The sequence below is a fragment of the Scophthalmus maximus genome, chromosome 11 (genome assembly GCF_022379125.1).
Source record: "Scophthalmus maximus strain ysfricsl-2021 chromosome 11, ASM2237912v1, whole genome shotgun sequence".
In the NCBI taxonomy this organism is placed as follows: Eukaryota; Metazoa; Chordata; class Actinopteri; order Pleuronectiformes; family Scophthalmidae; genus Scophthalmus; species Scophthalmus maximus.
The window spans coordinates 18,118,983-18,191,071 of NC_061525.1; the positions used below are offsets into that span (position 1 = coordinate 18,118,983).

Below are 72,089 nucleotides of genomic sequence, written 5' to 3' on the forward strand. Positions count from 1 at the left end.
ACCGTCTGTTTAATTTTTTATTAATCTCACTGCCCCTTTAAATTATGTTCATATTTGAAAGACATCTCCAAATATGAAAAAAAAATTGGGGAATGTGGGAATTTCTCCAAAACACACACCTTTACAACACATCTTCTCGTACAAATGGTTCTTGTATGAGGCCCAATGTCCTCATTGTACATGCTCAATCAATGTTGTCGGTTATTGAATACTTTGACGGTGACGTGTGTTGTGTATTGTGATCTGAACATTGCTCAAAATTATGTGGGCAAAAATTGAGGTCAGGAAAAAGTTAAGAGTGTTAAAGAAATATTGTACATGGACTTGTGGATGAATAGAAAATTGGAGATTGGGACGATAGTATATGTGGGGAGAAGCCTGTACCCACAAAGCAGCTGGAGAGCTTCCTCTTTGGGGCCATAGAGCTGTAGTGTGTACGTTTGTTTGATTGTATGTGTGTGTGTGTGTGTGTGTGTGTGTGTGTGTGTGTGTGTGTGTGAGTGAGTGAGTGAGAGAGAAACAGAGGGGGCAGAGAGAAAGAGACAGCTAATAGGGATAAGGAGAGAGGTAGAGAGAAAGGACAGAGAGAGAGAGAGAGAACTAGCAGTTACAGGTTTGGGAAATCCTCACTGGTTCAATTATATAGCCTTTTATGACCTGGGGGGACTTCTTGATAGGTCTATTAGCTCATAGTCAGGGTCCCAATGCTAACAATTGGATACATACTACACACACCTTAACACACGTACATGCTCACGAGCGCTTGCACTCACCCACACACCACAGCACACATACAGCGCTCAATAAGAGAAGAAAAACTCCTGCGTGGAAAATGTATTATTACTGCTCATTAATCTGTGGTGAATTTGCGTGGTTCCGAGAGGTTCCGCAATTTTGACCATGACTGCACTGTGAAGCAAAGATAGCATTACGTGACTATAGCGCTGTACTAACAAACACTTGTTGACATGGGTAATACCATGTGAGGGTGCAGATTGCAACCAATTGAATGGCCCTCACCCTACAATCTTGCTCCCTGTGACCTTCAGGAAATGTAAAAACAAAAGGCCATCCCTATAGCCTGTGTTTGGTTTGTCTGTTTTGGGCTACTGTAGTCAAATCATTGCAGTGCAACATTGCAAAAAAGACAACATTTCTTATTTTCAGGTTATGTATCCTCAGTTGTCTACTTTCAACAGAAATAAGGAGCTGCTCTTCTCTGAATTTCTTCTGGGTATATAAACTCTCCTCTATGTCCCAAAATCCGGCTATGAGCAAGATGATTTGCCATAGTTACAACACAGAGCACACTGACCATAGAATATGCTGGATCATTCAGTATTGAGAGGTAAATTGATCATAACTTTCAGACTGTGCTTGTTCACATGACTGTCCTTTATAAGGCCTGAATACAATTATAACAATCTATCACATTGGCACTAACCCATGTTTCTGAATATGTCTGCTCCATCAAGTAGCTTTCTTACTTTCTCTACCAATGATGTGACATTCCACTCCTCAATAACCTGCACACAAGTCCAGGGGTCACTTTCTCAAAGCCGCCATCTTCGTCTGGACTCCAGTACCTGTCTTTTCAAGTGGTAAGACTACAAGCAATGGCCTCCTGTTGTTTCTCTTCGTCGAGCCTGACCGGACCCCATGGCTACAGGCCCAAACAATCTATTCACTTGCGAACTTTCCTCCCAAGCCAAGCGCAAAGAATAGCCTTTAGTTTTCCTGATTTAGGTGAGGTCATTCTTCCACAGTGAAGCTTAATTACAAGGGTCTCTAAACTGCACTCTATCAGGCGTCTCGCTTCCTTTCCCTTTGAAGACTCCTCTGATTGAATGATTCGCTGACAAGGACACAAACCCTGCCACAACAATAGAGTGATGATTCACAGAGAGGCAAACACACTTAAAGACAATTTCAATTAATTTGAATGCAAATGATCAGCTTGTTCTCTGCCTCCGAGACAGACTCCTTCTCCTCCAATGCTGCTTATTCTCAAAAGGAAGACTTTCTTCAAAGATTTCCATGGATCTACGCATAGGATATAATTGGACAGACTGAGCACAGCAAGTTTAACACATAAATCATTTCATTTGCAACAAGGTAATTTCATAAAAATTTCATTTAATTTCAACACAAGTATGACAATGGTGTCAATTCAATATTGGTCTAAAATATGAAATTACTTTCAGTCTGATGAAGCAATTAGATTAAATATAATTACCAGTGTTTCAGCATGAACTAAATCAATAAAAAATTCTAGGTGGATTAATTGTGTGCTTAGACGTGTGTAATAGTTTTGCAAACTGGGAATACACACATTGTGTGTGTTTGTGTGTGTGTGTTACCTTGATTTACTCCTATTTGTGCCACGGGGAGTTGACGAAAGGCAACAATTTCAAGGTTAAAAACATAGGAGCAAGTAGCCGGCTAGAAAATTTCTTCTTAGAAAAGTAGAAAAAATAAAATCCTAATTTGCACAGGAAAGACATTCTTCCCCCCATATTTTAGTTTAGAATAAAAACACATTATGCAGCCATGCATTTTTGGCATCTTGCACAGAGCTTTTATTGTGTTGAAAAGTGCTGTCACTGCAAGAGAGGCTTTCCCCCTGTGATTCTCACTAATACTGGGGGAGTTACTGATGACCCTACAAATACACGTTCATGGAAAATGTTTGCAAACAGTGACAGTGAGTGTACAGTGTGTATGTGCATGGCTGTAAATTCCGTCTCCAAAAATGCGTATTAACAAAATATAATGTCCGTAATAATCTTTTTTCTAAATATCTAATTTTGCCTGTGGCACAGCAAGCCCATCGATTCCACCTTCCTACTCTAGCTACTGGAAACTGTCCTCACCTGGAAATTGTGAACTGTGACTCATTATTCTCCTGACGAGTGACTTTAAAAAAAAAGGATTTCTAAGTAACAGAAATCGTGTACATGTAGCTAGTGTGATGGTGTTATGCTGCTGCAGAACCTGGCGTAGTATCTGGAGAAATTAGTCACACAGTACTGGATGATTTTTTTTCTAACCTAGAGAAGTTCTCATTTGCAAATATTGTAGAAAGAAAGAATTAAAAAAAACATGGACAAGACAAAGGCTGTTGGGCACAGTGGGTCAGTCATTAGTTCTAGAGTTAGTAATTCAACCTTTCTGGACTAAAGTGGACTGACCAAAAATCATTGACAGTAATCTAGGGTTTAACAGAATCGTCCAATGTCAAGGTTCTGAGTCTGGATGGATCATTAGGCGTTTGTCTCCTAATAATGATCAATGTGAACTTAAACCTCAAAAGATGACCTTGCCATTGATTCACCCATCACTACAATCTTGCTCTAAACATAACCAAGACGTTTGAGTTGCCTGAATTCAACGAACTCAGAAAGTGCTCGTTGTAGCTTTGGATACTCTGATAAGTCCTATCATCCTGCCATAGTGGCCAAATGGCGGCAATGTATTTTCCCATAAGGCTTCCCTTTGAGTTCTACCATGAAATCCACCAGACAAGTTGAGATGATTCAACCCTTTGACTCAGATATCAACTTGATAGTTTTAGAAGCATTTCATTAACCAGCATTATGTTTCTCACTTGCTTTACATAGTCTTTAAAACAGAAAGAAGTTCACTGATGTGTAAAATAAATCTCTATGTTTTATAAATCTGTCCCAGTCTGCATCTAATCCCATCAATTATGCATAGTTTTGCCAAGTCCTGAAGTGATCCTACTGGCTATATATATTTGAATCATTTTACCTCAGGCAATGTCATTTTAATGAATCCATTATGCATATATGCAGGCTACAGTACACTGTTGCTGATGCCTTATTTCCATGTATCTTTTTAATTGTTGTATTGGCCTTTTGCTTCATAGTTTTCCCATTTGAGAAGCAGTGGAAACTTTTCAACTGGCCCAAATCCACACCAGACCCTCCTCTCCATCCTCTCTTGTTTGAATTTCTTTCCACTGGTTGCACCCCTGCTTTTCTTTGCTTTCCATGTCAATTTTTGACAGGTTTTTTTTGCATACACTTCCGTTTTGTATCTCTGTGTCCCTTCATATCACCAGTAAACATTAGCTAGTCTCAAATCTTCTTCAATACGGCATAATATAATTTTGTAAATCTTGGTGCACAGTTGCAGATGTGGGTGGAGGCACAGTGGACAAGCTCTCAGTCAGACATTATAGAGTTTAACCAATCAGAAGCCAGGGCTGACTTTGGTCATTACAGGTCCCAATCAAGCAATAAACTGCAATGTAACGATGCAGAAATTTTATCCTCAACAAATCAACTTTGTCAAAAATTAACCATTTACAAATGGCTCGTCTATATAAGGGTCATCAGCCATTGTGTTTTCACCCCCAAGATTGTCAGTATATATGCAATAATGATGTAATGTAATAGCTATGTAATCTCTTTAGGGCCCCCTTATATTGGATCTGATTTCACTGGTGAGCAGCTAAGCACAAATCATATTAAAACAGCTAACAGAAACAAAAGTTGCCTGGTTTGCATAAACACACAGACACACACACACACACACACACACACACACACACGTACACAGAACTAACTATGCTTGGCATGTCAGGAGCATGTGACAATTTGTGGCTCCAGTGGTTTCTATTAGGAGTTGATAAGATTGGAAATGAAAACAACTTCATTTTAATTTCACAGCCCGACTTTGATTTGCTTTCACCTCCTATGTTTTCTCACAGATGTTTAGCTTGAACTGAGTGTTTCCCACATATAGGCTCTGCTTGGGCGAGCCGCCCAGGTAGATTAACCGCCGCCAAAATAAATTTTAGGATGTTTTAGCATTTTAAAAAAAGAAGGTTTAAATCCAACTCCTTCTGTGATCTATTATCTGGCGGACAATCTCCCTTGCTACCAACACATTTTTTTGGGAAACACTGTGGTCGATGTTTTAATTTGGATTGATGATAAAAAAAAACCATGCATTCAAAAGGCTTTATTAGACACCCACTAACCCACACACGCATGAACACACGCACGCATGCACACACACACACACACACACGTACCATGCAGACACTTTGTCTGTATGCAAAACAGCATGTACTGTGTGAAAGGCCAAAGTGATTTTAAAATGAGTTTTTTTCCCCATATGGTAATATATTTACAGTCACTAGCAAGAAGAATTGTGTTTATTATGTGTAAATTGATTGTATTCATGTAGTAAATTTTATGTTTTCTCGAATAATCGAACACTCATAGCGCTTTTACACACGCATTCATACAGCGCCACTGTTTAAATGACGCTCTATTTGTCAGACGTGTCTTGCCCAAGGACACTTTGGCATGGTGACCTGGGGAAACAGGGATCAAACCTCTGACCTCCTGAGCCACAGCCGTGTGTTCGGGATGGACTGCACCTTTGTACTGGCATGTGTGTGTGCGCTAATGTCTTCTTCTTCTCGTTGTAAAACCAATCAAAAGTCTACTTCAAAATGTATCTCATCAAAATGATTACAGTCTGCCTTTTTGTCTGCCTCCTCAATACGTGCTCTCCGGTGGACACGATCTGTGTTTCCAGTGTGTTGCCATTTGTTACAGCAAAATAGTCACGTTAAACATTGTTAAATTTGTGATGCAACAGCAGGAAAGCAAATACAATGTTGGGGAGGGAGCAATTTTGTACTCTCTGCACAACTCAACACAAGTGATGTGAACAGAAGTGAAAGAAAAAATGGCATTTTATGAAATAAACACGTTGAAATAGACGGAGGGAGAAACGATCTATCCACGGCATTATTCATAAACCACATCCTGTTTTGTGGGGGGAGATTAGTTTTTTCAATTTCAATTAAAACACCTTTTTTCTCTTTCCAAAAATTTATTTGGCCCTCCTCTTTAAAATGTCATCATACAATACACTCTGTTACATCCCCATCATCGCTTCCCTCTATGTTTCCATTTATCATTCTCCACTGTGAGTCCAAAGAGCAATTAAAGTTACGTTGCATAGCCAGCGCATGCTTGGGGGGAGGTAGGCAAAGTAGAGACACAAGAGTGTTTAGGACACATGAAGCCGTAGAGGAATTGGGAGGCGGTAAAGGAAATGAAACAGAATGGGCAAAGGGACAGCGTATGCGGAGAGGGAGAAGAAGGCGAAGAAAATGAATAAGGACATAAACAAGTCTCCCACCTCTCTTTCTTTTCCTTCAATCTCATATATAAATGTGATGGTTTCTCTCCCCATACAAAACCCCATAGGCAATTTGAAGAAAGTAGGCCAAAATGAAATATGGCCACAATATAAAAACAACACTTCAGACACAGCAGCTTGATAAGACCCTTTTGCGTGTGTGTGTGTGTGTGTGTGTGTGTGTGTGTGTGTGTGTGTGTGCGTGCGTGTGGTTTTGGGGGTAGGTATGAGAGCAATGGGACACTAAATGGGTCGCAAGACACATGAGTGTTTTATCATGATTGAATTGAAAGTAGAATTTGAAATGAAATTTTATACCATTGAAACAGTTGTGTAATTTATCATCCTGTTTCTTCCTCTTTCACTCCCTCTCACGCACAAGCACACACACACACACACACACACACACACACACACACACACTCACACATAGAGAACTCCTGTCCACACACTATCCTGCCCTCACGCTGCACTCGCACCACTCTAACCTTTCAACCACCAGCATACTGTGGCATGAACAGGCTAAATCCCCCGGGAATCTGTCTGTGACATGCATGAGGACCATGTTGACTTACTCTGAAGAGCAAAGCCTGACCCAAATATGGATGCGAGCATTAGACAAGAATATGACCTATTAATCATCGACGTGATGTCATGCATGATTGCATGGAGACAACAAAAATAGGTTTTCGGTCTGAAGGACATGGCAGCCTGAAGTGGCAGTGCAAGAGATGACTGTGTTTCCCTTTTTGGGTCTTAATTATCCAAAAATGACATACTGATATAGCAGGGAAGCAGACACTCATTTGACCTTGATATTCAGTTCTCAGGATGCTGGGAAACTGCAGAAGCTTCAACCTTCATTGATAAATGCAGCTAGGACAGAGCACTCAGTTGCCCTCATTAAGAGGAAATATTTAAGTGACTCAATATAGCGACTTAATGAAGCATATAGGCAGTCAAAGACCCTTAGGCTTATCTCAATTTATTTTAATTTACAAATTTGGAGTGTTTAGATTTGTGTCATGGTTTGCCTCTTGGCTAATTCCCTCCTGTGGACCTACAGCACCATCCTCTCCCTCCTTGTTTCAGCACTAGCATGGCCACCTGTCGTACTCAACCCACCCACCAGAGGTCCCCGGACTTTTTTTCACATCTTCTCCATAGCCAGTTTTCCATTTCCCAAGCAATGGAACTTTCCCGCCTTTTCTCCACACCTGTTCTTCATTTATCTCATATGCTCCCTGATATTTACACCAACCATTTTTTTTTCCCTAGTCAGTTTCCAGATCATCTGCTAATCTTTCCTGTTGTACTGCTCTGACTGTGACCTTCGTCAATACCTACCTGCATGCTGGTCCATCTGTATGTCTGTAAGCATGTTCCTCTTCGGGAAAATCTATTAAAGTTCCTTCGCTGCTCCCGTCTCACTGTGTTCTGCACTTTGGTCCCCCCGGCCTATGCTCCTACCACCAACTGTGACATACACAGTTGGAAAGCTCATTAAAAAGCTCTGAAAGGATTTTAATTAACTACTATACATCACTGACAAACAATTAATGGATAAAACGTTAAAAATGCTGTGATATAAGTAATTATTAAAAAATAATTACAATCCCTAAACCAAATAAAGTTGTTCAATTTACACTTCCTCATGACCAACCGTGTCATGGAGGCTGCAGGAAAATCGGGATAGAACATTTCCACAGCTATGGTTTGGACTTATTGATTGGCAGACATCTAAGCACTCTGTTAAACTGGCCACAGAAAGGATGATTTCTTGCAGGTGCTGGACTACAACTGCCCTTGATTTATCTTGGATAACAATGGACTTGAGATGCTGAAAATACGGCAGACAGACTGGTTGGTTGGTGGACAAGAGGGCAAAAGAAAAGCAACCAACAAGTGCAACGACTTGCAGAGACAGTGTGTTTAAGTGTGTTCGTCCGCTGAATCAGTCAAAAATGTAGATACATTTTGGGTTGAACAAAAACGATTTCAGGATTCCTTATTTTCAAACTCTCCCTTTTTTCTTCTTTCTATGAAAACTGCCCAGCCTAGATCACGGAGGGTTTTGGTAGATACAGAAGCTGCCGTAGGGTGAGGGTCCTCTCAGGAGCTTAGTTAATGACACCTGTGGGTCTGAGGGGGTTAAATACGCCCTACGACTGGGACAGGGGAGGTCTTTGGAGGCCACATGCACTGTCCACCTGTGACACATGTATATTCCATCTGGAAATCTCCTCAATATTGAGCGACTGCATTAATACTCCTGCGTGAGACATCCACGGTCTCCAGGCTGCCTGATTATTGACTTAAGCTTCATCAATTTTTCTCATTACACTGTTAACCAACTGTCTCTCATTCATTACCCCCCCCCACCCCCCCCTGTCTGTTTCCCAGTTCGCTAGCGTTTAAGTAGCATCCTCAAACCCTAGCCCTGCAGCTTTGCTCTACTTCTACCAATTACCAGGTCAGTGAAGGACAAGATCTGTATTAGCTGTGAAGGTGAAGGAAGCCAAACCATTAACTGATTAATCTGGTATGTGAAAGTGTGCATTCACATGTGTCTGCGCATGTGCCGTGTCTGATACGCACCACACTGCAACCGACTACTGCCTGTCACAGAGGATTTGTCGGTGCTGATTAAGGAAGACAAGTACCTCGTTTCTACTGAAACACGACTGGTGCCGGTGTGAAAAAAAATCTGGAACCACCAACACGCCTCTGCAACATTGGTGGTTAAGAAAATACCCATAATTTTGAGGAAAAGTTTGGTATTTTGACCAGCGCGCCATCCAACGTTTTTAAACCAGAAGTAACCATATTTGGAGGACTGGGGGGCGGGTCTGACTTTGAGCTTGACAGCTCTGACTGTCCTACACTTGCTACCTGCAACCATTGGACAGTACTAGCTGTCAGTCACACAGTATCCACGCCCCAATAGTGCTTTAGCGTATTATACTCTGAAAGACCATAATTTACTAAAAGCTATTTTGAAAAAGACTTGAAACTACAGATTGAGACCATAAACTCCGCAGGAAAATGTTTACTGACGGTATAAATCAAGTGAGAAGAAAGAGTCACTCACTTCTCATAGTCTTCTATAGAAAGTGACTTATTTTTGCAACCGGTGGAGTCGCCCTCTGGTGGTCATTAGGGAGAATACAGGTTTCAGTCACTTCTGCATTGCATTCATTTCCATATATAAAGTCCATGATATGAACTAGCTTTCTTTCTTTTTCTCTTTTTTTTGCTTCAAAATCAAATTTATGTGGAAATAAATCCCCTATTCCCAGATAACGCGTTTTCCCTAAAGAAATAACCACAGGCAAACATTTAACCCCAGTCGATATGCAAGGAGCTGTTTTTCTTTTCTTTCTCTCTCTCTTTCCTTCATTTTTTCAGTGTTTTTTCAGTGTCTCCATCTTTCAGGCAGCCGACTGTAACCGCGGACATACACCCAAGAGAAAGGGAGCCATGGGGGGTCTGACTCTTTAGAGACATGCACAGCTCAGCAGGAGGGTTGGAGCGGTGCACAGACAGAGGTGGGAAAAGATGAATAGATAAATAAAGAGAGAGAGAGAGAGAAAGAGAGAGGCAGCAAACACTCCCTAACCACACACCATCAAGGATTAAGCGCTTAATGGAAGGAATGACAGGGATTTGATAGGAAACTTTGAATTAATGTTTATCTCTCCCTCATTCCGAAATAGGCTTGGGACCCCGAACACATGCAAACACAGACACTCAGACAAGTTAATTCCACCCCATGCCCTTTTAATGCCAATCTCCTGTTACGAAGGCAGGGATAAGCAGTGAAGAGAGAGATAGAAACATTTTAAAAAGCATCCATTTCATTTGTGTAAGCTTGGAGCAATGAATCCAATCCAATCCCGGTGTCACACAGACGGATATTTCTATTCATGTCATGTTCATTCTGTCTCTTTACTAAATGTTTGCGTGTGTGTATGTGTCTGTGTGACACTCAAGCACATGCGTGCATCTTGTTCATTTAAGTTATTTATGTTCCAGTGTGAAAATTCAGATAAATTCAAATTACTGGCCGTCAAAGCTATGGACAATCATTTTAAACACAGCACACTAATAATCGGGTAGACTTTAACCTGCGAGCCATAAACTGCACGTGAACACGTACAGTACAAAGATACAAACACACACAGGCCACAAACTCACTCACCCTCTCACCCGTAAAACACACGAGCTACACACTCATACACACATTCACACAGCCCTTGAAAATTACAAAGGAAAGGTTAGTTTCTCTCCATCTTTGGCATCTGGATAAGTGGAACAGGAAAGCAAAGATGACAATAACAACAACAACAATAACAACAAAAAGCCACAGATAGAATAAGCACACAGAAGTGGGGGGAAAAGAAACAAGGAACAGAAACAGGAAGTGGGGGAACAAGACTCTGTGTCATCACGCCGTATCAACTTCAATTTTCAAAGACAATTAGGAGGATTATTGAGACCGGGTTTTTCTAAAAGTTACTGCATGGTTATTTTCATATTCATGTTAAGAGTCATGGTGCAACCTAGATAACATTTGGATATTATTGTCAACAATGCTATGCCGTTATTCACTTTTTAATGAAGTTTGTATTTTTTTACCAAGTGAGAGACAATAAGAGAAAGAAAAAGAGAAAGATGGATTAGTGGAAAAAAACTTTGATTGGTCTGGATTATGTTATGTGGCAAGTGCTATATGATAAAAAAAAAAGGGTGAACAAGTTACAACAGACAGGACTTTGACAGTGGAGTCCAGGTATTGTATTCCTGTGTGTGTGGTTCTTAAAGGGCTGTTCACACATACAAAGTCAAAGTACAGTAGTTTCAAGCCCTGGTCCGTTAAAATGAAAAATTCTGAATGTGGAAGGTGACGCCTGCGACACGCAGCTTTTGTTTAAAGCCGGGATGACCCGATCAGGGTTTTTGGCTCTGATGCAGATTCGGGTACACGAACTGTCGAAGAGCCTACAGACACTTATGTATTTTTCCAAATATTGATTAAATATGCATCAGATACATTGAAATAACAGCTGTAGCCTACTTAAGCTGCCACATCTTATATTTCACAAGCTACTTGATTCAAGTACTGGTGGTCCTTGTTGAAAAATATTAAGTTCCTAAGCTTAAAATATTAATACGATTAGAATGAAACATTAACTGCAGGATTCAAATGCTAATTTTGAAATAATGTGCTATGAAGACATATTAATAGAGAAACAAATATCATGATAAATTGTTAGATGGCATTTATGGAGGTCCCCTTGCCATGTCTCAGATGTCTTTGTGTTGAAAGAGAGAAATGACTTTTAAATAACTGTTATATATTAACTTTTGTATGTTTTTTTTTAATATATATAGAGATACAAAGTCATTGAGTATTTCACAAAAATGGCAAAGACTAGAGACAGGCCTGAGAAATGAACACACATTTTTTGTGTTACAGAGATTATATATTTGTTTTCTTTTATGTGAACTAGTGCCACCTCAGCCATAGATGCATCAGAATTAATTATGTATTTAAGTGATGTGCAGTGATATTGCAGTGACACTGAGCACTTTATTCCACATCTTTTACTTTCAGTAGATTTTAGCTGATAATATTTGAATGCTGAAACTGTACTTGTACTTCTGTTTTGCAAGTTGCAGATCTGTTTGTGATTCCCGGACTGGCGTAATACTATATATATATATATATATATATATATATATATATATATATATATATATATATATATATATATAAATGTACATAATATTGGTGCAAGTGTGCAATCAGTTACCAGTTTCCAGTAATGTGCATGAGAAATGTCTGTGTGTGTGTCTGTGTATGTGTGTGTGTGTGTGTGTGTGGCGGACAGGGCGCGTCCAGCGGGACTCTGGAGGAGTTTTGAGTCCACGCCTTCGTCACCTTCGGCTTCATCACCGCTGCGTTCTCATCCACTCCGGACACACAAACCCGTCAACTAGAAGGTAAGACGTCAGTAAATATTTCTCTCTCCCCTCTCCCCCGTTTTGTAAAGTCGGAATAAGCTGTATCACATTCACCATCGGAAAATGCCTTCTTGTTTTTTCCGAAGTCGCATGCGTAATTCTCTGGGCGCGTCTGCTCCACATCCAGCTGTGCGCGGCGACGTCGAACGGCCCGAACTTTTCAAATATTAAAAGGATTTGTCCCTCGCACACATATGTGCCCAGCTAAAGGCAATTGGACTGTATTAATATAGTGCTTTTTCTAATCATATGGACCATTCGAGGCGCCTTACAGGAAAGTCCCATTCACCCATTCACACAGCGCTGCTATTCACCGTGCGCTCTTTTTTCTTCTTCTTTTCTGTCATTCATACACATCCATACACTGCTGGAAGAGCCGGCCATTTAGGGTAAACCAGCCTGTCAACTTCACTCCTCAAACTCCTAACCCTGAGGAAGCAGTAGCCTACAGTGATGAATGCGTGACGGCGTTTTCCACATCCGAACGCATGGACGCTCTCCTGGCCCTTAATCTTTCAACCCTGCTAATCTTAAACGAAGGAGATCACATGCTGTCATATATTTGTAGTAAACTCACAACACTGCATACCTGGACCTGGGCCAAAATAAGTCTGATCATATTGGTTTACAAAAGCACTGGCATTCTCCACTGAAGAAAGTGGCACATCACCAAAAAGTCTAAATAAATGTTACAACTATAGGAATACAATGGAAAGTGAAAAGCCAATAAGTTTAATGTTGAAATGAATTGAAGGTGTCGGCACCCACAGGGCTGCAGCAAATGCAAAAATTGCAAAATAGGTCTATGAAAGTAAACCTTCTCAGTGATGAATTAGAGTCAAGGCCATCAGTTACTGTATCACTAATTATTTAATAAACTTTTCAATCCAACAAGCTTTACTTGAATACGTAGAGAAAAATAATCGTCTTTGTGTGGACATGTTTTTCACTCAACAGGGTTCTCCATGGCGACAGTCCCTCTACGTCCTCACTTTGCAGTTCTTCTTCTGTTGCTCGATCTCCTGACCGCATCGCCCACCGCTCAAGATGATCTGCTGGTCAACACTAAGCATGGGAAAGTTCAAGGGAAGTTGCTTCCAGTGCTGGGTGGTAATGTCAGAGCATTTCTTGGAATTCCGTACGGAAAACCACCCCTAGGAAAATTGAGATTCAGAGCTCCAGAGCCAGTAGAGAGATGGGAAGGGGTGAGAGATGCCACCGCATTCCCGCATTCCTGCTACCAGATACTAGATACAACTCATCCAGGTAGGAGGCTTGTTTACACGGATGGCACTTTAAAGTTGAAAATTTGCTGACTGAGGTGGAGTTGAATTTAATTTCATAGTGTGTTGTTACACTGGACCATGACCGAAGTGTGACGAGACATAAATGGAGTCCAGCATACAATGGTCTTGTGCTGTCGGAGCGCAACAGAACAACCTCTGCCATTTCTTTCTCTCCAAGGGATGAAGGAGAATATTCACATTTTGCTGGTTATTAAACAGGGTAATCACTCATATACACATCCACACCTGGAGTGTGAGGAATGTCATGGCTAATGTATGTATTGCAGACACTTATGTATCTTGGGAAAGAATGAAACTGGTTGGATATGCCTTACACAAACACATATATAAGCTTGCACACACACAAACTGCAGGCCTTCCCCTCCACCCGAGACATCCATTGACACTGGGTTATGGATATTTAGCTATTTATAGACACAGCCACCTGTCAGGGGTTGTTTGGGAGCCAGCTACGAGTGCCATGCATACGTACCATACTAGAAACCATACTCCAAATAAAGATATCACAGCACCAATAGATATGGACAGTAGACACTGGTGTTAGACTGTTTCTGTCTGGGACAAAGCAGTGCTTATTCAAAGGAAACAAAACTGGGGTTAATTTTATTTCATTTTTTCACTGCTTCTGTAACTCTTTGAGAATCTTTGTCTTATGTGAATGTATAAATTAATTCAGTTAACATCTGATCACAACAGTGCATTATAAAAAAGCCAGAAGTTGAATAAGGGCATAGTCAAGTGAGAAAAAGAGACTAGAGACAGAAACAGGACGTGGTGTAATGAGGCAGATTTACAACTTCATCTGAAATGGAGGTCGTGAAATAAAAAGTATGAGGATTACTAAACCTGGATCTTCCTTAAAGTTGCTGCATGTTTTTTTCGTATTCAGGTTAAGTGTCGTGGATACATTTAATCATTTGAATTAGTAAATTATTTTTTCTTGGACCTTGTGCAGCCTGGATAATGTTTTTGAGATTATTGTCATATTTTGTTGTTCCAAGTATAGCATGTTCCAAGTTTGGCTTGGAACATGCTATACTTTTGTTTATAGAAGATGTTACACTTTTAAAGCTTTTGGCTCTGATTCAGATCTGAATACTTGACAAAAGTGTGACAATATATAATCACAAATATAATAGTGTTGGTCTGTTTCAAGAATGCAGTCCCTGACGGTCTCTGTTGACAAGGATTTATATGATTATTCTTTCCAGGGTTCCATGGTGCAGAGATGTGGAACCCAAACACTCCTCTGAGTGAGGACTGTCTTTACCTTAATGTGTGGGCCCCACATTTCAATAAAACCCAGCCTCAGCCCTCACCACTGGCTCCTGTTCTCGTCTGGATCTATGGAGGCGGTTTCTCTTCGGGAACATCCTCTCTGGAAATGTATAACGGCCACTTCCTGAGTAAATCTGAGGGTGTTGTTGTAGTGTCAATGAATTACCGGTAAGAAGCCATTGGGCCTCATGCAAGAACATTTTCAGATTCTTACCCGAAAAAAATTCTCCAACATGTTATACTTACTCTTAATCATACTTTTCTCAATGAGACATTACAGTTACAGTGAGAATAATTAAATGCTGTGAACGTCTGTCCTCATTCTTGTGATCACCAATGTCAGACTTGGAGCATTGGGTTTCCTGTCTCTTCCTGACAACGAGAACATCCGAGGCAATGCAGGTCTGCTGGACCAGCGCTTAGCCCTCCAATGGGTTGCCAATAATATCGCTGCTTTTGGAGGTGACCCTTCAAAGGTTAAGTATTTTTTTGTCTTCTATCCTACCTAAAATCAGGTAATCATTTGAAAAGATAATTAAACAATATGATGATTTCTGATTTGCTGCTGTTCCCAGGTGACTCTCTTTGGGGAGAGTGCTGGGTCAGCATCTGTGGGCTTTCACCTGTTGTCCCCAGGGAGCCATGGTCTTTTTCAAAGGGCTGTGATGGAGAGTGGCTCTCCTAATGCATGCTGGGCCACAACTAGCCAGACTGAGTCCTGGAACAGGTAGTTTACAGATGAATATATTTATACTTTATTCCTCTTGATCCATGCTTTTAGTGATTGTGTTGCTCCCTTTCATCGTCCATATCCAGGGCCTTGGTGCTGGCGACGTCACTGGGATGTCCCGAGTCCAATTCAGCCAAACTTGAAGCTTGTCTGCAGCAGGCTGATCCTGGGAAAATTGCATTGCAGCAACATGATGTCCTCACTACGCCTTCACTCTTAGGCCTGCCCTTTGCCCCTGTCGTTGATGGGGACTTCCTGTCAGATAAACCTGAAGTAGGTCAACATGTTTGTACAGCTTCACTGTCTTATCTCCAATGTACATAAACCCAGTCAATTAGTTTAGCACGAGTGTAGTTTTGATGATGTAAAGGCAAACTAACATGTACAGTTTGGGTCAAGGATATTACTCCCACACATGGAGGCATACACTGAAATTCAGTTGACATAATATTCAATATTCATATATTCATACCAACTATGCTTGCTTACAGCATTATAAAGCCAGAAACAAAAATGCTTTGATACATTGGAATATCAGTTATATTCAAATCCGCCTTGCTTCATAAACATTAAATAATTTAATTTAATTTAATTATTTCTGCAGGTGCTGTTGAGTACCGGTAACCTCCCAAAGAAAGAGTTGCTTCTTGGCGTAAACAAGGATGAGGGGACGATTTTCATAATTAATGTGCCTGGAATTAACATTACTGGTCAGAGTCTCATCACCAGGAATGAGTTTCTGCACGGAGTGACCCTTACAATGGAAGATGCAAGTGATGTCACAAGAGAGACGGCCATTCTCCAGTACACTGATTGGACAGATGAGAATAACAGGATGAAAAACCGTGATTTACTGGGTAGTCTTGTTGGAGACCAGCTGTTTGTTTGTCCTGCGCTAGAGTTTGCTCAAAGGTAAAACATACAAAAGTAAAAACAAAATGACAGAAATTGATTGAGAAGGAATGTTTTAGTTTTCTTCAACTTCAAAAGGTTTTGTGTTAGGGTAGTAAAATACAGGATGATTTTATATCTCTCAAAATGTTTATTTTATCTTGTTGTAACCTGAAATTCAGACTGAAAACAGCTCAGCAAGGGGATGCTTTGGTGGGGCCAGGCAGTAAATGGTCCAGCCGACAAGGAGGCCCCAGCTTTAGGGTCACCCCTATATTGGTGACCTTCTAATTGAAATCGAACAGAAAACCCCAACTTTAAAATAAATACGACACAGAAGCCCATTTAATATCGGTTGAAGAATCAATTGGTGGGGGACGACTCTCTTAGTTGTTCTGGGAGCACCTGTGGATCTCCTAGGAGAACATCAGAAAATTTATATGAAATTATATTTGTATTTGACTTCATAAAAATACAGACAATGATAATTGTTTTGATGAGGAGCCATAACATTGGTATTAAGACAAGTGTTCTTGTTTAACAAGGCAAAAGTTAAAAGGGATCCAGCCGGTCAAATATCCAAATGACTATTGCTAATTTATACCATTGCTGACACCTCACAGCAAGAGGGTTCTTGGTCTGAATCCAGGAGGTTTGGACCATCCAGGGCCTTTCTTTGTAGAGTTTGCATATTCTCCCGTGTCTGCGTGGGTCTTCTATAGGTACTCCGGCTCCCGCTTACAGTCCAAAAACATGCAGATTGGCGTTAGGTGGATTGGAGACTCTAAATTGACCATAGGTGTGAATGTGCGAGTGAATGGTTGTCTGTCTCTGTGTGTCGGCCCTGCAATATGTTGGCAACCTGTCCAGGGTGTACCTCTGCCTCCCACTCAAGCTCAGCTGGAATTGTCTCCAGCCCGATAAAGAGGTATAGATAATGGATGGATGGATGGATATCTGTCCATAATCTTTTGATTAATCCTGCTAACAAAGAAACAGACAAACAAACGAAGAAACAGGCGTAGGTAATTAGAACTAATCTAAAGCCGAGTCAGAGACTCTATTCAAAGTCTTGGGACTCCAGTTTGTTAGCTCTGCCTGCTCTTGCTTGGTTTCCTCATCCAAAGTCCCAGCTGTCACTATGAAATTGAAGTTACAATTGTCTGATTGGGGTAAATACAGCATGCGCAGTGTATGCTTTGTTATATTGACCATAATTAACCTGACCTAGAGTTGTAAAAACAAGCTCATTACTGTCCATTGTTTTCCAGGTACTCACAACATGGTGGGAAGACTTTTCTCTATTTATTTGACCACCGGTCGTCCATCAACCCTTGGCCAGCATGGATGGGCGTTATGCACGGCTATGAGATTGAATTTGTCTTTGGAATGCCTCTGAATGCATCCCTGGGGTACACGAAGGCTGAAGTGAACATGACTAAGAAGATCATGAAACACTGGGCCAACTTTGCTCGCACAGGGTACGCATAATCAGATAGTCACTCAAACTGCGCGAGAAAACCTTGTGACACAACTGAATTGTCGTGATCGGCTTTTCCTTTTGTCAGGGATCCAGGGATTGACGGAGTTCAGTGGCCTGCGTTCACCCCTCAACAGCAGGAGTATGTCACTCTGAACACCAACCCACCAGAACCAAAGACAATGATGAGAGCTCAAGAGTGTCAACTCTGGAACAAATTAATACCACGTGTACAGAGAGTCTCAGGTTAGACACACACACAAACTCTGTCCGTCTGTCTCTGTGTCCTTCACACACATAAGAACACAAAAATACACACACATGCACACACACACCTGATAGTTTTCTGTAGGAGGCATTGCGTTAGGCTTTTTTTTGCCTTTGTCAGCCTGTGGAGGAGATTTGTGTCCAGTCTTGCTTCACCACAGCTCTAGAGGTCTGGAGGAGTCGGAGGAGAGGAGGGTTAGTCATCACTTCACTGATCACAGGGTGAATGATACTCAAACACTTCTCCTCTGAGCTCTACTGTATGGCCGCACTTTCACCTTCTTCGCCCAGAATGACCCTTTCAGGAGCCATTACCAGACCTAAGTGTATGCAGGGCCCCAAATAGGTGTCGTTATCGCGCTTTGGGTCATACAGTGAGGAACTTTCACGCAAGCGTGGTTGCTAGATGGAGCAGCACAAACAGTTTCTGACTGCCATGCCATTTACATGCTTCTGTTTTACTCATGAAAGTTTGACTGTATGTAAATGTATGCACTCCATTGTTCATGGATTCTTGCTGTTAATGTTGTAGACTGTCAAACGGTGAGCTACAAATATACTATCAAAAGCAAAAAGCCCAATTTCGGACTGTGTCACTGGACACTGCTGCGCTGTCTTGGCAAGTGCGTCAGTTAGTTGTACACTGTAGATCCTCAGTGTTTTTAAGATTAGGCTGAAGCTAGATTTACAGCTTACAGACACAGTGCAGTCTTCTCCTATACAAAAGGTGTCGCTGCTGACAAAACACTATCTACACTGCTGGAATCAGCACAAGAAGAAGATAGAGGCGTCACGCACCATGGTGTTGGGCTCGGTAGATGAGGAAAAAATTGTGGTTTCAAACTTGCTTTTGTAAAAGCGACGTAAAAGAAGAAGGTGATCTGTTCGTCCTCTGAACGACGACAGACACGTCGGGGGCGGATTCAGTGTCCTGGTGAAAACTTCCCCTCATTCTCCCTGAACAAGACTGTCTGGGTCTAGCTTTCACTTTTAAACTTCACGGTGTAGGAGAGATCTCTACAGGGCCATGAATTACTCTCTGTTTTACCATTTGTGAATATCTGCCTCATTGACGGATCATATGAGTGGAATTTTGCCTCCAACTCGTCCGCATCGCCATACGCGCCGCAAGCGGCAAGTTACAAAAAGTAAGTGGTGCACGACCTCGCCAAACGGCCTAGATGTGCACTGTGCTCCAAGGGATGTGACCTCAAAATGAAGTCACCGCTGCCGTGCGGTTGGACCGATGCGTCAAGCAGAAATCCACCTTTAGACACAGACACACACACACACACACACAAACATACACACACACACACTGACATACACACCAGGTTACAATCACCTGTTTGTGAGATTAAGACTAAATAAAAGTTTCTCTGTCTGCCTTTTCCTCCACAGATGACCTCAAATCTTGTATAAAAGCAAATGGGATTATAATTTGCTGTAATTATGGATTCCTTCTCATTTTACTCGTTGCTGGTTTACTGGTTTACTAGAGTGAAGCGAACTTTCAACACAGTTTGAATGAATCCACATGATTGAACAAAATTTAAATCTACTAATTTTGTAAATAATTAATTTGATTAGACTATTATTGTTTTTTATTAATTGAATAGATTGAATTCAGCAGCAGTATATGTTTGTCATGTAATTGAACCCTTATCACTAATACAGTACTTCAAATGTGTTATTTATAATTTTGCCAACTTCTTAATACTGTTGGGTATATTATCTGTAACAACCATGTTTTGCATGTTTGTTTAATTGACGTGTGTGAATACAAAAAGAATACCACAAAAAAGTTTTATGAACACAAAGAAAAAATAAAGTTTTTTGCACTATTCCTGGAAAAAAAATTGGAATTGAAACATGAATGTAACAAAGTCTATTATAAACAATTCCACACAGCATACAAATGATTGTTTCACCTGCCACCACTTGTGACTCAGGTTAGAATTTATTGTTAGTAATCCAGTAGACTACATCAAAAACATCACAAGCGCAATCTTGGATGCTGTATTTATATTTGCATTAATCATTAAAGGGCATGTATCGACAATTAAAGATGTGGATATAAGATTGACTAACTCTGGTGCATTATTTAAATCAGTGAAATCATGTGTTATGTGTTATGATTTAATGTATTATCTTCAAACACAAATCTCTGGTTCACACTTCCTCTATGTTGCACGTGGGCTCATTATTCCTACCTAACACAACGAATATTTGTTACTAACAAATATTAATATTAACAGACATTTTCTGAGATGTGTGATCAGTATCTCAGCGGAGAGTATAAGGTGAAGATCTGTTGTTTCACCAGTTAGTCATGTGAAGTTATTTATAGTGTCATTTGCAAACAATTTCATGGCACCATTAGCACTTGCTGAATGATATTTATTCTGGTCATCATACATGTTTCACAGTCCAGCATACCGTGTCATTGCTCCTAATTCTGAAGCTGAAGACAGTAATGTGATGATAAACAGTTTCGCCTTGCAAAGGTCAGCGTGTCGAAAAAAAAAATGCTATTAATAATCCTTGGGTTTTGCATAGCAACTGATTACCCCCCCCCCCCCGCTAAGATTAACTTTTTAAATGTCAAGCTATTTATTTTTCTAATAATCTGTTTGGATCTTTATCCTCTCCACTTTTACTATTACTTTACTATGATGGACTTGCATTGGGCCATGTTCTCTTTCCTCCTCTGCTCTCGCTCTCTCTTTCTTTCTTTACCTATAGGGTAGGTCAAGGCAGATGGTCGCCTAACTTGAGTCTTGGTCTGTTTGAGGTTCATAAAAGGAAGTTTTTCCCTTTACAGTCAAGAAGTGCTTTTTTTTTTTTAACTTCACACTCGAAGGGTGAGTGAAGTGTTTGGGGAGTTTGTATGTGTATTAGACCATAACTTGTGAACAGGTTGACGGATATTTATGAAACTTGATATGAGTAAAGATGGACATTTTCTGTACCAATTTCCCAGGGTATTACACATGGATGTTGATGGGGAAAAAAATTTGGCATATTTAGAGGACAGATATCTATGAGTTTTTGCAGTTTTGCAGAGATGTGCCTATCTAGTTTTCGTTGTTACATTTTACAGTTGATAAATAAAACATAAACAGATCCAGTGAAGTACAAAAAATGTTTGCTCGGGTCAAATATAATGAAAAAATAAATAAATAAACAAATTTTAAAAAAAGAAAGAAAACAACTAAAATATTTTTTGAGTCATGAAAATGAGAACATGAAATATATGTGCAGTAAACTGACATTATGTAGATGCTAATCAGTGTTGTTCCACATGAGGACAACGGTTAGAAAGTTTATCTACCAAGCGAATATTGACAAGAGGTGAGGATACCAAAATTATAAGTGAAACTGACTGTACAAACACTGCTGTATGAGTCAAGGCACTCCTTGTTTGACGAGTTTGGGGTTTTGATTTTATATCTTCACAGATTGTGACAGTGAATGACGAACAGCTGCTTCACACCAGTTTAGTTGTTTTGACTCATGTCAGTGCCACGGTTTGGTTCTTATACATGACACTTTGAGGCAGATGTCAGGGGTGAGCTGAGATTAATGCGCATGACAGCGACAGCTTCATTAACTAAGGGAACACCTCCCACTGAGTGTCATGTGAAATTACTATTAATAACCCCCAAGGCGGAGCACACTGTCAATCGCAATGCTTGATGTAAAAGACGAACGTTTGTTTCATGAGACAGGAATGAAATCTATAAGAAAAATGTAGCCATTCAAAATGACATCTAAATCATTCCATGAAATTCAAATTATTATTGGAATGCCACCGATTGCATTCGTAAGTCAAGCCTTTTTGGGCTTAGCCTTCTTCTTCTATTCTACCAGTACCATTTTATATAGTTGAACCTTGGATAAGTAAAATTGATGTCCTCTTCACTGACTTATAACCTTAAAATATAAACTGAAAATATTGAATAACCAAAGGAAAAAACAAAACAATTTGCCTCATTTAATTCGATTGGATTGCAATTAGAGCACCGGTATTGATCAAATTATAATATCGCCTTTTCTAGTTCCCCTCTTGCTCCACATGGATTTTATGAATTTATTCAGACTGTTTAAGAAATCAGAAGTTTTTGTTTGATCTGATTGTGGTGTGCATGCAAGGCTCTTTTTCTAAAATATTCCTCACTCTGAATGGTCACTGAGCATTTGCTATTCATGCTGGATAGGTCGGCAAAACAAGTATCTCTTTAAAAAAACAACAACTCTTTAATACGTCACGATCCTTTCAATATGTTATTACAGTCCTTTTAGTAATTTAATTAAATTTTTTCTCCTTTTGCACTGGTTTCATGGTTGTTGAGCCCTGTCTGTATCTGCTCTATGATTTTTTTATAAAGCACCTTGTAACATTGTTTTCCGGAAACTGTGAAACACGTGCCCCAGCTCCTTCTGGGAAACCTGTCTTGCGCTGATACATGTGCAAGACCTGATGATTCCTGGATTTCTGGTCCAACATAAGGAAATAATGAGAGCAGAGGGAGAAATACAGTATAGATATACGAAATGAAGAATCGTCACTCATGCACTTTTGCATATAACACACCAAAGGAGTCTAAAATGATGAAACATTATATTTAGCTGCGGAACCCAAATGCAAAGAGAATACAAACACACATGGGCTTGGTAACTTTTATCTTGTTTCTACTCTGTCGCACTTTGAGATTGTTTTAGCAATGAAAAGTGCTTTATAAATTAAATTTATTATTATTATTATTATTATTATTATTATTAATTTCCCACTTGGTTATTTTCCCCCAGATGTACAGCAAAAAAAAAGATCCATCCCGAAACCTTCATGACTTTCTTCAGCACTAGTAGCCGCGCAACTGGCCGGCATGCACATGAAAAACTTTGCCCAACCGGTAAACCCCATAGCATGAGGCATTTCAAGCATCCCCCTGGAGTTAAACCAAAAAAATGACATTTTGCACCGTGGCAAAGTGAGAATGAGGCTGACCTCAGCTGTCAGTTGAGACGGAGACACCCATCATTCAAATGAGACAGGCGATTAGGGGAAGGACAAATCCAGACAGCTAAAGAGAAACAGAGAAGGAAAGAGGGAGGTACAGGAAAAAAAAGACATAGGCTGCGGTGATGTGGGAGAACGGAAAAATGATGGAAGGTGTTGGTCATGCAGCAGTTGTGGAAAGGTTCAGACGTAGAAGGGTTGAGGTAGTGGGGTGGACTATTTGGTAAGGATAAAGACAGAAAATGCAATTGATACAATGAAGGAGGATTGAACGGTTTTCACGCAGAACAAATATAGAAAATAACACAAAGAGAAGAGAAGTAGAGAAAAATATGCACACAAAAAAAGTCACACAGAGAGGGTAATGAAAGACTGAAAACGTTCAAAATGAGAACGGATTTAGTGACACTGAATGATACAAGGAGAGGCAGCCGGCTTTCATCAGGCTACTGATGAGTGGAAGCGGAGAAATATAATAGCATCATTCCGTGGAAATTGAAAAAGGTCCTGAAAATGTTCTTTGAAATCATATTTATGCACACTGTGCGGTTTATCACGGGGCATGGGGGATAATTTTTAGGCGTGGAGAAGCAAAAATAAACACAACCTTGTCTGAAAGCAGGCTTGAACTTTTCTTTCACCTCAGTTCCTCCTGTGGTAACGATCACAATTAAAGTCTTCTCTCACTCATTCACTCTCAACGACAGAAATTCACAATTTTAATATTCAGAACTATAGTGTCGTGCTGTGGGGGGATGCGTGGGGAGGATGCTTCTGCAGTATTGAGGAAGTAGGCCAAAGTGTTACTTCTGCAGTTCATCCAAAAACTGACCATAAACAGTAAGAGTTCTTTATTTCACTCTGATCCCCCTTTTTTTTCATGCTTAAAGTGATGTTTTCTTGAAAGTTAAAGTTATAATACCGGATTTTTGTATGAACTTATTTTCCTCAGTGTCACTTCCTGTTCGTGTGTATGCCATGATGCCTTGATCTGAACAAGTATGGACAGATCTACTAACGTCACATTCAGAGGTGGACCACCACAATGTGGACCACATTTTTTAAGACAGATTTAATGATACAATGAAGGACAACCTACTCAACTGTCCACTCTGGAAATGCATTTGAAAGAACACATAGGTAGCCCAATACTTTGCCTGAATCACTCCAAATAATTTCAGTCTGCTTTTTCATCTTCTAATTTCCAACAGACTGGACAAGGGAGGTGCATTGTTGCCTCACGTCGGTTAAAAACAACATTGCATCTGGTCTTTGCAAGCGGATTCACGTGGAGAAGCATCCTAATGACAGCCTGTGTGAACAGATGTTCAGGTGTCTGTTCAGGTGGGCAGGTGTTGTACGTGGAGATGTCGACGTTTGATGGAATCACTTGAGCCGCATGTTACCGCCAAGTATGAACAGGGCCAACTTCTGGTAAATAAGTGATCTAGAGAAATAATTAATTAGTAGTACCTCACCCTTGTAGTATTGTTGATGGAACATATTTTAACTGCGATGTGACCTTCTGGCCACCAAAAGTTTTAGTACAACTGGATGTTTTTTTTTTGTTCTGGCCTGGATGCAGCACTGCAAGACATCCATGTCACACATCTATTTTCTGTGTGGAGACGATGTGGGTACAAATTGTACCACAGGACAGACATGGAGGACATGAGCCAAACCAGATGACGTCAGACTGTTAAGATGAGGGACGCCATCATGTTGGAGTCTTTCAGTCTGCTGTGCAAATTGCTGAGTAAGTCAAAGTTCATCACACATGAACTGTGTGCAAATGTGCAGTGAGGGAATGTCTCTAGTTTTTAATCACCACTTAGGGATTTTAAACAGAGGTGAACGAATGATTATACAAATGTTTTGTGTGTAGCGAGACAAGTTAGTATATCATTAAAAAGGCTAATATCTTGTTCAGTGTGGGGGGTGATACAATAAAGTGAGTCATATCTGCAATAGGAGTCATGCATCATATCATAAATCTTAAATTGGTTTGCTTTATGTAATTCCTATTTGTGGAAATTAGCTTTCTTCCCACACTTGCAGGAAGGAAGACTTCCTCACCTCCTCTTTGCATCTTTGGGATAATGAGAATAGATGAAGGTGTGTGTCGCTGAGCGGTACGGCGAGATAAATAGACTGATAAAGGGATGGGATGTCCTTGTCCATTGTCCCCGAAGGACAAGTGAAGGTGTGTGTGGTATTAATCATCATATGCACGATGAAGTGGTGAATATGATGATGGTGTCGCAGCGCGGTGGATGTAGGAAGTCAACTTTGCCCCCTTATAACCAAACATCAATGAGCAACCTTGTGGTTGCATTGTTAGTGTTCTCAGCTTGTTTTTCCGGCTAGAGAAAATGAACTGAGCAATGTTCTCCACTATTATACAGAACAGCTAGTTACAGGAGCACTGTATCTTACCATTTGGTAGCAGTGCTGCAGGGCAGCTTCCAGCTGCAATTTAGCCCGTTGGTTCATTTTCTGTGATGTAATCAACACTGCAGCCCTTCGTGTCTGCTCGCTGATCTTAAGGTTTAAATGATATAAGTTCATGCATGATCTGCTTAGTGTTACCGCCCTGTCAGTAACTGATAGATTGCAGTCAGATGCTTTCATGTTTAATCTGTTAATCTCCAGTATTTTAGATATTGCAGTAACAGGGATATTCCACCTCCCATGTTTTCCTCATTTCATAATCCGAATGTTACTACGATGTTTATACCTTTAAGTGATAGTGGGCTGTGTAAAGCACGTGTAGCTGTCCCGCATGAAGTCTGGTTTTTATGGTCTCAATTTTTATTTCAGCGTCGCCGATTTTGCAGTGCAGTCACATTAGCTCTGTGATCTGTGTTTTATTTATTAATTACAGCATCTAACCTCAGCCAAATTAAATTTAAATCATTTATTTGTCTCAGATGGAAGTCTCCAAAGGCATTAAAAGTGAAAAGAAAAAAAGGAAGGGTATAACCAAAACAGCACAATTCAATTCAATAAATTGTGCACATAAAAAAAAGATATATGAAAATTATTGACATTTGAAAGTTTAGTATAATAACAAAAGCAAAATGTGACAACCTGCAATAGAAACCGACTTAGTGAGAAAATCATGACATGAGGCACGTAACTTAAATGTCTATAGCTTCTGCTCCACTGGAGAGATGGAAAATACCAGCAGACAAACACATTCGGTGTGTGGAAAAACTCATAAACTGTAACTGTCCTAAATTAAAACACCATACCTGAAAAAAAAACAAAATGTCATATTCCCATCACATTTTCCACATTGTTTTCATGTTTCAAGGTTCGTCTATCGCTCCGTCAAAATGGCTTCCTCTTCTTCTGCACTGGTTTAATGACACAGTGCCACCAATTGTTCATGTTAATGTACCTAATTCCTAATATTTGAAGTGACATTAAATAGTATGGTTTTTTTTGCAGATTTTCTGGACATTTTATTACATTTGCATTAAATTTGGTTTGACTAATGTTATGCACATAATGTGACTGTGCACACCAAGGTCCCTGCTGGGCAGGTTTAAACTAAGGACCATGTTACTATGAAAGAAACAGTTGCTTCAATATGACATATTAAATATGCATTAGTGTCGACCGGAAAACAGAATTATTTAGCATGCACAGTCTATCACGCTAGATTTACTTACACAAGAGCATGAGAGTTGGTAGTTCAACTCTTTCAAGTCAGAGCTTATCAAGTGTTCTTGTCTGGAAGACAGAGATAACGCTACTCAAAGAACAGTCTGAAATATGACCAAACATGTATGGTAAAGCTTTAGTGCTGAATTGCTGTTGGAGTAAAATTGGATCTGTGAGATGCTGTTTGAAGCTGTTTTGCTGCGGTGGTTCCAACCTCGTTCGGCATTTACAATGCAAAGAGCCGTATGCTTGCCTTGACGTTGACTCCACTTGCTTCAAAGGAGCACTTCCCTTTTCAAGTGCCAACTGAATCTTTATATTGTTACAAAAGAAGATAAAAATGCAACCGTGACATATTCTAAATCAAACGAATGCTCACCTCTACCATCAAAATACAGAGGCTTTCGCGCAGCTCGCTTGGGAATTGAGTTGAAGAGTGAAAGAGTTGTTTCTAACCAGGTTTTAAAGCTTTTTTGTTCACGTCTCTACAGGATGCTCTTATTAACAACTCAAATTCAAGGTAAACTCGTGTGATTCCAGCGCCATTCTCTATTCTTTCTCTTTTTTTCACTGGTCTCTCCAATAAATAATCTTGTAAGAGCAGTGATGCAGTGCTCAACCCCCCAAAGATGGTTTTTTTTTTATCTTCTCAATAAATAAAGTGATACATTGATAAAAAAAAAACAAGCTCTTCTCTCCTCATCCCTCCATCCTCTCCTCTCCTCTCGGTGCATTGCTTTTGCCAAGCGCCTTAGCGCTGAGCTGCTCTCTTTTCAATACCGTTGATTAAAAATGTCTGATGCATCAACACGACTAAGCTGATTACAGATTTAGTTTCCCTGAGCAAAGGTTCCCAAAGAGTGCTGGGGAAAAGTGGGAGAGAAGTGAGGAATAATAGAGCCCACAGAATCAAAGCAACCGAATTGCATTGAGTGTCTCATTTTTATTTTTTTTTAAAGTGAGCGTGTGTGTGAGTGTGTGTGTGTAGCATGCTTTTCTGTATCGGTGTGAATTGGTTTGAGTGGGACTGAATAAAATTTTAACAGGCAAACCTCTCAGGAATGAAAAGGGAAAAGGTGGAAAGAGATTGTGTGTATGTGTGTGTGTGTGTGTGTAATGGAGCGACGCAGAGACCAAAGATAAGACTCTTCTTCAATCCATCCTCATAGCTTCTAAGCAAATTTTTAAATTTTGAGTTCCCCATCCAAATAACAAACTTGCATCTTTCCTTGTTTCGTAACAACCATCTTTTTCTTCCTTCATTCTTTGTTCACTGTCTATCACACACACACACCTCTGGCCGTCTGGCTAAAGAGGCTGCAGCATCAGTAAACTCTGCCCTGAAGCCGTGTGCACCCTTGTGTGCCCACTCCACGCTGCCGAGAACAGATGTTGCTGATGGAAAATTATTTGTGAAATAATCTGACCTATTTCACCACAGAACTCCGCCTCCAAATTGAGTGGATGAAAAAAGAAAGGAAAAAAACCCCAGCTGTAACTTTCAACTGGTGGTGCACATTAATATGTTAGTTAGGATGATTTCGCTAGAAAGAATCAATAGTGATTTGTTAAGTGCAGATTAATAATTCGCATTATGTGATATTCTGTCTAAAGCAGGGAGGAAGATTATCGAAAAACCCAGAAAATAATGATTTGTGTTAATGCCTCTTTTTATTTTTAAGCAGTGTTGAGTAAGTAAGTGAATATGGGCTACACTATGTTAGGCCATCTTACACAATATGTGCAGTCCAAAAAAAAAATCCATATCATTGTTTTTTATGGAAATTAATCAAATCGATCCCTTAAAAAATTCCATCATCTGTAATTCCACAAAATTGGTTTAAATTCCCCACAAGACAAACAAAAGACTGTGAATGTGTGAAACTTTTGTGTTGACCATTTTTGGTCTTTTGTTGTGTTGCGTCCCTCTCGTCTGTTTTCCCCTTTGCCTTCTCAAGCTCTGCGCCTCTCCTTTGAGTCTGTTGCACAAGATAATGGTCAAAGTCGTATATTCGTTTCTGAAACAGCCAAAGTATACAGACGGTGAACTTAAACACTGAGACCGGGACCAAGCAACGGAACATTGTGTTTTAACTAAAATATGTTCAAAACTCAGCCTACAAACAAAGTAATCACCAGTTAACTTGCCTAAATAATGGATAGATTTGGAAGATGATGGAAATATTTGGTAACTTTTTTGTTTTTGAGGTTTCCACACAGTTTCCTGTGGGCTGTGTTCTCACAGTCAGCTGATAATATTACCTTAATAGGTTTCTCTGTTGCTGTTTAAAACACTAACATATCTGTTAAAAGCCTGGGAGGGAGGGTTGAGGCACATAAATAAATGTTGTGGGTGAGACTTGGAATATCTGCGTAGGTAAGAAGATCCACAGTGCGAGTGCGATGTATGAGTGATCCACTGTGCGTGGATGTGTTTGTGAGCGTGCTGACATGGGGTTTATGATTAAAATACATATACACAGTATTTTAAAACAAACAAGCAACAACTTGGCAAGCGTTTAACGTGTATCAGCCGTAGAGCGAGTCAGCCATGTGCGTGTTTATATGCACATCCGGTTGACTGCTGATCATTTGTTTCCATACATTTCAGGTGAAGAGCATAAACTTCACGCTTGTTTTTTTTACCGTGTAAAAAGCAGAAATGTGACAAACTAACTTATCCCCTCTATTTAATTGTTCATTCACCTAACCGACTATTTCAATTTGATACTAAACATTACTATTTTCTTTTTTTTCATTTGTCTTGTGCAAAACAACAAAACTGTCGAGTGACAGATCATTCTTTTGCCAGCTCACAGGTAAGCATTGACATTGGATGAGAAAATGAAAGGACTAGTGATACGTTAACACAAACACATATTTATATATATATATATATATATATATATATATATATATACAAGAGAGAAAAACTCAGTTCTGGAAAGGTATGAGATACACGTTGGATGAAGGACAGCACTGAAAACAGGACAGTGAGTAAAGCTCCCTTTTCTTCACACCGTATCTGAAAACAAAGCCATTTTGCTGTAGAACCCGAGAGGGTAGAGACAGCATGTGCACTTTGGTTTGGTTAGACAACTTGGCGCAGACAAAATTTGAATCTGTGAAGGCCATGCAGGGTCCCTGTGATGTGCTGGGTGATGGAAACGGGCAGAGGGAAGTAGAATTAGATCCAGTGAGACAGGGTGGGGAAGGGAATGGTTCCAGAAAGAGGGGAAGGAAGAAGTAAAGGAGACGGAGTGAGGAGGTGTAAGGACAAAGAAAACAAATCCAGAGTGAGAGATTGATGATGGGAAAGCAGAGAGAGTGTCTGTGCCTTCATCCCGTCACCTGCTGCTTTCAGGCTGGGTCATTAATCAGACTATCACAACAAAGTCTGAGCGAATTATCCACCCTTACAGAACTGGAATTAAACACACACGCACACCCACCCCCCCACACACACACACACACACACACACACACACAGAGTTCCTGTGTGACTCTCTTTCTCACACCACACATCATTTCTGGTGCAGAACCCCCACTACCACACAAGTTCTAGATGAGCCTGACCGTGAATGCTAAATGCTGCACACACTTATTTTCTCAATTTTACACATGCATAGCCACACTCAAATATAAATACAAACAGAAAGAATTTTTCTAAATAACAGTGTGAAATTACAGAATTCTGAGCTCCTACTGTTGCACCTTGACCACAGAACAAGGGACACGAAGAAACTAGAATAACAACCTTGTGGTTGTAAAGCCTCCACCAAGCACTCAAGCAGTAGTTTACAATAGTTATAATATACTGTATATTGTGGGGACTTTTAAGGACTGTAGTGAGTGTATTGTTTGATTTGTGATGTAGCGATATAGAGGCGTTTCCAAGTTGTCTGACCATCCATCCGTCTTGAATTTCCACAACCCTATCCATCCAAGTGTTAGCTAGTATAAGTACCATCAAAATCATTTTTAGCTGTTATTTTAAGATAGAATAGTTGAATAATTTTACTTAAAGATCTGATACGACATACACAATCTGTCTCATAGTAAAAATCGGAGAATTGTAAGACTGGCGCATTGGTTTGAACCAAGCCGTGGCAGGAAGCAACAGCATGAAGCTGCATTGCAGACGTCCCTCAGATTTGCATTTTGTAGGGTCATCCACAAGGGTGCTTTGCAATTTCTTGTTACACAGGATTCCATATCAAAACCTGGTAAAGAGTCTACAACTATATGCTAGCAGCTCTGTCAGGTAAGTACAGTGTTCCTCTAAGCTAAATGCTATTGTCAGAATGCTAGCATAATTTTAAAGAACAATGCTTAAAATACTGATAAATGATGCTAACCAAGTTTATCATATTAGTTTCATGTGTTAGCATGCTAATTAGCGTACAACTCAGGTCCATAGCTTTTTCGTGAAAAAATATAGCATTGGACAAATTAAAGATTTAATTTGATGATGAAGCCAAATGAAAAGTTAAGAAAAGTTAACGAATCGTCTCCAGATAGACAACAATTTGTGCGCCAGATTCCATGGCATTCCATCGTATAGCCGTTGAGACATTTCACAAAGCAGATATAAAAGTCTGCATCAGTTCACAGTCATTAGGAATCATCGTTTCTAATTAAGATGGTGAATAGCATCACTGATGCTGCAACATCCACTCACATATACTGTACATGTTACAAGGCCCACGTGGGCTTGCGTACATTGTACAAGTGGAATGAAATGTAAAAGTCATGAGGGACCAATTGGAAATGGTGATCTGGATAATGCAGCTAGGAGACACTGAGGGAGGACTCGTGGCTCCGCCGCTTCACTTTCATTTATTATTCAAAGAGCAGACTAGACTATTCAAACCCCCCAGGCCATAATTCAACCAAACTGTTGTTGCAGACGGACTCTTGCTAGATTTATACCTCGGATGCAACAGAACCATATGGACCAAATGATGATGTGATGCTGTTGTGCCACTTAAAGACTGGAGAGATGAGAGACAACCCCTTCATAGTGGGTCATAGAGAGGGAAAGGTTGAGACACACGGGGGCACATTTCAGCCTTCTTTCACAAGGTAATTGTACTTGTACTCTTTGTATAAAATGTATATAGTTTTTATAGTCTTTCAATTTTGTATTTTGTATTTTTATTGTATATTTTGCTATATTTTTGTCATCAACCTCTTGGTTAATGGAGATATGATGTATATTAGAACTTTGTTCTTTTGAGTTTAAATAGTAGTAAATTATAATTATCTTAATGAATATATATTGTTCATTATGATGGATTGACAGTGATTGTTATAGTAACAAGTAATAAGCATGCACCAATTGAGTTTTGGACCTTCTCAAATACTGTAAAATGATAATTGATTTGTTGTGCAAACAGAAAACAGGACCCTTTTTTAATACTATGTTATAATGTGATATTTTTTCTCTCGCTATTCATTTTGTAGCGAGCTCACAAAAATCAGGCAAATGACAAATGACAGAAACTGTTGGGGGATGATTTGCTATGGTCCACCTGAGAAATGCTTCAATTCATGACATGTGTGGCCCCCAGGCACAGCACCATCCTTCACGTTGCCTTCCTGGCAACAAATGTCTGTAGACCATAGTATTTGATAAAGTGCATCTCTTGCACAACACGTGGACAAGGGACACGGCAACAGAGGAATTAAGCTATTTGTGGAAAAGAGAACGAGCCTCCTGTTCCAGTGCTTCAAGTAAGACGTGGGCGGGATACTGTTGCTGACACATGGCTAGGGCTGTTGACTAGCAACCACACGTGATGGGTTTGCCCCCCCCCCACACACACACACACACACATACCCATATCGTCGCGTCACTCTGTGTTAGACGGACAGTCTGAGTACAGGGAAAGCTATCCAGGATGGGCCTTCCATCAGTTACTATTCCAGATTCTCAAACACAAAATGCAGACACGGAGACTACCATGCTGTTCACACAACCTGCCACACCAGTCCGTTCAGCTCCTTCCGACGGCCAGTGCCCATTAGCTGCCATTTGTTTCCCTCCATCCGCTAACGCATTCACATGCTGCCGCAGAGTGTAGGACGAGCAGCAGCAGACGCTGTCCTTGAGAGGACGCAGCCTGTCATCAGTCAAACAACAGCACCTCAATGAAGAGAAACGACAGAGCACAGAACCGCCGTCATTCCCCGCAGGTACTTGGGGGAGTCTAATGAACAGGTTAAGTAGCGCCATGGCCACACTCTGACTAACTACCGTCATGGCAAACCTCCATTTCAAGGAGATAGCTGAAGATATACAGCTTCATTACATGTGATTAGATTACGGCTTATGGTCCCCTGCATTTTTCTCCCTCAGTGTGCTCACGTGTGTCTGCCACTCACAAATGATTCTAGGTTGAGAGCCCGGAGGACGCTTTGCATTTCAACAAATGTAGATCTTCAAACCTGCTTTCTTTGTTGCTGTGGAGGGTCAAGTAGTTTGCTGTGCTACGTTTGGTGTTAAAATAGGTTAATCATGCAGATTGTTTTAAAAGTGCAATTGTTCTGCAGCCACGAGGGAAAAGAACGCAGGCATGTGTGATCTTTCTCTGCTATTTACAGTCACAAGAAGAACAATGAGAAGTTAGACAAGTGAATTGTAGACGAAGGCGTCGGGGAGAAAAGAAAGAGAGCGTAGATGGATTTAGAACAGAGGTCTCGCCTCTGTTCTAAAGAAGAAATTGGAGGTAAGGGACTGTAAGTGAGAGGGTGATGAGTGTTTCTGTGCATTAAGGCAGTCTTAAGGACACTGTACGCTAAAAATGCATAAGCACCCACCCACACACACAAACACGCTGGGAAATTGACAGGCCCACGACCCCAAGAGACTACCACCATGAAAAAAATATGTATATGTAGATGTGTACACAGGCAAGGCTGTCGGTAGCATGGTAGATGAAAAACTGTGGTCAGGCTGACCTTTGCAGTGGCCCATTCTCCACCAATCTACCTCTCTCACACACACACACACACACACACACACCCACACACACACGATGGGAGTCTCACCAGGTCATAATAAGTGATTATTGACAAGTCTGGGGGTGATGGAAAAGGTCCCTTTTGAGGATTGGAGCATTTCAATCAGCTGTAGCTCCATCAAGCACATCCTCGCCACACTGCAGCCTCCATGAGGACGATGACACGCACACACACACAAACACACGCACAGAAACTATTCCTCACAAGTGGTTGCCGGGGTAATATGGGTCACTGCTCCCTCGGCCATGTCCTCACCTCTGAGAGGCACCATGAGAGAAAGAGATAGGGAGAGAGGAAGAGGAGAAATGAGAAGAACAAAAGAACAGATGGGATCAAAAAGCAGTGGAGGTGGTGGAGAGCTTTGGCACAGACTTTCTTACCCGAGGACTCGACTGTTTTATTTTGTTGTTTTATTTTTTTTCCCCCACTAACACTTTGTGTGACTCATTTTCACTGTGTCTTTTACCTAAACTAATATGGGTATCAAAAAACAAATAACATAATGAAGGACAAATGCAGCAGAATAAGGAAAGGAGGCAGGAAAGGGAACAGAAAGAGGGAACATCGGGCAAGACATGGGGATAAACAGAACAGGGAGTTGAAAGAATTTCCTTTTAAGCCAATAAGCAAAAAACTGATTTGTTTGCTCCTCTCAATCCGTTCGCTTTGCATTGCTTGCTCTCTCCTGTTTCCCCTCAGTGGATTTTATTATAACACGTTGACTGGAGTTGTGCAAATCCTTGATGTGTTTTCTGTGATCACAGGGTGTGCACAGCAATATTTACAAAAAAATGTGAACGAAAACACACAAAATGAGACAAATGCACGCATGAGAACACTAAGTTTGGGAGACCGTGATCTTCCACTTTGATTTTCAAAATGGATGCAACAACTTTAAATATTTCAAAAATATAATGACTTCAATACATGTAACGGGTGAAGCAGAACAATACTTTGGTCAAGGAGTTAGGGAACTATGATCAGTGAACATTTGGATTGTCCTGATAATTTATGTGTTGCAGATTAGATTTTTCCTAACCCTGATTACAATATAATAAAAACAAAACAACAACAACAACAACAACCTATAAATAATAGGACACAAATCCAATTGTCGTGGACCATACTGAAATCAAAGTCTAAGTTGGATAAAAAGGTATGTTAACCTTTGACTTGAAAAAACTTATGATCATGAATTTGTTGATTTTCATGAAGCTGGACAGGAGTTAAGTCAACAGTTAGACAAACTACATAAATAGATGTGTGAGTCCAGAGACACTGCACAGGTTCTCAATGGGGTAAAAAAGAAAGAAAAAAAGAAAGAAATGGTTAAAGGAATCATGGAGATGTTAGCATCTCTGTTCATGAGCCTACCATATGCAAATTAAAAATGGTGCATGGTTTCATGGAGCATGAGATAGGAGGCAGTTGCTCACAAGTGTGATAATAAAAATCAGAGACATTCGCTGTTGTTGTCGTTGTAAAGTATCCCAACAACTAGTCTAAATCATTCTACTTTTTTTTAATGAAAAGGGAAAAAAAGGATGTTGGAGCAGTCCGTTCAGCACCACAAACCGATCTGCAATCGTAAAAGGCATTCTATTCCTCACCTCTGTTTCTGTCCTCCCATTGCCTTTTTGGCATTTGATAATTCTCCATTCATCCAACCTATTATGTTTTTTTTTCAATCAATCATCAACTCAATCATCTGCCAAAACGAAAGTCCAAATGAGATATTGAGGCGAAACTAGGATGAGATGTTTGTAAAGCAAAAGTGGTGGGGAAGTGGGAGGACATTACTATCACTGAGTAGTGAAACACCTCGCCAAAGTATTGAGCTCAATGATATGATAACAACATAGTAGCATGGTCACTCGGGTAACTTCATTTTAATTATCCACACTGTCACAAAGTGTCCGGACAGTCTAAGAGGGTTTGACAAAGATCATATTGAAAAGCAGCAACACGGCGCTGGCAGCTGCAGAACTGAAATACTTGTAGGTCAATGTGATTCCAGGAATTCACTGGAGTCAGGGATTAAGCAACAAATCAGAAATAAAGTTAGTGCTACATCCAACCAGTTTGTACAACTCAAAAATGATTCAAAGTGATTTTGTGTCCTGCCAAGACTAAATCGGCTTCTATCTCCTCTATTGAGGTTTGTACCTGTGTGTGTGTGTGTGTGCTTATATTTAAATGACCATACTAAATGATGTATCCAGGTGTAAGGCACCAGCTTGAACCTTTTTTCATTAATGTTCTGGTGTGACAAAGAAACTTACACACTTGCGCATGAATCATCACCAATAGAAAATAAGGAAATACAATAAATAAGGAACTAATGAAAAAAATAACATTGATGCATGAATATAAAATGCATATATTCCAATGAATAAACTCTCTGTTAAAAAGTGTACAGTTTAGCCACATGAAGCAAACATTGCCTCTCTTTCAAAGTTTTTCACCATGAAACCTTATTTGGTACAGTGATGAAGATGCATGAATAAGCAAATTTAGCAAAAAAAATTGTATAACCTTATTTTTCACTGAGGCAATGGCATAAATAGCAGTGTTGCTGTGCAGAGTCACACTTAGGATTCCCATCGCTGCTTACGTCAAGAGACTGAGCCGGGTGCGATGGAGAGAGCGTTGCTCAAACTGAGAAATCACACAGTAGGATTTCCCCAGTAAGCCAGTATGTCCTTGAACCCTCCGACGTGTTGCCGCTCATCTACAGACCCCCGAGGGAAACATATGGTTCTTTTGAAGAACACAAGAGATGCTGATTATCATGTGACACAGCAACCTCTCTCTCTCTCTCTCTCTCTCTCTCTCTGTGTGTGTCCTTCTACCTGTGTCTGTTTGAGTGTGTCTATTGTGTGTGTGTGCTGGTGTACTGTGCATGCTTACCTCTTACATAAATACTGGGTTTGCGCACATGTCTCACCTGGGTGTATCTAGCCAGCATGTTTATATGTGCACCTCTCAAACATGCAAAAAGAAAACAATTTAAATGTTTCTGTTTTGTTTGTGCAACAGAAAAAACAACAGCAATGACCAACTGTAAATTCTCAATTGTGTAAGTAGATGAGGGGTGACTGAAACAAAGCGTTCGTTTTGGTGTCACAGGCTTGACTGTCTCATTTTGGAGAGAAGCCTAAGTTAACACCTCTGAAGCCTTCAGGGGCTGAATCACAAAGCATCTAAAACGTTTCTTGTAGCTCCTAAATGACCAAGTAAGAACGAACTCCCAAAAAAAGTAATGAGTGTAAAGTCCAAAACTTAAGACTCCTTAGTGAAACAATAAGTCAGGCAGAAGTGCTGCACCAAAACTAATCAGTGAGAGAGGTTGTTCAGAGGACTAAACACATCTGTTTGCACAACTCTCCACTACTTGGCTGCAGTCGGTTTACATCGTACAAAAAACAGTGACAATGACCTGGTACAGTATGAATCTATCTTGTGCCGGCCATGATTTAATTTGAGACTCCTGCTCCATTTTGGTCGATACACTGCATCTAAAATTGTTGTTTTGTTTTTTGCCCACACAGGTTACTTTTGTGATTTTGGAGAGTATTCACAATTATTTTGATTTATTTATTTTACCACACATCTCTCTCTTTCTATTCGTGTCTTTAGATGAATCTTTAAATTCACCAAAGACGATACAGCACCACAGTCGCAGCTGTCATTGAGCTAGGTGTCGTCTAATGAGAGTCGCGACAACTCTTTTGACAACATTTTTTTTCCAGCATTGGTGGATCATGGAGCCTCGCAATAGTTCCCCGGAAGTGGGCAGCAGCGCATTAGAGTAGCAGCAGAATGGGTCAATGGACCGTCTGTGTTGCACCTATGAAGGATAAGACGTTTCAATAATTATTAGTACATCTGAATCAAATCATCATGCGCATTAAAGCATTTTAGTTGATTATAATTAAACATTTATTTATGATTTTAAAAAACCTATTGACTAACTACATAGAGTAACTAAATAGGCGTGTCGGTCTGCTATATTGTAAAATCGATACATTTATTGACTAGTAATTACCAAAAATCGCATCTCTGTCGCTCTGAATAATGGATTCGAATTGCGCGCCAAGAACTTCCGGGAACTATCTGAAGTCTGCATTGTGGACTTCCGCTGTCGCGACTCTCATTGGACGGCTCTGGTTGAGCTGCCCTTTTCAGGACACACACCCCTCGTGACGCAGAGCCCTCCTAGCCTGCTGAATGGCTGATTTCAAATATGAAAATGGCGCGTACTCACAGAGGCCAGTCCGTCCGTCCGTCGCTATCTTGTGTACAAACCCGGTACCGCGTGGTTCTGCCCGCTGACGTACGCCATTAACTGGGTTCAACATATCACTTCACATCTTACCTCATCTCTCCCTCCGGTCGCGGCCCAGACCGCTCACCCGGCGGGGTCTGCTGCTCGTCTTCCGGGAACTGAACTGGAGGTAACGCCGGTAAATCCGGGGCACATTACACAGCTGCAACTCGGACAGGAGGTACCACTCTTACTGACTTTTAGGTGACCTAAAACGCACCCACGGCACATTAAGCTCAGCAAACATGAAGTGGGCGTGGTCTTTCTGATCAAGCTCGTAATCTCCCGCATTAAAGCTGTGACGAGTCGTTGCCAGATCGTTTAGTCTCGACCGTGGTTAAACACTCAAGACAGTTTCTTCTATGAAACTTTGTTTGAGACATTGTTCGGTGATTTCCCCGAAGCTGCTTTTGCCTTCTCTGATCGTTTTGCTCACTTTCTGAGGCAAGCAGTGCCAGGTAGAAGTCCTGGACCTCACAAAACCATTGCCGAACTCACGCTGCCTTGCTCCTGATTCTCTGCTTAACTGCTCTACATCGCCACCCTCCACCTTCACCCTCTATTTCTTGAAAGACTATTGAATCTGTTAAAACTTTCATTGAGTCTGGTCTTCTGCATTTTGGGTCCAAATTCTAGCTCAGCCCCGAACACCTTTAGTCACGAGTTGACAATATGATGAACACTGTCTGCTATCATGAGGCGATGCATTATTGATTACGCTTAAATAATATTTTGTATTTATGTATATTCAAATATATTTTGCACAACTTAGATGTTGTACAATGTTTAATTTGGTGGTTTAAAACAAGTGGTGATTAGTGTTGGACAAATAATTGGGGGGCGCCGATCAAAAATCCAGCCTAGGGCGCCAACATTGCCAGGGCTGTCTCTGAGGATAGAGACCTTGTAAATATAGACTGTGACTGAGAAATGAACGCAGAATGAACAAAGGTATTATGTTTTGTAGTTTGTAAAGTGCACTGTTGTATAATACACTGTGGGGAACATTGAAGCTTTATTGTAATGTGATTATTTTTTTCTCTCGTTTGTGTGTGGTTATTGCTGGCTGTATCTGCTTGGAAGGGATTGGCCTGAGTATCTCTTCCTTATCTAGGGGTCTTGGTTGTTTAGGAAATTATAAAATTGTCAGACTTAGACCCTTGACTGGCTCCCCAGCTCAGCAGCCATTGACCACTACAAACCCTCCCTAAAATGTTATGGTCCTTCTCACTTTAAAGACATGTCTCTCTACATAGTACAGATCTGGAATTTACCAGTGTGGGATCAATAAAGTACATCTCTCTCTATATATATACATAAAATTGAGACTCAGGGAGTCAGGACGCAAGACGACTCTCTCTCTCTCTCTCTCTCTCTCGCGCGCGCGATCTTTCTCTCTATCTCTTTAGCTCTAGAGGCAACCAACCGTTACCTCACATGTGAACTGTCTTTCTGAAGCCTCAACTCTAGCATTTCGACCGGCGCCATGTTTTTCTTTGCACCCAGATGTAGGAGCCGGGTGGGTCTGACTGACAGCTTGTCCACCAATTCCCACCAAAATTCTGAAGGCTTTACAGATAGGTTTATTCATAGATCATTCATTGCCTAAAAACATAGACAGTAATCATAGTGAGCTTTTCATATTTATGTGTGTGTTCAATACATTTTTAATTCCTGAAATTATAATACTTGTATTATATTATATATTGATTATTACAAATGACAATAAACTATAGACAAATGTTGGGAGGGTTATGTTTCTTCATATGGACACGCACACACAAGCAAAAACAACCACATCAGCACTCAACAAAAGATGCACAAACAGTCAGAGTCACACTCCAGCCCAACACTTATAATAAATCCACTTTCAGTGGAGCCACAAATGGAAATTTTAGAAGGGATCAGCGTTTTGCTGCCTGGCTGAAATAAATGAGGAAGTCCATAAATAGTCATGCTGTTCCATCTGAAAGGGTAATTGTTAAGTAATGCTATGCAATGTGAGCACTACTTTGCTTCTTACCAGAAGAAAAGGGCTGAAGACGTGGAGGGGGGCTTTGTAATGTGTTACAGAATACAGATGGAGAAGCAATATTAATGGTAACTACAGGAAAAGAGAGGACGGGCAGACAGAGGCATTAGATCCATGGTGACATTATTAAATACTTATGAAGGAGACTGAGGGACAGAGAGCATAACAACATCCAACTATTGACTTGCACTGTACGACCACAGTAATAAAGAGACAGATGGATTGGATTGAGGAGACAGACGAACACAGGAGTGAAGAGGAAAGGCAAGCAGAAAACAAGCTGGGGATGGTAGAGGAGTGAAAGTGGGCTTCAGAGAAAGAATCACACACAGAGTCATGGATAGGACCCCGGTAAATATGATGGAGCTCCAGGCCTGAAGTTATTTCCTGTTGCACTTGCGGAGCAGTATACGTGTCAAATGAATGAATTAGTCCAACCTCTCATTCAGCCTCTCTCAGCTATTTCCACTCTGGCTTTAAAGGTCTGGTCACACCAGCAGAAAGTGGCACACCAAAACTGATCCGTGTGACTTTGCAGAGAGGCTTGGTAGGGACTGCTCGGCAGCATGTTTCTGTTTTCTCTCAACTGTGTTTGTTCTTCCCCTCGCGGCATTCCTTTGTCAGGACAAGTATCAGGAAGCGAATTGTGATAATCTTCTTTATTCTGTCTTAAGGCTGTGTGTGAAAGTTAGTTTAAAAGAAGAGAACGCCACACTAACACACACACAGGCCTTTTATCACAGATCATCTGCTCTCAAATCATGTACATCCCGATGTAACATGATTAGAAAATGTTCCATTTCAATATGTTTAAGAGACTGAATCTTTTAATCAGCAGTAATGTTTCCTGTATTCTTTCAGAGTGAAATCTCCCACTTTTTCTTAAAACATGTCCATCTGGAGCCTTTCTCCACTCCACCCCAATGCTTTGTCCCCCCATCCCTCTTTAGTCCGGTCACTCTTTTTCCCTACATCATCCTTCATATTTTTTTCCTATATCTCCATCTACTGCCCCCTCTCTCCTAGATTAATTTCCTTGTTTCCTTTTCTCTGGCACATGTCATGTCCTTGTGTCTGACTCATTCACAGACATGCACTTCATACTGTCAGCAGATCTCGGGTTAAATAAAGAAACACTTGTGGTTACCAAAACATATATTCCTGCGTAAGCACTGACATCCATATGATGTGTTCTGACTCCAGCATCCCCCATGAGTCTGTATGCAAAGTGCTTACACACACACTGTATCCACCCACAAACAATTAGGGGAATGCTAGCTGACAACACAGCTTTTGCAACACTTCAAAACCCTGTGTATAATAGATTAAATATGACAAATACATAGTCTTTGACAGGCCTCATGTAATTTTTTTCTAGTTTCGTATAAACACATTTTTTTCCCAAATCCCAAATGGTTAGCTGTTGAACAGCAGCTTCAAACCAATGTTGTATTTAATCTGTATTGTAAGTACTGTCAATCTATTATGAATGTGTTACTGTTGCATTTGTATGTATATATTTTTTTTTACTATTCTTGTAATTAAAAATCATCTGCTGAAGGTTTCTCCTTAGCCCGTACCTGAAAAGTAACACCACTGTTACACTAAAATAGTTGCAATTTAAAATTGAAAAAAAAAAAGGTTTACCACTTTAACTTGAGCACAGCTTTCATTCACAATATGGCTAACACTCTTGAATTTAACTAAATACTTTGGCATAATCCCTCCTCTCAAGCCATTGCTGCCAGTATTACTAATAATTTCAACCATCCTTAAGCACTATTAAAAGAAAATTGTTTACCAATTTAAAATTAAAAAGAAAACTGGTTTAACATACTCAATCAATTAGTGGCGTACCAAAGGAAGTAAAAAAACATATTTAAAGTTGGTCGCAAGTTTCTGAATTCAGTGTGCAACAACATTTTTTTTTTTTTTTTAAATTGCAAATTGGCTGATGCACTCTACATGAATGAATTCTCAGCAGCATATGTAATTGCTCTGACAAATATGGAAACTGCAGCAACAGTATCCGCACGTGACATTAAAATGGATCAACATAACAAACAGTCAATGCGTAAATAGCTTTAGGTCAGAGGTTTACACTAGAGGTTAATCTCAACAAATCTGCCAAATAACAGCAATCTCTGGCTGCATCATGTGCTTGAGCAGGTAGAAACATAGACATAATGATCACACGTGTTCGACTTTGACATGACATGTCAGGGCGTGTTAACCGAACATGAAGAACAAACATGAAGAGATAGTTGGTTGCTTTGATGCTTCTGAGTGAACTTGCGATGTATTTTTTTTAACCATCATTGTGTTGACATACAGATTTGTGTGAGCACAGCGTCTGCATCTGCTGTTTGTCATTTGTTTTTGTTTTTTTGCAACAAAGACAATTCAAGTAGATAACATCAAACCTTTCATGTGCAAACATGCTTCTCTGTATAACTAATGGGTTGCCCTACAGCCTTGAGAGGCTGAAACCCTTTTGCTCCTCATTCAAGTGAATATTTATATCTGGAATTCTCAAAACAGATTTAGCTCTACTTAATATGCAGAGTCATGACTAAGTTTAAAAGACATAAAGGGTTAAGGCCTAAATGGGGCCCTGTACTTGTGGCATTTTATGTCTCAGATTTATCCAAACCAAAAGAAGTGACGCTTCTCTTGTCAATAAAACTCCCACCTCAAGCTTTTTTACCATGGAAAAAAGTGACTGACCTCATCCACAAATGTCAAGAAATAAACTGCAGTTATTTGTTTCACATGGCATTAAGGACACCACGCTATATTTGGTATGAATAGATGAATCATCACAGCTCTAATGATATCACGTCCTCCCTTGGCCTTGAATTGAAGAACATTTAGAGGATGTGTGTAATACTGAACATGTCACACAAATGTCATTTGTATAATTCAAAAGAACAATATAAGCAAGTGTTACACCTCTATGAGTATGTATAGTGCATTAAATGTGCAGTAAATGTCTCAATTTGGTTTTAGATTGGTTTTAGAAATGTATATACTAAACCTCAAGGTTATTGGCAGAGCTCACACTTTTTATCATGTACATGCATACACATATTCACACAGATATGTATGCACACACTCACCTGCATGCAAACAGTCAGCAAAGAAAATTGGTAAAACACAGTGTTGTCTATGGAATATCCAGCGAGAAATACAATCACATAGACCAAATCTTCTTAAATCCTGAATTGCCCTTTAAAGCAGCCAGAGATAAATCACCAAAAAGGGATTAAAGTCCATCAGTGACATAAGCTTAATGCCCACCGCAACGGGTTTCACATTTTAGTGGCCCAGGGATACAAAGATGTACATTGTGACGCAACAGGTCATGCATACTATTTGTAAACCAAAAAGGTTTGTCATTGTTGGCTTATATTTGGCATGGTTCATAAAATAATTGACATGATAGTTGTGGCTTGAATAAAACGTCTAAAAGTGAAGGCAACCTGTCACAAGTGGAATTTGGTAACTGTATCATTCATGTTTCCAAGCATACATACAATTCCATTAAAAAGGTTTTTGAACACACACACACACTTCACGTTTATTACATTTTATTGTTGGCACATCATTTTCCAGGTTATCTTGCCAGCTTGACCTTACATGCCCCTACAAACATCTTGAACAAATGCAAGCATCCTGAGCTCTGTGCTTCATGAATGCAGCTTAATAAAAAAAGCAGACCTGTACATCTAGGTTTCCATCAGCTCAACAATGTGACGTCAACACCCACAGCAGGATTAAGAGGCGCTGAAGTAAAGCCGTGGAAACATGTCCTACATTCACTCGTGTAAAAAACAACACAGATATGGCATGTTTACTATAGTAGCACCTCTTTTGTTTCTTTTAATACATCTGTGTGTACAAAGGGAGCATGCACTCTGATGTGATGATGAATGTTTGCATTCATTTGTTTCATTGAATTCAGTGAATGTTTTCAATTTAACCCTTGAGCTAACACGGTTTGCTTGATGCTGTGTGAGCATCAAGCAAACTGATGAATATGTGTGTCCTTTGTCTGAACCGGAAAAATGGCCTTACTAGGCTGTGTGAAAATCTAAGTTGGCCTTCTTTCCTGCAATGAAATATTTCGGAAATGTATAAAGCAACAAGCTTTTGAAAGAAAATAAATAGGTTTTTCCCTTTCTGTCTGTGCGACTTGACCATTAGATCAGTGATGTGTAACTGTGACTATAAACCCTTATCTTTGTTTACTTCACCCTGTGAGATTGATTCATATCAATCCCTCCCACACCCAATAATCCCGGCATCCTGCAGCAGATATCGACTGATGGATTGTGAGTCGTTGTGCTATTATAGCAAGATGTTACCGAGGATGTGTGGTTCCAAACACACCACTAAACCTGGGAGGCTGGATTTACCCCTGAAATCTGATTTTAACCTTGTTTGACCTCGATTTAGATGGTGTGTGTTGCCATGTTGAGCTGATGATGTGGGAACTACATCTGTGTCACGGTGGGTGTTAAAATCAGATTTGTCTGGGTGCTCACGTCTAAATCCAGCCTAAAGCTGTTATGGGCTTCCTACCCTGGTCACCACAGTGTCCAATTATACTCCTACCAGCACTAATACTGCTACAGAGAAGAGCGGAGAGCAGACAAAGTGTTAGAGTATGTTGGACGACCAATATCATCTTTTGATGATGGGGAATGACAGATGTGCCACTTTATTAAGCACAGCTAGCTTAAACAAAAACTGTCTAAGGGCATTTTTTACTAAACTCTGAACATCATTATCACACTTTATATATTTGATCTGGTGAGTCGGAGATAAGACTGCAAGCAATCCTGCTAAAATTGCAGTTAAATATTTTTCTCCTCTCCACCCCATGTGGTACCAAAGATACTTTTTGTTTCTCCTCCACTTCTTTTTCTCATTCTATTGTTTAATGCTGTATCAACTTCCTGCAATTGGACTGAACGATCCAAAAAAGGTATTTTCACGCTGCAAACAAACCAAACCATGGTTCAGTTTGATCCACACCAAGACCAGGTCTTTTGCTTGGACCATCTTTCACACCTGTTTTTTACAGACATACTCGGTTAGGTTCAGGAAAAGACTGTGGTTTAGGCAAGTACTTCCTTACCGTTAGACGATCTCCATCATCACTAGTACAATGATAAATGTACGGTTAATGTTATACGACTATTATGGTCAAAAGAAACTACATACTACTGATTTGAAAAACGTTTCCCGTGTCAAAGTCCAATGTTATGACTCATCCATTCACCCAAATATTCTCCCTACATGGACTTTTTCTCTCTATGATAACATCTTCTGACTTCCTCTTTTGAGGACCAATGTCGCTTGAACATGTCTTTCTGGGGCATAAGCTAAGACCGATGCTGTCTGACATTACTGCCAGATGTTGCTTAAAACAACGGGTAGTGCTTGAACAAACAACTCCTGGGGTCAATTTTTTGAAATGGGAGGGCGGCATCTCCTTCAAGTCACAAGGAGTCAGCACTTACCACGGACACTGGACCCTTAACAAGAAACTCAACCGACATTGGACTAAAAAACATTTGCTATCAACCTGTAATCAGGAGACAAAAACATGATCAGTGGATGGACTGGGAAAGGGGCCAAAGTGGACGTAATAAAGATCAAGATGGCCCATCCCAAGATGGCCCTTAGGCTGCAATACTATTAGATGTTTGAGTTTGTGTGTCCATCTGCTGTTTCACACAGGTCTAAACAAAAAATCTATGTACCACTGGGCGAGTAAACTCAGGAGAGCCTACTTGGTTGGCAGAGGGAGGCCCGTCTGTGCTGCAGAGTGAACACTACATCTGTCGCGATCAGTCACTGTGGAGCCTTGTTGATGCAACATCAGCACTATAACTGTGTAGCTTTCTATTGATTGACTGTAATGCGATATGGCTTAAAATAGTTTCATTTCGATCCCTCTGCCATTCTTGTTATTGTACAGAGGTAATGTGGGTGTGGTAAGAACACTTTAGAGGCTATATTTAATCAGGCTGAAACTGCGAACAAGTAAGGCACAGAGCTGTGTGGGAACAGTTGCTGTGTTCAGGTGATTTTCTTCAATATCCTCACAAACGCACACTTAAGCTCTTAGCGAACCCAGATTAATTCTGTCACACCTTTGTCACGAAGGCACACACTCACGCTCACCCTGTCTAACTTTGTACACACACACTCACAGGTTTAATCTCCCGCAGAATGATTTCACACTCTGATTGTTTGCTTTTGTTCTGTCTTTCTTTGGCTTGCATCACTTCCTCACTCAATATATGGTCACTCTATCAGTGGCTCACTGAAACATCAACTGTGCCCCTCATTGCATCCCCTGGTTGCTGTCACTCTGCTCATGCATATCCATGCCCTGTGGCTGAATATCACTGTTTATTGTATTGCCAAAAAAATGTTCTTTCTTTCTCAGTCAGAGAGTTTCCACAAGGCTTACATACTCTCACAAACATGTGCAAAGCGAGCAACTGTCTGGTAACCGAGTTTAAAGGGGGACCCCCCCCCCCCCCCCAAGAACAGCGTATTACATTAGTCCACAGTAACGGCAATTTGGTGAGACCCCCCTTAAATTCTTTGATCAGCTATTTACCGACTGCAAAGACACTTTTGATGGCAACCCCCAAACAAGGCCCCCTGTATATTGTAGGGTCTCACAGTTCTTTATTGCCTGGGGCCCCTTGAAATGCCATTGACTGAAAGCAAGGTCCCTTTTAAAGTATGGAGAAGTTAAAATTTCCACACAACCTTGTGTTATAGTTTCTGTGAATGTCATGGAAGTATGGGGTATTTTTCAACGTTAATATTAGAGAACATGCATGCATCCAGTAAAAACCAGATTGACCGCAGAAACATATTTTGGACATTGGATACTCAAATTGGTTTTTTTGTTCCTGCTTTGGTTTTTCATGGAACCTCTTGTACAGTTATATACACAAACATATCGCAAACATGTGATCTGCTGTAGGCAGAGCCCAACAGTATGAGTCAGGCTGTTGATTCATCTGTACAACCTTTTTTTTTTTACGTCTCTAACAATAGCAACCATTTCACAGTGACCTCAGTTGTTCACTGATCTTCTGCCTCCCTCTTGTCTCTTGTTCTTGTTTTTGACTGCTTACTGAGGGATAATCATGCAAATGACTCGTACCTTTCATCTCGAGTCACTTCCCCTGGTAGGCGATCACAGAAACCACCATGACTCAACTGTATACCGGCTCAGGTATAAGTGAGGCTAACCCACTGTTGTCTTAGCTTGGTGTAAGTGTGTTGATTGTGCGTGCATTCATGTCTCTAGATAGCACACAGTACAAGTGCTCGTCTGCCACATACACAATGTGCACTCGTGCAGAGGAAGTGTGTTACTCATGATCTCACATGTAGTAAACAATTTTCTATTTACTTTTTTCTTTTACATTTAAACATGACTTCTTACCAAAAACAGCTTTGTCATTTATGTCGGGACCTACACTGAATATATCTTGATTTCAAGCAAAACAGAAACCGCTGTGTTGTTAAATGAGTTGTGACCTGCCTCACAATCACTTTCTTTGTCTCTAACTATATCTCTCACTGGTTCATTACACCCTGCTGTGAGTCGTTATGCTCAGGTTGGCTGGTCTACTATTAAGGCTTTTTTCCAACGGTTTGCCATCATATATCAGTGATCTCATACTCGGGCACATGCACACACACAGACAAATACTCTTACACAAACCGTCTGTCCTGACAGGAATAATGAGATCGAAATGAATCGCAAATGGGCGAATACAGTAGAGATGTTGTACAGAGTAGAGAAACACTGGATACATTTTTTGGATGATAGAGAGATTTTCAACCTGCAGAAGTGAACTTACTGTACTCCTCATCCAACCCTCTGATAGTACAGTGTTTCACAAAAACAGCTTATCTTATAATTTTAGGGAGAAACACGTTGTTGTCTCCAAACTCAAAATTAGGTCGGGTTGCTGTAGATAGTGGAAACTCAGACTAGACCAGCTTCAGGAGTGGCTTTGTATCTAACTATTAGCCACAGCGTCTTATTTTAGAGAAAAAAATGGTACAGCCATTTACTACTGCAGGTCTTGTTGTCTGTATTAATTTTTATTAAAAATCATGGAAATGATTGTTTGCCTATAGCTTAAAAAAGTCTGCCATATCAAAGTATCAATAAAACTGATTGAAGACTTTACAAATGTTTTTAATGCATGACTTCAACTGGATTGCATTATTGTCAGCAATTCAGCAACCAATAGTACTTTATATCAAATTATTGACTTTATTTTGTTCAATCATGAGTCATAACACTTATTGCCAGCTTCACATCACACCAGTAATGTTCAGTAGGGTATTTCCATCAACGTTGCTGCTTTCTGACACACTGTGCAAATTTGAATCAAAGAACAACAACAAAAGCTGTCTGAAGACCAGGAGACAGTTATTTAATATTATATTATATTTAATAATATAAGCATATAATCTAAAATGTCATGCACTGTATTACACACTGTTGTCAACACTAAACCTGGGTAGTTATGTTCATTAGTGTGTTTTGTGCAATTGTGTCCAGGGAGATTATGCTAGCTCGTTCTGCTAATATAAGATGACACCCCCACTCCCAAGATTCACACATTACTGTATGAGTCATTGTCCTCACTATTTCAGGTCCTACTCCTACTCATTCCTGTGTCTTCTTAGAAAGCATCTCCATGCTCTCCATATTCTGGCTGTATCTGTGTTGTTGACGCTTTCATATGCTGGTATAGAGTATCAGACATCCAACAGCAACTTGATACCATTGCATTTACAGCATGTCAACAATTAAAGATCCAGCGATACAGTTGTCAGAATCAGAAATAAAATGTATTATTATTATTATTAGAATTGTGTTCGTAATTGTAATCCTAAAACTACTTTGATACTACAGGATCAGATACCACTTTATAGCAATGTGCTGTCCTATAGACAGTTGAGGCGTTAGTAATCAGAGGAGGAGGAAGGTCAGCAGTTTGGAAATATGTTAACGTAAGAGGGGATGACAAAAGTAGAGAAGAAAGCAAACTATGAGATGCTCACAAAAGTTTGAGATAAGAACAGAGGGGGGCGGAATTGAGAGGGGTTTTAGCACAAAGGGTTGAAGGGACAGTAAGCGATTTTGGAGAAAGCTTGTGTATCTCTTTGGTGTTGTTGATGACCAGGAACCCGCAGCTTTGGGTATGTGAGACTGAAGCGCTAACCATTAGGCTAAAACCCAGAGTCGTAGCGTCATTCACCAGCACGTGTCTTAAGGCGTCGGGAGTGATGTTTAGAAACTGCACACAGGGCAACACAGCGATGTCCCGAAAAAACAGATATTTTTTTCCCAGCGCACAAACAGAACTGACAGCTTGTGGACAGTGAGGAATTATTCGCTGATTTTGACAAAACAGGTATTAGTTTCAAATCGCTTACTGCCCCTTTAAGGAAACAAAGAGGAACAAGTGGTTTAATTGGAGAGGTGCGATGCAAAGTGTTCATGGGAAGAGAAAAGAGATTGACTCAATGGGGGCAATTATTCTAAAAGTGCTGATGCTTCCTGCTTTTCCATATTCCCAAAATATGTGTCCTTAATTTTCATATTCATCAATGAGAAAGTGTGTGTGTGTGTGTTTGTGAGAAAGAGGGAGAGAGAGAGAGAGAGAGAGAGAGAGAGAGAAAGGATGAGGGAAGAGGTTGTGATAATACTTCTTCTCTCTTACTTTGCATACACTTTCTCAGTCCATAGGGAAGTTATCAGTCAGGTGACTCACAAGAAAACTGCCATTTTAAAGCCATTGTAAAAAATAAGCTGCTTCTACTGAGCAGACCACTGACCCTGTTCTAATGTATACAGTGCCTACTCTTTCTTTCTAACTCAGCCTGGCTATCACCCTCCGTGTTCAGAGAGCCAGAGTTGCGTCAACCTATAGTCAGCTGATCAGTAGGTATGTCAATCAGTCATCTATAGTCTGCAGTCAATTCACCCATATTGCAATGTGTCTGTCTCTTTAGCACATACAGAACTGCAACAAAGCTGAAAGAACACTATAATCCACACAATCTACTGGCAAAGTGGTGGGGCTCAAATTGCCATTTACTTTCGTAGTCTCTAGAGATTGGGTTCTTAGCCTTGTGTTCAAGAGTGCAAGAGTTGGAAGAGTGCTTGGAATGGAAAAGCAATTATTGGGTCTCGTGACTGTAGAAAGTATATTACTCACACGGAAAATGAAGTTGCCATGGATTCTTCTGGCCAAATTGTTTAAGACACTGATCAGTGTATCTTCATCATATTCTGAATGTCACACCTACTCAATTTTCCCCCTACCTGGTCAACATTACCAGTGCAGAGATTCTGGTTACAACTCTGTCAAATGTTTGCGGGAGATATTCAGTGAAATTGAATGTCTACTAAACACTACTGTGAACTAAAACCATCAGATTGGCAGCATATTTCACCAGCCACCTGATCTAAAGGATTCAGGGGGACTCGCACAGGATTACCAAGCGATTGTAACACTCATTACCAGCACCGCGTCCCTAATCTCTCATTCTTAATGCCGTTAATAAGACAAAGTTTCATAGAGGTTGTCACACTTTAAGCATATTATAGATCTCTTTTCTCTAGATTTCTAAACTTGGCATTAAGAATGAGACATCTGGCATTCCTAGCTTGGAACAGGTAATCAGTTGTGGCTTAATCTGGCAAATCAGAAAGAAATTCTTTCAGGAGACATATACACAAGTTGAGAGCTTTATAGTCTGTCACTCCCAACATGAACAATTAACTTTGAATAATATAAGATAAACAAAACACACAATCCACAGAATGTAGAAAAAATGTACACTTCCTATCACTAACAGGAATTCAATTCTACAAGTTTAAGGGACAATGATGAAATATTTTAAGATTAACCAATATTTGTAATATTTTTGTTAACATACCCTCATAGTGAGTCAAGCCTTGATAATTGCGTCGATAATATAATGCTCAGTGCAAAATAGGTGTACATAGACGTTTAGCCAAATGAGATGCCAGTTGAAAATATGGCATTACAATAACAGAAATAAACACAGAAATAGTCAAGGTTGTGTGAGAGTTAGAAAACAAACACAGAGAGAGAGACAGAGAGAGAGAGAGAGAGAGAGAGAGAGAAAGAGAGAGAGGTGGCAAGACAGGAGACTTGGCACTGGATTGCATGAGGTTGCGAATCTGGCCACTGCCCAGACACTTGCTATGTGTCGGAATATAATGAGGGTGGGGTTTGCCCCGAAGGAACGGCCCTGGGTGGCCTCGGGTCAGCGCTCTCATATCCAACTGGATGAAAAAATGTACGTGCTGCCAGTGCAACTAGACAATGATAAATAAAGACTAGAAATGAGGTGATAGTGAAGGTTTATGCTGAACATGAAAAATAAAAATGTTTTTATTGTTACTAATTGAACATATCATAGTTAATTCAGCGACAACACAATTTTTTTCTAATTCATCTCTAGGCAAATTCAAAAGCCTCTAATAAAACATTTGTTACAACTCTAACTGTGCATTAATAGGCCTAACATGCCGTAATGGATAGGAAGGGCACCTACATAATGGGAATTAATGTCCTTCTTTATGATTACTTTATTTATTTCTAAAATCTTGTAAATGCTATTGGAGTGTTTTCTCTTCTTAAAGCTAGCAGTGGAGTAAAACGTTTCAGCCACATCCCTGATCTCTGGATGTCAAATTTAAAACGGAATGCTCAGAATTGCTGCAAAATATCCATTATAAACTTGGGTCTTTAAGCCAACCAATATGTTTGCTACAAAACACATTCCAGTCAGGTCAATACTCTCCATAACGCATGGGGTTCTAACTACTATTGATCAAATCACCAAATTCTTGACTAGGGACCTATTTAAAAATCTTCAATATGTTTTCCCATTTAATTTTTATGTATAAACGCGAATTTGTAGAAAATGATTACAAATGCATTAGTATCAGCTGTCCAAAATCATTAGTACCCTTGAGGAATCACTGACGAGTAAACACAAACCGAGACATCTTGAAAAAAGCTCAAGAACTTGCTAAAATAATGATTGCTAAAATACATTTCCAATGTTTTTTTCAAATTGTGATCATAGAAAGAATAATGCTAAACTGGTACATGCAGCCTTTCCATTATATTTTCTGGCAAACTTTATTCATATCCTGTCACAGCAGAATGCATTCTCTCACATGCAATATGGCATGTTTTTGCTTTGTTATTTATCAGGACAATGCATACATGCATGAACACATACAAATTCTGGCTCATTTCATGGACAGATGAACACACTGCCTCTTTCAAGAAGCAACACTGTACAGTATGCATCCCTGTTCGTTCAGGGGCAGAAATATGTCATATATGTGCATACATACAAAAATGTATAAACATCCTCATAGTACTGTAAACACACTGACAGACATTTGACCTAGCATGTCGCTTAATCTCGTCATTGCTGAAAGGCAGAAAGTCCTTGTAATTCAATATGCTACAAGAGAGTGACAGTGTAGACATCACAACATACCCAGCAACAGCTGACATCTTTGATTTATCATGTTTGACCTTTTGCAATATTTCATTTTTTTTAAAGGACATGAATGTCATTGTGTCCTTCTTTAACCTTAAAGGCACAGTCTGTGGTTCAAATAGAAAACGATAGCTGAAACCTGCCATTATCCCATATTAATAGATTGGGTTATTGTCAATTTAGTTCCATCTCGTTAAGGAATTGAGCTTTGGTTATATACACTCATTCAACGTACTGTTAAAAACTGTGACCCTCTAAGTGACGAAACAGGTACCTCTCAGCTCTATTTGGCAAGGGCTTTCTTCTCTCATGGCACAACATTTCCACACACTGATGGCTTGCCAGCTCAGTAGAGAGCAAATCCCACCATTAGATACTATGACCTCGATAAGATACAGTATAGATGACTTGACTAGTCTCCTGGCTAACATCACCTGTCCCATTAATGGTGAGGTCAGAGCCACATAGACATACTGCTTCTCCTCTTCATGAGCCACCAACTGTCTGTTTACCATTCTGCGACTGATTCTTTCCTCTGCTTCCACTGGCTCCACAGCTGGGGTTCATCACATGGCAATGAACGCAAGGCCACTGATGCATCACTGGCACCAACTGGATGGTGTGCATGAAAGCCCTTTCACCTTCAACATCCCTTGGACAGATGGTTGGGGCAGATTGTTGGCAGAGAGGGCCAAAGATTGATACAAGAGCCTAAGTCCCTGCCCTATACCTGGTCAAGAATCCGCTTACATAATATAATCAGGTGTGGTGAAGTTGTTGGTTTCTAATGGTATGGACGGACAATGCAACTGTGCATGTCCATGTCCTGGTTACCGTTGTGCTGCATATTATAGTTTGCCCATTCCTGCTATTGCAGCTGGTAAAGATTGCACCAGTGTTTATAGCCTCCCCTTTTCAGCATATCCTCTTAAAATAAACGGCCAAAGCCCAGAGCTACTATTGCCACATAGAGGTCAAAGAGTCGACCCAGTTCTTCTTGTATCTGGGTGCATCAACTCTGTCAAAAACTGGGATGCCAGGGAAAAACATGTCAGGGAGAGACTGAGAAAGACAGAGAAAAAACAAACAATGGTACTGCCTTGCATCTTCATCTGACACCAGGGGCAAACATAAGTAAGAGAGATTTTATAAGATAAATAGATGCACCATTGTTGACATATGTCATAGAACTCAGAATATTGTGTATTATATCTGATATATTTATCATGTCTTACCAATAACTGTACATCTTATCGTATCTCATTTGCTTGGTTGGCATAACTTATTTTTAACTTTATACAACTTAAAATGCAACTTTTGACCTCAGTTGCACTTTTGAGATTCACACCTTGTCCAAACCTCATACAGATAACCCCAAATCGATACCATATTGAGCAAAGTATGTTCAAATTAATTAATTATTCATTTCTATAGTCTGCCTATTGTCATGAAAACATTGGGCCAAAAATAGCATATGACTCAATGTATCCCTTTTGACTTCAATAATGGCATTTAGAGTTTGTACCTGCAGTAGAATGAACAAACAGAATATCCATTCAAATCCATGTGGGTTTGACACATGATACACTGTCCATGCTCTTAATTAACAGTGCAAAAAACTTGCAGTAATAAGTGAGATATTGAATGGTTTTGCTTGCACTATTTGGAAACTTATCATCCATGTGGCATTCACTATATGAACTTCCGTGGCTATTATGGGGTGATCAATCTGAAAGGTCTAAACGTTTATGTGTCACAGCTTTCACGGTACCCAAGACATTTATTTGGTTTATGATTATCATAGCTGTCACAGCTTACATCCCTATCTCTGGCGCCTCTGTGGCTAGGTTAAACTGACAAAACCGGCCAAAACCCAGAGCTAATCTTGTCACAGAGATGTCAGACAGATGACCCAGTTCTCCCTGTTTGTGGGTTTCATTTTCTCCGTCAAAAAAATTTGGGATGCAGGGGGAAAGGCGACAGAGAAAATGTCGATGAGCAATGTCACTGCCTCACACATTGCTTTCTGACACCAACAATCAGATCACTCTGTGCAAATGTGTCAAAGAATAAAGTTTTAAAGAGACGTACCACCCTCCTCTGATTTCATGACACCACGAAATGGCTGCTGGAGCTCTGATTCATCTGGAATTAGGCCAGTTTAATCCATATTTATACAGGGGCCACCAAAGTACTTGCAAACTACAGCTTAGAGGCTGTCTCACTACCAGCCTTCTCCTGTGAGCATCACATCGTATTACATTTTATGCAGTTTAACTTGATGTGCAGAGGCAAAAATCTTAACTGCCTTTGGATTTACATTCAAGTTTAGGGTCTTCGCGAGCTGAAACTCGAATTTGTCTTTTCAGCTGTTGAAGAACACATTGCCTGTCTATCAAAGCTGTCACCCTTTGGTAATGTGACAGACTCAGCAGGCACTTAACTATCCGCTCAACACTGTAACTGTAACTGAGTGATTTTAACTTAGAATTACGTGTACAGCAGGCCTATTTCTTTTTTTTTTGTTTAATCTTCGAGTCTGCACGCTGTTAGTGTTACCTGCTTTGCCTTCTATCAGATGCAGATGCGGCACTCTAGGGAAAGTCGTTCAAGGCTAATGAAAATGAATGAAAGAAGGAAGTCAAGAGAAAGATTAAGTCAAAACAGTACCTCCTATGAATTCCAATGCCAGCTACCGCGAGGCACCCCCCCCCCCCCCTCCTTGATTGTCTCATTTGCCGCTGCTTTCTTTTCATAGACCAAAGCTGAGTTGGTAGCCTACATTGATGAGGTGGTTTCTCATTTACGCTTACAAGGCTACATTTTTAACTCTTAGTGTCTCCCTCTTATGCAACGTATGTGCATGTGTGACTTTTTTTAAATCTCGTTTCACCCTGTCCTCACTAGACCTCTCTCCATCATTCTCTCTCCTCACCAGAAACTCGGCGAGGCAGCAACTAATGTTCTCAGTGTCTCTCTCTTACTCTCTCCAGGGAGAGTTGTGTGAGAATTAGGTCTCTCAGACATGTTGTGGATATTTTTGCTCCGACAGTTTGGGGCTATAGTAAGCAGAGGGAGATAGGAGATGGTGGATGGGGTGGTGGGCTTGGCGAGAGAGAGCGAGAGAGAGAGGCTGTTGGCGAGGACATCATCATCTAAACTCACTCAGCATGTATGGCCCATGATTAAGAAAACACCCTCCATGTGTCAATATGTCAATACTTCTCGTCTGGTGATTGAAATTGAATTCCTGTCGCATCCTCAAATATGTAAACTTTTTCTGTATTTTTTTTGGAATAAGAGATCCAACATTTTGATCTTATTATTCTTGAAATGTGTAACATAATTAAATGCAAGCCTGCCTGTAATTTAAGTTTTTTTTGTAAGCCTATTGGGTACAGTAGTACAGTGAATGGTTGTTTGTCTCTGAATGTTGCCCCCCCACACGCACACACACAACCCTTGAAAGATAAAGGTATGACTCTGTCATCTCAATCTCAGAGAGAGAGAGAGAGACACACACACAGTTCATAAACTTTTGAAAAATTCACCGCAGCACAAACCCCAGTGTGACATTTTACTGATTCTGTGGTCCAGTGTATTTGCAGTGACTAATCCTGGGAGAATCTGCTTCCACAATAGAAAGCTATAATATTTTTGTGTTGAAAGGAGCACAAGGGTTTAGCTTCATCTCCACAAAGTATTTTCCTCTAGGCTTCAATGAAAAAAAAATCTTCAGTGGTTCTGAGAATGGGAGCAATGTTTAAATTAAATACAACAATTACAAAGTAAGTTTCACTTTGGAACACGCTGAGATTTCAAGGCTGGGCCATAAACTCCAAAGAAAACTTACAAAGTGAATGTGATTCTTAAAAAAGTAGGATGAGTTTGGACAGATGTATTACAAGAGATAATTCGTCAAACTAATTGAATTATTTCTGGTTAGTTCTTCTCCTCCTCAGATTGAACACAGTTATTAGATTACAAACTATTTCTATCCAAGCAAGCAAGATAGGAGATATACTCAATTCATGAAATGTACTGGGTTGTTTTTTTTGTCTTTTTGCATACAGTATAAGCAATTGTCTGTTTTCTTCCCAACGTGTTTTTCCATATGGGTGAATCAGTCTTGTCTGTGCGGAATATAAGACCATTATAACCAAGTCAAATCCCTGTGGCCACATAAGGGGCCAGCCACACTGACAGGCACACAGGCGGGCAGGTATGTCACCACAGAGACTGACAGACATGAAAGCAGGCAGCCAGTCATCCAAATAGGAAGGCCATCAGGTATAGAGACGGGAAGACAGGGCGGTCCGGTCGGCAGGCGGCCAGACCGGGGATGTAAGTGGACGGCAGGGAAGGCAGAGCAGCATTCAGACATACTGACTCTCGAGCAGTCAGGCAGACTGACGGGCAAAGAGACAGATAGATGGACAGACTGATAGACGGGGGAATTATTGGACTGTGCCTTCCGACATCCAGCGTGGTCAACAAAGGACTTGGGCAGGTGGCATGGCACGTGTCACTGAAAGCCCTGATGACAAGCAGGGAAGGGGTAATGGGAAGTTTCAAAAGGTGACAGCTGAAAAGGGTGAAAGTTTTTAATGGATGCCAAACTTTTTTTTGTTTTTGTTTTTTTTACCCTCTGACTTACAGAAAATTGTTACTTTTCATTAGCAAGTCAAACCCATTATCGATATGTGACTACTGTAATTGTTATGGTTAAAGATGGGTCCATTCAATCAAAGTGATGTTCCTCTCTCCTGGACAGTTTCTGTTCAAGTATTGTGAAGTCGTGATAAGTACGGCCGCTAAAGGTCATCCAACAATAAAACGTAACTATGGGTCGTAATGAGCCACTTGCACAGACGACCTATGGGTCAGTTGTTGCTTTTTTACAGAAGGATACTGACCTCTCCACATGGAATAGGTGGCTGTGTTACTATCTGGCATATAATCTGAAACATCCTAACACCCGAGTGATGGATAAACCAGTTGCGGTAGCAGTAAATAACAGACATCTCTCTGCTGTGCGTGATATATTTGGGGATCGTCTGCCTCTTGTCATTTCAGGGCGTAGCTGTGCCGTTGAACTCTATCGACAGCCATTTCCTCCCTCGTCGGTCGCAGTGATACATGCCGTCCCTGATGACAGAATTGTCACTGATGTCCCTTCATCAGGCAGTGGTGACCTTAAAATGTCTCTGATGACAGAGTTGACTGTAACACCCGTTGTCATGCCCAGACATCTCAGTCAAACATTTTGACTGTGCCTTTCTTGCTCCTTTCATCTGTCTTTTTTCCCATCAGTCCTACGATCAAGTCACACATTCAAACATGTGGCCCATGAGTGAGGAGGAAACCCCTTCAGGCCTTTGTGGCCTGCCCTAGTGTTTGGCCTTTTTTTTTTATTCCTCTGAATCCTTTAATTTGAGGTTCATCTCATTTGGCTTGAATGTCTCAATAATTTCGTCAGGTGCTTCGATCAATCCAAATGAAAACAACAAGGATATGTTGTGCAGGGATTACTTTCTGAACTAACCCAAATGATATTGCACCACAATCAGCAATTGACTCTCCAATTCTTTACAAAGTGACTGCTAGGCCACTTACAAAAAACTATTCATATACTGTAAGATGTATCTAATCTGCTATCACCGTGGTTAATATTTGGACAACAAAAACAACTTGGTTATGGCCATGAGAAGATTGTGGGAATGGCTGAAAAAAAAAATGGATCCCCTCCATTGGGAAGGGATTTCCCCCGGCAGGAATCCTGACCGGTCCAATCACAACCGATTATGTGATAATGGGCGCTCTAGTCTGTTGACATTTTCGCATCGCTCAACGGACGTCACATGAATCGTTGCTATCCAAATGCGTCCAGTGGCATTTTGCTCTGAGTCAGTTGGTAATGGATTGCTCATTCTTCTATATTTAGAGATTCTTAAAACACTTGTATTTCTTAGATTTTTGTACATTTAGTTAAGTGCGTTATGTTACAGTACCTTAGTACCTTAGATACCCAGTTTGCGATCAATTACATTAATCTATCAATCTATATATCAGTTATTCTCAGTTTCAGTTGATTATACACTCATGAAAACATCATTATTATATTCCATTTCTGCCTATAAATCACACTTGACCTTTAATTATTCAATAATGGTGCCACAAAGGACTTGTAAATCAAACTTCATCCACTGGGAACCAAATTCCTCATGACTTGAAGGTTTCATAGAACACATTCTTTTTGTAACTCACTCCAAATATATATATATATGCATATTCTTTATTTTATTTTCGAACGTCTTTTGTTTCTTCTGTCTTGCCATTATGCTTGTCAAACCCAAAATAGATCAATGTCCAATTTTTCTGTTGCGTCACGCGAAGCGGAAAGTCTGACTGGTGATCCCATAACCTCGAGATCATAATCTCTGGGTTCCCGTTGCTTCATTGTGTCAAATATCAGCCGATCCGTGTCGTGCGAGTTGAATGAAGGGTTTGCAGTCGCCTGGCAGTCAGGCTGAAGGAGTGAATGATGGCTTTTCATACAGATGAATGGCAGCTTTACAGACCACTCACTATTCCCGCACACTCATCGCTAACCTCTCCTCTTCTGGTTGGACGGTTTATGGTTGATTCCAAGAATCTGGAGTTGGGGTGTTGAAGGGTTGGAGGTGGGTCATGCGGTGATGGTGTGACAGCTGAATGAAAGGAGAAAGAGAGAGAGAGAACATTTTAGCTTGTAAGCGTTCGGCTTAAGGGCAAGTGCATCGGGTTGTCATTGGATGAAATAACGAGAATGAGCTGGTGGCGCTTAGAGATAGTGGAAACGATGCTTGTGAAGTGGAAAGACTCCATCTGAAGGTTCCTTAAGCTGCATTTGTAACAATGATTTGATCAGGTATCCGTTCATTCATGTAAGACATGATCTGGGACACATGCACTGTTACTGATTATACCACTGAAATACACGTTGAATATTAATAGAAAGGTCCACTGCTGACATAAAACAACACATCATATGATGAGAGCCTCCCCTGAGTTCCGTCATTTAACCCAATTCTTCCATCACGACATGTGCATTTGTAAATCTCCATAGGGTTTCCAAACTGGATTAAGGGAAAAAAGAGTTTTTAGAATTAATCCTAAATACCAGTGGATTATTTGTGTGTGAGGGGTCAGGAGATTCAATATGGTCAAAGTGAAACACAGTGCACAGGCCAACTTGAGGCCGCCCAAATACCTCATGTAAATCTCTGTAAACAGTTTCATAATGTGCACATTTTAGTTTACTGTCATCAGTTTTAGTTGCAACTTTGTGGACAAACTATCCTGTATGTGTACGACGGCTTGTTTCACAACGACACACACTCATCCAAGTTGCTCAGACTGTGAAGATAAACAGCACCTGTGTTAAGAGCAAGTACTCCAGTCGCCTTTTACCATTCCTTTATTGTCATGATGGGCTCACAGCGGCAGCATTTCGGGCTGTGTGTGTTACAATCAGAGACACTGTGGGGAGGATTCTCACTGCAATCAGCCCCCTCCTTGCAGATCGAGCTGCGAGAACTGGAAAATCGTGATGGTGTCTCCATGTTGCTCGTCGTGAGCGCCGGCACGGCTCGGCTTGTTGCGCACAGCGCGGGCTTGTGTTGCCCGCTGGAGGCGAGGCGGGGGAAGGCAACGCCGACGGAAGGAAAAGATGAAGCAGCTCCGAATGCCCCCCCCGCCCCCTCAGCTCGCTTCAGATAGTCGCGGCCACCCTCTCCGTCCCCAGCGGAGACACGAAGTATCGGTTCGGGCGAGGGGTGCCAACTCCACATTTCTGCCTGCCGAGAAAATCACCTACCGTACAATACGGAGATCGGGTATAATTGTGATTATTATTGCATCTCGACTAAATCTCAGAAGAGGATGGTCATAGAGGGAGGGAGAGAGGGAGGGAGAGAGGGAGGTCTTGCGTCCTGACTGTCATCCACAGGTCTGGGAGTCTCACCCGCCCCGCGCCGCGCGCTCCCTGACTCTCAATTTTTATATGTATTTCCCCCCTTGACGCGCGCCCCCATCCGCGAAAAGCCCGAGCGCTGCTCGCTCTCCTCCTCTCCCTCACTCCGTGTCCTCTCCTCCTCTCGACAGCATCCAGAACTATAGCGCAACCGTCCCCATCACTCTTTTTTCCTCCCCACCCCCCCACCTCTCTTTTTTTCAGAGATCGCTCTCCTCTGCGTCTCTGGCCCCCGCCGCCCTCCCCACCCCCGGCCACCCCGCTCCATCCATCCCAGCTCAGTCCCTCACTCATCTGACGCACGTCAGAGGAACGGACCCGAAGTAAGCAGAGAAAAATAAATTTTAAAAAACCAAAACCATAATCAGCTGAGCCAACCGCCGCCGATATGATCCAGAGGCTCCTGCTACTGCTGCACCGGACAGAGGCGCCGTCCTGAAGCCGGGAGGAGAGCACTCTCACCCGGCCACACTGCTGCTGAGGGCTCGCCCGGGAGGAGGCGGAGGAGGCAGCGGCGGAGGAGAAGCAGGAGCAGGAGCAGGAGCAGGAGGAGGAGGAGGAGAGGGGAGGAACTAAGGGGAAGCGGACAGGCACAAGTCGAGGACTTGCATTTTAAGCAAACTGCTTAGAGAAAAGAGAGAGAGGGAGAGAGAGAGAGAGAGGAGCCGTGAAAGAAGGGGAAGAGAGTCAGAGCCATTGGAGAGAGAGCGAGGGTGGGAGAGATTGCATTCCCATCACGTCTTCATTTCTGCCCTCTCCGAGAGAGAGAGAGAGAGAGAGAGAGAGAGAGAGAGATCTAACAAGATTCAAACTAGTGGTCCTTTCCTCCCGATGCTTTCCAATTGCAGAAGGAAACTAAGGTGAGTGGCTGTTTGTCTGTGTCATCTTATGGGGAATCTTACGCAGATGTGCGCATAAGTGTGCGTGCGTGCGTGTGCGCGTGCATGTCTGTGTTTATATGTTCATTGGTGTCTGCATATAGCCACGGACTTCCAAGAGGCACAACAAGCCCTCTTCGTGCACCAAGGACGACGGATGGTGGGGATCCAGAGTCTGACTGATCGAGTATAGTCGCTTGCCTTTTTTTTTTTTTTTGTTCCTGTTTCTTTCGCCGTTCACCGTCTTCTCCCCCTGCCGATGTCACGACGAGAGGCTGCTGCATTATGCTTGGCGTGTATTTCAGCAACCGCTCTGCCGTCTCCGCCGTGTCGGCAGCGAGGTTATTCTAAGGGTGAATTTCAGGAGGCGCATACTCGCAGGACTGAGGTTACGTCGGAGCTGGTTACCCACATCATCGTAACTTAGTTGAATAGGAATTGGGGAGTCGACTGCCCCCCCCCCCCCCCCCCCCCCCACGACGAGCAGCACTTTTAATTCATGTAGGATGAGAATCTCCCCCCCAGTTGTTTTTGTCTGTTTTTTTTTTAAAATCCGCGGCTCGTTCCCATGCGCACCTCTTCCCCTCTCTCCATCGCTCCCCCTCAGTTTACTCCTGATCCTCTCACTAACGGCTCAGTCCCCCCCCCCCCCACTTCTCGTCCTCTTCCTCGCAGCCCGGCATCGGACGGTGAGAGCAGCGCACCGGGCAGCGGCAGGACACACCGCGGGAGGAGATGTGAAGTCGGACGTCCCTCTGAACTAAGTACGTATACCAGCCGGTTCCATATACAACACGGGGAGACGCGATGTGATACGGCAACATATTATTTATGTGCATTGCTTTGAATGCTGTTATTACGTTCTATGACATGGCATCTGCGCTTTTTTTTTTTTGATCCCTAACGTGGGAGTGGAATCAATAAATCCTGGAGGATTATGCATGAAAGGGAATATGAAAACACAGATCTTTTTTTTTCTTCTTTTTTTCTTTTTACAGCGAGCGGATCGTGTTCGATGATCTTTTTTTTCTTCCTATTTCCTTGGTGCGTTTTCCTTTTTCCTTTTTTTGTGGGGGGGGGGCACAATATATTTCCATATTTTTTTCAGTTTTCTTTCTTCTTCGTCCTCTTTTTCCTGTCACTGGGCTTTTTGATTTCAGCGCCACGGACAGTGGCTGCGCTCCGACACACGGTCCCAGCGCGTAATCCCTGGATCTTCAGCACCCACAGTTTGAAGGGACAGCGCTTTACGCGCGCGCGTGTGTGTGTGTGTGTGTGTCCGCGCGCGCGCGCGTGGGAGAGAGAGAGAGAGAGAGAGAGAGAGAGAGAGAGAGAGAGAAATCACAGCCAAAAGAAAAGATATTCAGAGGCAAGGAACCGTGGAAACACTGGACATTTTTTCCCCAACTTTTTCTCATTCGTCCTTTCTTTTATAAACGGTATTACTTATTTTCTAGGACGAGTCAAACACTGCCTCACGACCGAGCTTCGCCCACTGCGTTTTTCCCACTCGCGCCGTTGTTCCTCCAATGTTCATAATGGCATCACCGACTGGGAAAGCCGACGTTTTTCATTGCTCGTAAATTTGGCGAATTACAAGTTAATCACGTTGAGCCAGTCGACAGCTTCCCCTGTTCGTTCGGGTTGATTTTGTGGGGGATTCAACCCACGGAAACGCCCGGGGCAAATAGCCCGAGCTCTGCCATATTCTGCACATCGTAACCATTGGAACTATTGGGCTATATTCCTTATCTTACCAATAAATTCAGACTGCGCATTTTCTGTCACCGCGGTGGTGCAGTTGAACTGATATTCACCTGTTTGTTTCATCAGAGCATAGAAGAGGAACACGTTGAGATTCAATTTTAACGGGATGGATGTTCCAGAAAGTCCCTCAGTCCTCATCTCCCCACTAATAGTCACCAATTTGACACCTCCTTCGTTCCTTTCTTAGACCATAGATGTCCCTGTACTCTAATTGCCACCGCGCATTTCTGGACTCTCATTTGCCGAAAGATGGGATTGAGGTCCCTGTGACGTGATAGATTCATCAGAGGGACTGTGTCTCCTCGCCAGTTACCTAACCCTCCTGCTGTCGCCTTCGTTTATTCATGGCGATAAGCATCTGTGGGGAGATTTATTGGGACATTACCAGCATATTTGCTGTATAATAAATGGCTCTCCCCCGCCTATGGAGCCTACAGTATGGGGACGGTGAATGTCTCGGTGTAGAGATTTGTTTCTGTTGCCGGGTGTCATATTACCCATCCAAGAGTCCTGAGCTTATGTTTTGTTTGAAATATAAAGCAACGTTGCAACCTCTAAAGCAGTTCCCAATGTCATTCTATTATTCATTTGTATTCATTTCAAAGCTGTCTTCCATTCAACTGAAACTAATGCATTGTTCCTCTCCTCTCCCTCTCTCCTCTCTATACCTGCCTCTCGTACCTCTACCTTCGCTCGCTGATGGTGTGTGTGTGTACCTGTGTGTGATCACTAACCCCCTTCCCTCCCGCCTTTACATCCTCTCCCTCGCTCTGTTCTCTGTTGCAGTGCTGTGAAGTGGCTCTCCCCCTGGAGCCGAGACTTCATCCCCTTGGTGTCAGCGAGGATGCTGTGGGTTACCTTGCTGAGCACCATAGCCTTAGGATGGACCACCCCGATCCCACTACTAGAGGACTCAGAGGAGATCGACGAGCCCTGCTTCGAGCCCTGCTACTGCGAAGTCAAAGAGGGCATCTTCCACGTCCACTGTGACAGCAAAGGATTTACAAATGTCAGCCAAATCTCGCAAATATGGAGTCGGCCCTTCAAGCTCAACCTGCAGAGAAACTCCATGAGGAAGCTTTACTTCAACAGCTTCCTGCATCTCAACAATGCCATATCCATTAATCTGGGTAATAACGCCTTGCAAGATATCCACGCTGGAGCATTCAATGGCTTAGGAATACTCAAACGGCTGTTCCTACATGAAAATAAGCTCGAAGTTTTCCGGAATGACACTTTTCTGGGATTGGAGAGTTTAGAGTATCTCCAGGCAGACTACAATGTTATCAAAAGGATTGAAAGTGGTGCATTCAGGCACCTTCACAAATTGAGAGTGCTCATACTAAATGACAATCTGATCCCGGTGCTCCCAAATTATCTTTTCCGGTCCGTCTCTCTCACACATCTGGACCTGAGAGGAAACAGACTAAAGACACTGCCGTATAAGGGCACACTGGAATATGTTGGAAGGAGCTTGATGGAAATTCAGCTGGAGGAAAACCCCTGGAACTGTGTGTGTGAGATTGTCCAGTTAAAGACATGGCTGGAGAGAATCCCATATACAGCATTGGTGGGGGAGATTACGTGTGAGTATCCATTCCACTTACATGGGAAAGACTTACGGGAAATCAAACGCAGTGAGCTCTGTCCACTGCTCTCCGATGCAGAGATTGAGGCCAAGCTGGGAATTCCCCGGGTCCCATTTAGCAATGAGAACACATGGCCTACTAAACCTTCCTCCATGCTCTCATCCTTTCACAACACAGCGTCTTCTGTGGAATACAAGGAAAGAGTTGTCAAGCCAACCAAACGACCTCGGCCCACAAAGAACCCGCCAACCCCTCACAGCATCTACCCAGGCATCAACCAACCCCCTGTTGCTGGCTACCAAACAAGGCCTCCCATCCCTATAATTTGTCCAGCTGGATGTATCTGCAACCTCCACATCAATGACCTGGGGCTAACAGTGAACTGTAAAGAGAAAGGCTTTCACAACATCTCTGAGCTCTTGCCTCGGCCCCTCAATGCCAAGAAATTGTATCTCAGTGGAAACCTAATACAGAAAATCTACCGTTCTGATTTCTGGAATTTCTCAAGTTTGGATTTACTGCATTTAGGGAATAATCGTATATCCTATGTCCAAGAGGGCGCCTTTATTAACCTGCCAAACTTAAAAAGTCTATATCTGAATGGGAACGACATAGAGAGGCTCACTCCTGGGATGTTTCGGGGGCTTCAGATGTTGAGTTATCTTTACTTTGAGTATAATGTCATACGTGAAATACAACCTAACTCCTTCTCTCTAATACCAAATCTCCAGTTGGCTTTCCTCAATGACAATCTGTTACGCTCCCTCCCCACTGACGCCTTCGCCGGCACCAACCTCGCACGCCTCAACCTCCGGAACAACTACTTCCTTTCCCTGCCTGTGCGTGGCGTTCTGGAGCATCTGACCTCCATTGTTCAGATTGATCTCCATCAGAACCCATGGGACTGCTCCTGTGATATCATCCCCCTCAAACAGTGGATGGAAAAGCTCTCCTCTGTCATTGTGGTTGGAGATGTCCTTTGCAAGACACCCGAGTTTGCTTTTGGCAAGGACCTGCGTTCACTGGAGGTCGAGGTCATCTGTCCCGAGCTCAAGTATTCTTCCGGTCCTTCCCCAGCCCTGCCTGGTGGGGATGACCTCACCACAGGCAGCTCCGAAATGGAGGAGGCAGATGGAAGAGGAGCTGTTCCGCTGTCTGTTCTCATCCTCAGCCTTCTCATTCTCTTCATATCAGCTGTGTTTGTGGCTGCGGGGCTTTTTGCTTTTGTTCTGCGTCGCAGGAAGAAGCTGCCCTTCCGTAAGCGCTCTGAGGTAGATCTGACAGGGATCCAGATGCAGTGCAGGATTTTTGAGGACCCACCAAGACAAAGCTGTGCTGGTAACACATGCACACCAGAGAAACCGACACCCAGTATGCACACACACGCTCACACTAGTCACACACATGCCCATGGCCACGTTTATGATTACATCCCCCACCCTGTGACTCAGATGTGTAACAACCCCATCTATAAGCCTAGGGAGGGGGAGATAGCAGAGGAAGACAGAGCGCAGTTTTCCGACAAGAAAGACAATGGCAACAGTAGCAACACAAACTACAGAACCTTGTTAGAGAAAGAGAGAGAGTGGACCCTTGCCGTCTCCAACTCGCAGCTCAACACCATCGTCACAGTCAACCACGCCACGGCTGACATGGCAGGATTTCATGAAAATGGAGGGCTCTGCCCGACAGTGATTGACAGTCAGAGGCCCACGCCGACAGTGGGCTTTGTAGACTGTTTGTATGGGACCGTACCAAAACTAAAGGACATGCATGTGGCGCATGCGCACCCACCAGGCATGCAGTACCCTGATTTGCAGCAGGATGCACGGCTGAAGGAGACATTGCTTTTCACGGCGGGGAAAGGCTGCTACCCCGACCCGTCCCAAAGCGATTACCTCGAGTTAAGGGCCAAACTTCAAACCAAGCCGGATTACCTCGAAGTCTTGGAAAAATCTTACCGGTTTTAACATCTCTAGCCCATGGAGAGAAAAAATAATGAAAAACAAAACATACAAACAAGTCAACACATTCACTTTGCCACCCAAATCACCCAAAACCAATACGGAAAAATAAACTTGAAAAAGCAGCATGATATAAAATTAAATATAATATTACAATTACAACAACATTTCCCCCCCAAATCACTTTGGAGGAGAGGCCATTCTCAGATATTTCAATGAAGTGCCTTTTTTTCAGAGTAGCCAGCAATGTCAACAGTCGTTATTTTTATAATATATAAATATCTCTATATGCCCGAGAGAGAGCAAAAGAGGAACAAGAGGGGCACCGGGGAATAAAACAAGCAAAACATCCTAAAATACATCTGTCACTTAAACCCCTTTTTATGGAGTTACCATGACGCGCAAGACACACGGGAGCTGGACGTCTCCCTGACTTGGGGGTTTTCCTTCTGCCTCTTTTACCCCTGACTAGGATGTACAAACACCCGGAAGCCGTGCACATGAAGTTTGCAGGAAATTATTGAAAGAGAGAAAAAAATATCAATACATATATTAAAGTGAACTGCAGTTTGCTGCATGCACTCGCCTCAGTTGGAGAAGCGAGGGGATTTATTCAGAACTATCATGTCACATTATGAACAGAGATACTGCAACACATTTACTGTTCAGTGTTCTATTTAATTTTTATATCTTATTAATATGTTATTACTATCAATGAGGACTACTGTCTATATCAGGGTGCTTCTCGTAAAAAGGACGCGCTGACGCACGGATGGTAAAACATTTGTGAATATTATTATAAGACAATGCTCAAGGTTTTCTGGATATTTCCATGCACTTTGTTAAGACCCTCCCCCCATTGCTTCTGGATTCCCCATTATCACCCACTAACGGCTTTGTAGGAGGCACTTTTAATGTTTTCTCTCTCACAAAGATTTGAAGAAAAATGTGCATATATTTATTCTGTACTTTCAGTGACGAATTTAATTGTAAAGGTAATGTTAAATCAATGTATAGTGAATATGCGTCTGGTATAGCCTTCTTAATAAAAACAAACTCTTCGATGAAATGATGAAAGGGTTGATGCCACGGGAACCTGTGTGTGGAGCGCTATTCACAGGGTGTGTATTTGGTTTCTTGTTAAAATGGCATGTTGAAGCTGTGGCCAACCGTCATGAAAAAATGCTAAGGAAGATGGGAGAATAGCTACCGAACCAATAGAATGCTGGACAGGAATGTAGTGGAGGGCAATAACATTTAAATGACTCATTATTTTCAGATTAGTAGCAAGTGAATAGTAGGGAAAGGAAAGAAAAAAGGATGAACAAAATGTTATTTTTTCTGGGATTATTTGTAGTTCTTCCTATGATCTTCACCTGCTGGATATCATAGTGTACAAATTTTTTTTTTTATCTGCCACTACATTGTTGATCCTAGTTGGATGCAATCCAAAGGTAAAGCAGTATAGAAAACGCAATGCCAGAACAAGCCAAATGAATGCTGCTGGTTTTGAAGTGGTTATGAGGAAAGAGGATATACCAAATCAGCGAGGCATGCTGCGATTTTCATTACCTAAACGGGTACCACTGATTCAATAAACAGTAATCGAGAGGACGAGGGAAAACGTGATTGGAGGTATAGCTCTTAGAATTTGCGCATCTAATTCCTGACTCCCTCCTAAAGTAGCAGTGTGGTTTCCTGGCACCGGGGGGCGATAAAAAGGCATTCAGATTCATTCGGCATTTAGCAGACTGGATGCAGTTACAATGTAATGCACAAATTGTTTATTCTTAGAGGTCATCAAGGTTCATATTCAGAATGAATTATTGTCAAGATATCTATATATAAAACCTACATGTGGCATAATAAGATCATTTCAATCATTTTGGTGCAATATCATTTGTTTCATGATTCCCCCCTTTATTTCAACCACTTATCTTAGAAATATAGCAAAATAAAGCAGGATATTCTAGCTGTTTCAACACAATTAAACTTTGTTTTTCAACTATCTCAAGAGAGCAGTGCATTTACATATTGGTATTTCTTATTTCTTGTTGAGGAATGTTGATTACTGCATTTCGTGCATTGAAATTCTTAGTGGTAAATTAATCTGTACTAGTCTCCTCCACAGTAACCCTCATTTGCCAGTTGTTTTTTTTGCAGTGGCAGTTTTCATATTTCTCATTTCCCTATCCAAGCCTGATTCTGTTTAGGGACCAAAAAAACAAGGTTGAAACACCTGTGGAGTAAACACGGCATTGCAATACTCATCATCATCATCATCATCATCATCATAGTGCCATTTCTTTTTCTCGATCCTAAGGTGAAGAAAAATATGATGTTGATGTCTTTAAATTTGGGAGTCATCTATTGAAAGGAGGGGGCCTTTTTTGCTTTGTTTTAAAATGGGCATGATGTGCAATTTGCTTTGACTTCAATAGTTTTACTAGGAGTGGTGATCATCATTTTGAATTTGGGTGTTATCGTTTCTCATATGTGCCAACTTATGCAGTGAGTGGAAGATATGTAGCAAACCACATACGTCCCTGTAAAATGGGAAGACCCTTAATCATCTCCAGTACAGATCATCAATGATCCAGTCTAGAAGTTTGGGATATGGAACGTTTTTTAAACTTGTGTTGTGTTTTTTTTTTGGGGGGGGGGGGCAATTATTGTTGCTCTAATGAATGGATTTCACTTCATATAAAGCCTCTGTAAGCACGGTAGCATTACGTCAAAGGCGCTTATGTTTTCTACTCGTTGGAAGTTTCAATATGCTGTATGTTCTGCTGCCCCACCATATTTGCCTGATCCTTTTTTTTCCTTCTTACTTACTTATCACTTCCACACACACACACACACACACACACACACACACACACACACACACACACACACACACACACACACACACATTCTCAGGCTTACACAGAGCCTTCCTTTCTCCAACCAAGAGGTTAGACTATGGTCAGCATTTTTTCAGTATGCACTCAGTTTGATTAAAAATAACATAATGCATTACTCTGTTAACCTCAAACCCTCATCATCACCCCCAACTCCCCAAATGAATAAATAAATAAAGTTTTGGGATCATTGATGATTTTGCTATAGTCCCATATCTTGGCAACCTCTTATACTCTATCTCCCCCCCCCCCCCCCCCGTCACCCACCCAACATAATATTTCACAAATGAGTGCTGGGCTTTGTCCCATTATATCATGCTGAGTGGTTTTATCCCAATAAATCCTCTTGTTATCCTGCACTAATATCTCCAAGTGATTTCATACTTTGGTGAAATGCTGGATAAAGGCAACTGAAGGTTTTGCTAAATGTTTCTCTTTCACATGAAATGTAAACACGCACCGCTTGTTTGAATATCATGTCTCCATTATGCCAGCGGTATTTGAATTCCGCCGTGGAGATAACCTTTTCTTCAGCACCTCTCTTGAGGTTTGCGCATTGGCAACACATCGGCGTGGTAAATGCGGCGTGCGTCGTTCTCTCTGTCCTTGGCTTTCTCCGTCTCTGTCCCTTCAAAAAAGTTTGTTTCTTTTCTCCCCCTGTCGTCTACTTGTGCTGTGTCCTCCTCTCCGCTGACTTTGCATCGTGACATATTGCTCTCCTCTATTCTTGCTCGGGGATTTGGCTGGTATTACATCTTCCCTTACACATAGGTCAGTGCTGCCTCCTAAGTCTTGATTATAACCATTTTAACAACTTCAAACACAATGTGTTGAAGGGCAAACCCTTGTAGATATTGATTGTCTTTTTGCACTTAGCCCCCCCCCCAATTTAAATCCTCAAGACTGTCCTCTAACTTCTATGGAAACAAAATGGTTACAGAGTCCTCATCCTTTCATATGTGCAATGTTATTACGAAACCCACACGCTGTGTCATGCATCTCGCGGACCTATCTTGGATACGTCCAGATTGATAGCAGGTGATGGATTGTTTACCGGCACAGTTACACTGATCATTCAATGCACACTGCGATACCAATTTTAATAATAATTTTCTATGCTATGAATGATCCTTAGGCTTTTGTCTAGAGTTGGTTTTGTTGCTCTCTTTGCGGTTGAGTTGAAATGTAAGAATCCTTGGCACACTGTCCTCAGGGCGTTTATCTAAAAGTCCCATTAGAACATAATGCAGAACGTAATGCAGCAATGCATGCTCGTTAGCACACAGACGTAATGACACATAATTCGATACGAATTGACTGATTTAAACCTTAACCATGACATAGCTGCTTCAAATTAGCTCCTCCAAGAGATACGATATACCATAAGCCTATTAGAAAAGCTTCTGATGGCTCTCGCACTAGAAAATTAACTGTAGCCATTTGCAGTCAATAAATGTAAGTGGTTTTTCCTTTTTTTGGGGGAGTTCTTTTTTTTGGGAGTGGAGGTGGTAACCTGAATGAGGCTGTGTGAATTGCAGGTAAATTATTTGATGCAGTCCCAAAGGGATGTGGTTTCATGCGTGTTATTGATAAATGTTCCTCCTCTCCTCTGGCATTTGTGCGCTGTGTATTTCTGGGACCTCTGGTTGTTGCCGGGCTGGTATGTGCCTGCACTGCATAGTGGAAGAAGGACGTCGTGCAGTTGCCAGTGAACTTGCGTGTGTTTGCATGTGCATGTGTGTGTGTGTGTGTGTGTGTGTGTGTGTGTGTTCGCAGTATGTGACAGACAGATAGTCGTTGTGGTGGCTACACATTTTCAATGTCTTCCTGTGTTCTTGTTTCCCTGTGCCCTACCAGCGTTTGTTGATGAGTATTTCAGAGTCTTAATTAGCCCAGACATGATTTAGAACGGCGACGGAGAATGAATAGCAATGAGAGTCAAAAAGGTAGGGAGAGTTTGAGGAGCACTATTGATGGAAGGCAGAGCACAGACAAGTGGCTTAGGGAAGGGTGAGGGAACATGGAGTCGTCGGTAGAGGACTGTGAAGGATGTGCCACTTAGAGAAAGTAGGGATTCTTTCTTTTCTTCTTCTTTTGTCCCTGAAAGAAGCTG

The 72,089-nt window shown here is 41.3% G+C and overlaps 2 protein-coding genes and 1 long non-coding RNA gene across 3 annotated transcripts; 2 read left to right on the forward strand and 1 right to left on the reverse strand.

Moving 5' to 3' along the window:
- The first annotated feature begins 12,055 nt into the window (after positions 1-12,055).
- Positions 12,056-20,252, forward strand: LOC118299760 (cholinesterase). Its single transcript, XM_035623753.2, has 10 exons — positions 12,056-12,192; positions 13,171-13,479; positions 14,732-14,966; positions 15,142-15,274; positions 15,374-15,525; positions 15,615-15,801; positions 16,133-16,440; positions 17,691-17,900; positions 17,988-18,145; positions 19,568-20,252. The coding sequence occupies exons 2-10, from the start codon at positions 13,179-13,181 to the stop codon at positions 19,663-19,665; spliced, it is 1,782 nt and encodes a 593-aa protein (XP_035479646.2). The 5' UTR covers positions 12,056-12,192; positions 13,171-13,178; the 3' UTR covers positions 19,666-20,252.
- LOC118299761 lies at positions 16,697-17,406 on the reverse strand. The gene is made up of 3 exons (XR_004789936.2): positions 17,297-17,406; positions 17,024-17,156; positions 16,697-16,835 (listed from the first exon to the last, which is right to left on the reverse strand). It is a non-coding gene; the product is annotated as an uncharacterized LOC118299761 (long non-coding RNA).
- Positions 20,253-60,981: 40,729 nt separating the features above from the next.
- slitrk3a (SLIT and NTRK-like family, member 3a) lies at positions 60,982-70,335 on the forward strand. The gene is made up of 3 exons (XM_035623677.2): positions 60,982-61,735; positions 62,429-62,517; positions 64,307-70,335. Exon 3 carries the CDS (start codon positions 64,365-64,367, stop codon positions 67,077-67,079), a length of 2,715 nt encoding a protein of 904 aa, XP_035479570.1. The 5' UTR covers positions 60,982-61,735; positions 62,429-62,517; positions 64,307-64,364; the 3' UTR covers positions 67,080-70,335.
- The last annotated feature ends 1,754 nt before the right edge of the window (positions 70,336-72,089 follow it).

What these genes read in the sequence shown, in the direction of transcription:
- LOC118299760 (XM_035623753.2), top strand. Translation starts at nt 13,179, where the DNA reads ATGGCGACAGTCCCTCTACGTCCTCACTTTGCAGTTCTTCTTCTGTTG. An exon ending in CAGACTGAGTCCTGGAACAG is followed by an intron (nt 15,526 to 15,614) that starts GTAGTTTACAGA and finishes GTCCATATCCAG; the next exon opens with GGCCTTGGTGCTGGCGACGT. An exon ending in GCGCTAGAGTTTGCTCAAAG is followed by an intron (nt 16,441 to 17,690) that starts GTAAAACATACA and finishes ATTGTTTTCCAG; the next exon opens with GTACTCACAACATGGTGGGA.
- slitrk3a (XM_035623677.2), top strand. Translation starts at nt 64,365, where the DNA reads ATGCTGTGGGTTACCTTGCTGAGCACCATAGCCTTAGGATGGACCACC.